The sequence below is a fragment of the Lissotriton vulgaris genome, chromosome 4_1 (genome assembly GCF_964263255.1).
Source record: "Lissotriton vulgaris chromosome 4_1, aLisVul1.2, whole genome shotgun sequence".
NCBI lineage: Eukaryota > Metazoa > Chordata > Amphibia > Caudata > Salamandridae > Lissotriton > Lissotriton vulgaris.
In genome coordinates this window covers 2,117,737,522-2,117,809,610 of record NC_141691.1, presented here as the reverse complement: position 1 = coordinate 2,117,809,610, position 72,089 = coordinate 2,117,737,522, and positions in this window count along the sequence as shown.

Here is a 72,089-nt window from a genome sequence, read left to right as displayed (position 1 = left end):
ATAAAGCGTAGCTGTTCCAGCGCTATATCTCGACCTGAAGCCACACATCATCCATGATATGAAGCATCACAGTTCCAGTGCTATATCCCCACCTGAAGCCACACATCATCCATGATATGAAGCATTGCAATTCCAGTGCTATGTCCCCACCTGAAGCCACACATCATCCATGATACGAAGCATCGCGATTCCAGTGCTATATCCCCACGTGGAGCAACACATCGTCCATGATATGCAGCATCACAGTTCCAGTGCTATATCCCCACATGCAGCCAAACATCATCCATGATATGAAGCATTACAGTACCAGTGCTATATCCTCAGCTGAAGCCACACTTAATCCATGATATGAAGCGCCGCAGTTTCAGTGCTACATCCCCACCTGAAGCCACACATCATCCATGATATGAAGCGTTGCTGTGCCAGTGCTATATCCATACCCGAAGCCACACATCATCATGATCTGAAGAGTCACAGTTCAAGTGCTATATCCCCACATGCAGCCACACATCATCCATGATATGAAGCATTACAGTACCAGTGCTATATCCCCACCTGAAGCCACACATCATCCATGATATGAAGCATTGCAATTTCAGTGCTACATCCCACTTGAAGCCACACAACATCATGATATGAAGAGTCACAGTTCCAGTGCTATATCCCCACCTGAAGCCACACATCATCCATGATATGAAGCGTCACAGTTCCAGTGTTATATCCCCACCGGAAGCCACTCATCGTTCATGATATGAAGCGTCGCAGTTTCAGTGATATATCTCCACGTGAAGCCACACATCATCCATGATATGAAGCGTAGCTGTTCCAGCGCTATATCCCCATCTGAAGCCACTCATCGTTCATGATATGAAGCGTCGCAGTTTCAGTGATATATCACCACCTGAAGCCACACATCATCCATGAAATGAAGCGTCACAGTTCCAGTGCTATATCCCCATCTGAAGCCACACTTCGTCCATGATATGAAGCATTTCTGTGCCAGTGCTATATCCATACCCGAAGCCACACATCATCCATGATATGAAGCATTACAGCTCCAGTGCTATATCCCCACCTGAAGCCACACATCATCCATGATATAAAGCGCAGCTGTTCCAGCGCTATATCTCCACCTGAAGCCACACATCATCCATGATATGAAGCATCATAGTTCCAGTGCTATATCTCCACCTGAAGCCACACATCATTCATGATATGAAGCGTTGCGGTGCCTGTGCAATATCTCCACCTGAAGCCACACATCGTCCATAATATGAAGCGTCACAGTTCCAGTGCTATATGCCCACCTGAAGCCACACATCGTTTATGATATGAAGCGTTTCTGTGCCAGTGCTATATCCATACCCGAAGCCACACATCATCATGATATGAAGCGTCACAGTTCCAGTGCTGTATCCCACCTGAAGCCACACATTGTCCATGATATGAAGCGTCACAGTTCCAGTGCTGTATCCCACCTGAAGCCACACATCGTCCATAATATGAAGCGTCACAGTTCCAGTGCTATATCCCCACCTGAAGCCACACATCGTTTATGATATAGCGTTTCTGTGCCAGTGCTATATCCATACCCGAAGCCACACATCATCATGATATGAAGCATCACAGTTCCAGTGCTGTATCCCACCTGAAGCCACACATTGTCCATGATATGAAGCATCACAGTTCCAGTGCTATATCCCCACCTGAAGCCACACATCGTTCATGATATGAAGCATTGCGGTGCCAGTGCAATATCTCCACCTGAAGCCACACATCGTCCATAATATGAAGCTTCACAGTTCCAGTGCTATATGCCCACCTGAAGCCACACATCGTTTATGATATGAAGCGTTTCTGTGCCAGTGCTATATCCATACCCGAAGCCACACATCATCATGATATGAAGCGTCACAGTTCCAGTGCTATATTCCCACCTGAAGCCACACATCGTCCATGATACGAAGCATCACAGTTTCAGTGCTATATCCCCACGTGAAGCCACACATCATCCATGATATAAAGCGTAGCTGTTCCAGCGCTATATCTCCACCTGAAGCCACACATCATCCATGATATGAAGCATCACAGTTCCAGTGCTATATCCCCACCTGAAGCCACACATTGTCCATGATATGAAGCATTACAGTACCAGTGCTATATCCCCACCTGAAGCCACACATCACCCATGATATGAAGCGTTGCTGCTTCAGTGCTATTTGCCTATCTGAAGCCAGAATGAAAGACATCTTGCAGGTTTTGTTCCAAAATGTGTTGGTTAAGTTAGGTTGAAATTTTGCCTAGGAGCGGAAAGTAGATTACTGGGTGGAAGTTGTTCAGGTATTTTTGGTGAAGCATCTCTGTTTCTCAGGATGGCAGTTTCATATTCCATTTTTGGACAATCCAGGACATCTTCTTGGGTCTTTGAGTCATTGATGAGCTGAGTATGGTACAATATCCCTGCTCAATTAAGTAATGCAGAGGGAATTGGATCTGGAATGTGTGCAGTTCATTTAGTTTTCGCAAGTGTCTAATTGATCTCACTTTTATTGACTAATCTTAACTTGTTCTATACTGTAATGGTTTTTGGGGTTAATGGGATGCTTGTAGGGGTGGCTGGAATGGTTGGTATTGATAGATCTATCTATTTTCTTTTCTCAGTGACGAAATCTAAAAGCTCCTTGCTTCTGTCTTTGGTAGGGATAATTGAATATTTCATCATGGTGTTGATTCGCTGCTTTACAGTAAAGAATAGTTTCTTCGGTTATTTTATTCTCAGTTCCCTTCTTCGAGTTTTCATTGCATTATTATGCAGAGATTTTTATCCTTTGTCTCTTCAGTTTTAGGAGGGATCTTTTATCTATAATATTAGGCATGGTAATGTTGTAAAGAATGGCAAACTGGCTGGAGGTAGGCGTCTTGGTGGAAGGAGTTGTTCGTTTATACAATAGTTAATTGAGATTGATTTGATTGTTGTCCCTCTTGACCTCTGTGTGTAGATATCTCGAGGGTGAGATAGGAGAGAATAAGGAAGTGGTTGGACCAATCCACAGGAGAAATTGTGTCATTTGTGAATATTCCTTCTTTGGCGAACAGTGTGCCATGCATATAAACCTTTATATGTGTTGGCTTTGCACAGAATTGCCTTGAGGAAACAACACCTGAGTGTCCACCGGTTCATCACAGCGGATGTTGTTGGAGGATGACTGGGAGTTCCATCAGGTCTATGAAGTGTTGGCTGTCACCTGGGAATGGTATAGAGTATGGTGTGTATAGTTGATGGAGTTTAAAGAGTGGACCGAAGAGTTTTTCTCAAGTATTCTAAAGTGAATTGTTTCTTTTCCTTGATACATTTGATTTGAAGTGATTTTCTGTGTTGATCGCTAAACCACCACTTGCTCTTCTCTCTCCATTCATTCGTATTATCTCATAGCAGGGAGGTACCAGTATCTTCATCACTGGGGGAGAGGAATTATTGAGCCAAGTTTCTATGACCAATAGATAATCCATGTCATTTGAGCGTATAATCTCAGTGTTTTACAGAAGACCTGGAATTTAGAAGAATGCATCTGAGGGTAATGTTTGTAGTCATTGAGGATTGTGTTGAGAACCCAGAATACTAATAAACTTGACCACATTTGGTTTACTCTCATGTTTTGGTAGCCATAATACCCTGTCATCTTTCATGGTGCTTTTATTCTGTGAATTTTATGGTGGTTCATTGATGGTGATTGAGTTGTAATCTTCTAGTACTGAGTCAAATTCCCTCCTCGACCTGCACACCTTCCAGTCCACCAGGGGTACAACTAGACCCAAACTTTGGGGGGGGGGGTGTGGAATTGTAGTTTGCGATCTGAACATCATCTGCGCCAGCTTGTCACCTATGCACTACGCGCACGGCAGCCATTTTAGGTCACCTATGCATTACGTGCACAGCAGCCATTTTAGATATCATGGTCTCCCTGTCCACGACCGATCGCCAGCGCGCCCCTCTGACCCAGCAAGCATCCTCCGCGCACCCTGGCTCCCCCCTCCCTCCTCCTTATGAGCATGACCCATCTGCATGACCCTGTCCTTGGGAGTCACGCCAGCGCCTGACCAACACCTCCTCTCTTCCCATGAATGCCCCTCTGTTGATAAGCCTCCCCTCTGCGCTGGATTGTCCACGCAGCATGAATACCCCTCCATTGATGGCCCCTCACCCCGTGTCCGACTGTCCACACAGGTCCGAGGCCATTGCCTAAACCGAGAGATATCATTTACTGCCCTTATTGTATGAGGTCGCTCTCCTTCAAAGGACCCTCTATTGATCCAGGCCTCCCCACCCCCCTGTGACACGATCAGGCGCACACATCCTAAGACTCGACGAAACACTCAGCTGCGTGATGACCCTCTCTCTTATCAGCAGGTTGAGGACCTCCATTGTGAAGGTATATGGGGGTGGGATTAACACGAGGATTACGGGGATGTCTTTTTTTTTGTGCCTTACAAAGTTGTGATTGTAATAAAGGAAGGTCACATGCCATAAACCAGTGTATAAGAGGCCAGGCCTCCGAGAGGCTGTTAGAGCACCTCGAGACGATACCTTGTTGTCTGATCTGATGTGTTCTGCTCCGTCGGAATAAACTTCTGTTTCCTGCCTTCTGGTCTCCGGCGCCTGCCTCATTGCTTGGTAAATTTGTATGGTACAAGGGCGGTTAGCGCCGGGCAAATCTTGAGAAAGGTCCTAGCCCTACCTTTTTCGACAATTGGCGTCCCAAAGCGTGGGGCCCATCAGCGACACGTGGATCCAGTGGGAGAGGTCCCGATGACAGAGTGAACGACTGAAACGATCGGGAAGAGCTCATGTCCGATAGACCCTCGTCTGACAGCCGATCATCCGACCTTCACTAGTTCTGAACAGACCTCTCTCGAGTGATCTACGGTCCTGACTGGGAACCATCAGGAGTGCCGCGAACATCACGAAGGAGAGAGGACGATCGGGCGCTGGATCCAGAGGACAGGAAACCGTCCATGCGGTCCGGGTAAGGTCGTGTAAACACGACGAATTGAGGAAAATTGTTTGTTGGATAATACTAGTATTACGCTTTGTTGAAACCTCTGGAGATTCGCTGTCTGCAAACGGGGAAAAACAAACAGGCTCTCTCTTTGCAAACAGTGAAGGATAGGTAACGCGGACTTTTGTCCCTATTGTAATCCGTCGTGCCTATCTTCCTCCCCCACTGTTTCCCGAACTGTCGTTCGTGGATTATTGTCTGGAGATTCTTTTTCTGCAAACAGGGAAGAACAAGGTCTCTCTTTGCAGGTAGAGAAAGAGTGGGTAACAATAACTTTTCGTGCCCACTTATTCTCCCCACTGAATTGTTTGATTGGCCGATTATTCGGTATTGGTTCGTTTGAGGTATTCACCGCCGGCAAACAACGGAGAATAGAAATATTCTGTCTAGTCTTTGCCCGCCGTGATAAGATAGGTAGTGCAGACTTTTGTCCCCGGTGTAAACCGTCATGCCTATCTTCTCCCCACTGGTTGGTAGCCTGTTTAGCCCGGACCGCTTATTAGAGATGAACCATCCAGCTCCACTGGAGGGCACCCCTAATAAGGACATGTTCACTAAGTATGGACTAGTCGCTATAGCTTACACTAGACTATGGCATAAATATACGAAAAAGAACCCTGAAAGTCAGTGGCCACTGATAGGTTCCTTTAGTGAAAATAAAATAAAAACATTAGAAATAGCGCTCCAGAAGAATAAGACCACGCCCACTATGCTCGACAGTATCGGCATGTGGCGCAAAGAAACGGAATAACGAAAGAAAAGAGAAGAAGCAAAAATAGGGAAAGAATTACGAAAGGCAGCCCATCTGGCCGCAAAGCAACTAGAAGAAGAAATAAAAGAAAGAAAAGAAGCTACACAAAACCAAGAATCAGGGTCAACAGGCCAATGTCCTGTTAGGACCCCCTCTGCGCTCTACCCTGAACTACCCTCCAAACAACGGGCAAACGATGAGCTATTGCTAGGTCCACCGATCATCTACATGCCCCCTCCATATGCTCCCAGCCAACAAAACTTGCAAGCCCCGAGTGTGAGTGAAAGTGGCCCTAGTGCTAGTGCACCGGCCCTCACGACCTCCGCACCAGCCACATTAACAACTTCGTTAGACGACCCCGAGGCTAGCAAACAAGTAGGTTAAGCAAAGACGAGCGGGATGGGATCAACGAAATAGCAAAAACATTGGTAGAACGAAGGGAGAGCGAAGAATACACCATGAGCTTATATAATTCACATGCCGACAGCCATAGACGGCATTTCATTTTGCGGTTCAGCTACCACACCCTGAACGCGTATGAAGATAGGTATCAGAGTAAGGGTCCCGCTAAACTCACAACACTGTATAGAAAGATTGATGTTGGAGATGGGACTGAACGTGAGGCGACGGAGCTCTTCATGCAAATGCTTGAGGTCTTCCGCCGCCTCGCGGAACAGAAACCAGAAACCAAGGTTACGGTCCCTGAAACAACCTCGGCAGAGGTAGCCAATACTATGATGCCTATCAGAGAAGCGGCTCCTTACTGGATCCCGCCACGGGGCCAGGGAACGAGCGATGATGTTAATAGTGAAAATGCAAAGGGGAGGGTTGTGTACAATTGGGTTTACCAACCATGGGACCGACAAGACATCCTAACCTTTAAGCAAACCTTGCCCGACTTAAGAAAGAACCCGACAGCATTTTATACCGAATTAGGCACAGCCTTGGGTTCGACAATAATGACTTTAGCAGATATTGACTTGTTCTTTGGGTTATGCCTGCCAGCTGATGTGTGGAAGCAAATCCGGAAGGTCGACCACACGGATCTGTTTGGACATACCTGGGACCAACTCGGTAAACTAGATAGACAGCGAGAGCCGGGGAGTAAACCAGTGAAGGACATACTGGAACTCCCAGACAAACTGGTCCAGAAGTTAAAAACCCTGATCCTGGAAAGAAAAGTCGACTGGTCGATAGTCACGGCCTGTCGACAGAAACCCCAGGAGGATGTGTCAGAATACTTCTCCCGATTCGAGACCGTGTTCTCCGACTACAGTGGCCAAGACATGACCACCGCAACCGGACAGCACCTGTTTGTGCAAAATTACGTAAAGGGACTAACACAGGAGGTCTCCCAAAAACTGCAGACGAGTGAGAGTAGTTGGGGGGCCTCCAAACCCGCAGCTATCCTTCAGATGGCTCAGTATTACGAGCACCAAAAGAATGAGAATGATAGGGCGTCCGAGAAAAAGAAGAAAGATTTGAAGGAAAGGGTAATGATAGCCCAGATACAGGGCATAGCGCTAGGACGGGAACACCAAAGGGGGAACCACCAATCAACCACCCCCAGAGATCTACCTCCTAAAGATCACACCCCAGCACCCCACACTGGACGCAGAGACGTTAGCAATGACCAATGCGCCTTCTGCAAAGGGCTCGGTCATTGGAAATTTCAGTGTCCAGTTCTGATAGAAATGAACAGAAATAGGGAGTCCAGGGATGTGGCGGGTGGTCCGAGGAATAGAATACAGGGACGAGGAAGCCCCAACGACACCAATAATGACAGATCAGGAAGACTGAACACATTTGACCGTCCCCGACAGAACCAATATCAGCTATCTGAAGGTGAACATACCCCCGACTTTGCATAGGACTGCCAGGGGCAAGGGAGGGATCCAGTCGAGCTCTGTGTTGACCAGCAAGGTCCTTATGTCACCGCTAAGGTCTTGGGTACAGAGTCTCCATTCTTGGTAGACACTGGGGCGACACGTAGTGTGTTATCAAAACGACTGATTCCAAGGGCACCCTTGTCTGGCTCACACATAACGTCGATAGGTTTCGATGGGACGCCCTCCACTAACCCCCTGTCCGTACCTATTACCTTTGACCTAGAAAACAACACTACTGACCCGACATTTCTCCTCTCCTCCAACTCCCCTGACGCCATTATGGGCATTGACTTACTGAAGCATTTTCGAGCTACCATTAGGTGTTCCCCAGATGGAATACGAGTCATCCTGTACGACAACCCAGACATGCCCAGATCCCGTCCCCCACGACACATGTGCTCTATAACTGACGCTGACCTATCCCTGCTTGACACCCTACCTTCGTACCTGTGGGCCAAAAATGACTCTGATGTGGGGCGAATGATGATTGATCCTATTCATATAACTGTACAACAGGACGCTATGCTCCCAAAACTCCCGCAGTATCGGATATCGCCAGAGGGTGAGAAGGCACTGGTAGCGATCATTCAGTCTCTGGTAGACGCAGGAGTGGTTGAAGAGGTGGTTAGCAACGTCTGCAACAGCCCAATCCTACCTATTGTTAAGAAGCAAGGTGAAGGAGATGAGAAAGCGTACCGCTTCATCATCGACTTGCGAGAGATTAACAAAGTGGTTGTACCCCAATATCCTGTGGTATCTGATATCACCACCATTCTGACCCTCATCCCGTCCACTGCCACCACCTTTACTGTTATCGACCTTAAGAACGCGTTTTTCTCTATCCCCATCCATCCAGACAGCCGTTACCTCTTCGGCTTCACTCTAAAATCCCGCTCGTACCGATTCTGTAGAGCTCCCCAGGGGTACACTGAAAGTCCCAGCATTTACAGCCAGGCCCTCAAAAGACAGCTGGATGCCTTCCAGCTACCAGAGGGAGTGGTGTTGATCCAATATGTCGATGATATCCTTTTGGCGGCTGACACCACCCCCCTTGCAACAACAGCCACCGTTCAACTCCTACACTTTCTTGCAGAAAATGGCCATAAAGTCTCCAAAAAGAAGTTACAGTTCTGTCAGCCGCAGGTGACTTACCTAGGCCATCTTCTGTCCAAAGAAGGGAGGAAACTTACACCCGACCGAATCCAAGCCATCCTAGATACCCCCATCCCGAAAACACAAAAGCAGGTCCGCTCTTTGGTTGGCCTAACATCTTTTTGCAGACAGTGGTTGCCTAATTACAGCCTCATTGTGAAACCATTACTTGCCCTACTGACCAAGGATGCCCCCTCCCCGTTTCCTTGGACCGCTGAGTGTCAAGCCTCCTTTAAGGAATTACGGGATGCACTCTGTTCAGCGCCTGTCCTAGGAACTCCGGATTACTCCAAACCCTTCTCCCTCTTCACCCATGAAAGGGAGGGATGCGCATTGTCTGTCCTAACGCAATCAATTGGTCCTAAGCAGCGCCCTTGTGCCTACTTCTCCGCCACTCTTGATCCTGTAGCCGGAGCTTTGCCTGCCTGCCTTCGAGCAGTAGCCGCCGCTGCTGTCTCTATCCGTCAGAGCGAGGGAATTGTACTTTCCAACACTCTCACAGTGCTAGTACCCCATGCAGTTGACACCCTCTTGAACCAGACCAAAACCCAGCACCTGACTAGCGCCCGGCTGACAGGGTATGAACTGACGCTACTTGCACCCCACATCACGCTAAAGAGATGCACGACTTTGAATCCTGCCACATTGTTACCCCTGCCTGAAAATGACCCTGACATTCCTCCCATCCACGACTGTGTGACCCTCACGGACGAACAAACTAGGAGTAGGGTTGACCTCCGAGACACTGCTTTCCCTGACCCCGATGGAGAGCTATGGGTAGACGGCTCTTGCATCAAACTCCCAGATGGCACCACTTCAGCTGCCTATGCAGTAACGACAGCCCGAACAGTAGTTGAGACAGCCTGCATCACACAACGATCTGCCCAAGCAGCAGAGCTGATAGCCCTCACTCGAGCATGCATCATAGCCGCAGGGACCACCACGAACGTATATACGGACAGCCAGTATGCCTTCGGAGTGGTCCACCATTTTGGGCTCCTGTGGAGAGAGAGGGGATTCCTGACGTCCCACGGCACCCCGATCCTCCACGGAGATCTAGTCTCCGCTCTGATTGAAGCAGTTCTCCTCCCCAAACGATTAGCGGTGATTAAATGTCAGGCACACAAAAGGGTGACAGACTTAGTTGGACAAGGGAATGCACTGGCCGACATCACTGCACGAACCACAGCCGAGAATAGGACAGCGACACACATGTACGTGACCAGGTCGCAAGCAGAAACATGGAGTGACACAAGGATAATGATCAGGGACATTCAATCGGCCAGCACCCCTCACGAGCTGACTAAGTGGGCAGGGGTGGGTTTGAAGGATGAGGAAGGCTGTTGGCGAACGAAGGATGCAAGCAAATGGATGCTGCCCGACTCATATCTGATTCCCATACTGACCATGGCTCACTCCCCCGCACACATAGGATCTGCACCCATGATTGAACTCATTTCCAAAGTCTGGCATAACGACAAAATCCCTGATTCAGCCAGACGCCTAGTTCGACAATGCCTTATCTGTCTGCAACACAACCCCGGGAAAGGAGCTGTAGTGCCCCGGGGAGGGTTTGGGACCCCCAATCACCCCTTTGAGGTCCTTCAGATGGATTACATCCAACTAGAGAGATGCCAAAACCTGAAGTATGTACTAGTCATCGTATGTGCCTTCAGCAAATGGGTAGAAGCCTATCCAACCCGTGACAACACTGCCATGACTACTGCCAAAGTACTACTGAAGGAATTCTTCCCTCGCTATGGCCTTTGCCGAATTCTATGGAGCGACAATGGCCCCCACTTCATAGCTGAGGTTATCCAACTAATCCTGAAGGGGTTGGGGGTGAGGCAACGATTCCACGCGGTCTTCCACCCCCAATCCGCTGGTCTAGTGGAACGCCACAATGCCACACTCAAGCTGAAACTGGCAAAAATAGTGGCCACCACTGGACTTAACTGGCCGGATGCCCTCCCACTGGCTTTGTTATCAATGCGCTCCACTCCCACCAAGCACCATTTGACCCCCTACGAGGTCGTGTTCGGGCGGCCAATGAATCTCTGGACTGCTCCCAAACCGACCTCCATTCATGACGTCCCAGACGTCCTACTATCTGATTATTTGTGCAAGTTAACTAAAACGTTGTCTGTCATTCATCAACAGGTGCAGCAGGCCATCCCCGATGCTTCCAGGGGCCCCGGTCACGACATCCAACCGGGAGATTTCGTATTGATACGAAATTTCCAGCGAACCAAGAGTCTGGAACCTCGGTGGACGGGCCCCTGGCAAGTGCTGATCACCACCCGAACGGCACTCCGAGTGGAGGGGAAGAAGCACTGGCTGCACGCGCATCATTGCCGGAAGGTCTCTGCAAACCTGGCCACGACAGAAAACGTCAGCGCCCAAGAAGAGCTCCTGAGCAAAGACCGACCGATATTGGACTGTTATCCAGATACTGAGGCACTCGAACTTGCAAAATTCTCTGATCCTACTGTGCCAACCAGAGAAGGGTATTTCCTGCGTCGAAAGGAGGGAGTCTCGGCTAAGTAGGCCACGGACTAAGTTAAAATCTCAGAACGGTGACCTACACACAATCAAGGGTTGCCGGGAGAGAAGTTAAACGAAGTCTGTGGTTCTGCCCACTACCGAGCCCCTTGAAGGTGATGGAAGCGCCAAATAAGAAGATGATGGAAGCGCCAGAAAAGAAGATGATGGAAGCAACGGGAAATACCCAGTATAGAAATCCAAAGACTGACAACCTGCACAAATCAAAGACAATTGCACTCTTCATTGCCTTCCTCTTCTGCCTCCTCCTCATGACCTCCTTCTGGATTCTGGAGGAGAGCACACCGGCTCATGAGACATTGCTACCTACTGCACAGCCAACACCCCTGAAAGAGCATCACCTAATCTCTCTGTCGCCTCAGCTCCGAGAAAGGCGCAGGGAATTCTGGAACAATTCCTTCGTGCAACTGTTGCACCAACATAACCTTGCTGCAAATGCTACGAACTGTTGGATCTGCGGGTTGCTCCCACATGCCACTGGACACTCCATCCCCTTCATCCCTTCACCCTTCTCAGTTCACGGCTCTTGCCTCGCCTGGTTGATCCTCATGCAAGAGAGCCACAGGGACAATGCCACCTCCAGCCGGACAGTGTCACACTTCTACTCTGGGTTCTGGCTGAACAAAACAGGAAAGACTCCAGCTGCCCTATGTCCTGCGCTCGCAGGCACCACCTTCATCAAAGACATTCCAGCCAAAGAACGAGTCGAAGTACAGGTGCTCCACAATCCAGCCAGAACCACCTTCTCTCATCTGCAGAAACAAACTACCGCTACCCTGACTGTGGCTCTGTCCGTGATCAATGTCACTGGCCTTGTGTGCCTAGAAGGCCAGGGAACGCAGCTGGTGGGTTACAGCGCCTGCCGAGTCACCAGAACATTGGACTCAGCTGAACCCCCTTCTTTTGTTGCTTCTCCGAATATGTACTTTGTGTGTGGCACCAAGGCTTACACCTGGCTCCCGAGAGGATGGAAGGGCACCTGTTATATTGCCTTCGTTCTTCCACCCACATATGTAGCCCCTGCCAACCACCACCGGCAGAGGCGGGCAGACGACCTTGGACAAGCCGACTCCACCGGAGCACAGTTCCTGGATGCAGCAAAGGGACTTGTTCCTCTGTGGGGTCCAATGGCAAACAGCCGTGCTATCCGACACCTGACCCAGGCCGTAGAAACAACGATCAACATCACGGCTGGCATCCTCGCTAACAACACTGCGGAACTTCAGGCGGTCCGCCTTGTGACCCTCCAAAATCGACTCGTCCTAGACGTAGTCCTAGCCGATCGAGGAGGAGCATGCCGCATCATCGGATCCAGCTGCTGCACCTACGTGCCTGACAACTCGCCTTCAGTCTACAAAGCCATTGAACACCTCCACAGACTGTCCTCAGAGGTTCACCAAGAGCAGGAAGGATGGTCGCTTGGGAGCTGGTTTTGGGACACTTTGAAAAATTGGGGTTGGAAGTTGTTTTCCTTCGTGCTGATACCTGTTGTAATATTATGTGGGTGTTGCTTAGGTATCCAATGTCTGCCACCATTGTTCGGCCTTCTTTCTAGCTATATGTGCCCAAAGACTTTGGACTTCCGAAATGAGCACATGAGCCCCCTCTATGAAGTAGAAATATGTGGCCTTATGGGGATAAATCCGAACTGACAAGTTGGCGAGACATGTTAAAAGGGAGGACTGTGGAATTGTAGTTTGCGATCTGAACATCATCTGCGCCAGCTTGTCACCTATGCACTACGCGCACGGCAGCCATTTTAGGTCACCTATGCATTACGTGCACAGCAGCCATTTTAGATATCATGGTCTCCCTGTCCACGACCGATCGCCAGCGCGCCCCTCTGACCCAGCAAGCATCCTCCGCGCACCCTGGCTCCCCCCTCCCTCCTCCTTATGAGCATGACCCATCTGCATGACCCTGTCCTTGGGAGTCACGCCAGCGCCTGACCAACACCTCCTCTCTTCCCATGAATGCCCCTCTGTTGATAAGCCTCCCCTCTGCGCTGGATTGTCCACGCAGCATGAATACCCCTCCATTGATGGCCCCTCACCCCGTGTCCGACTGTCCACACAGGTCCGAGGCCATTGCCTAAACCGAGAGATATCATTTACTGCCCTTATTGTATGAGGTCGCTCTCCTTCAAAGGACCCTCTATTGATCCAGGCCTCCCCACCCCCCTGTGACACGATCAGGCGCACACATCCTAAGACTCGACGAAACACTCAGCTGCGTGATGACCCTCTCTCTTATCAGCAGGTTGAGGACCTCCATTGTGAAGGTATATGGGGGTGGGATTAACACGAGGATTACGGGGATGTCTTTTTTTTTGTGCCTTACAAAGTTGTGATTGTAATAAAGGAAGGTCACATGCCATAAACCAGTGTATAAGAGGCCAGGCCTCCGAGAGGCGGTTAGAGCACCTCGAGACGATACCTTGTTGTCTGATCTGATGTGTTCTGCTCCGTCGGAATAAACTTCTGTTTCCTGCCTTCTGGTCTCCGGCGCCTGCCTCATTGCTTGGTAAATTTGTATGGTACAAGGGCGGTTAGCGCCGGGCAAATCTTGAGAAAGGTCCTAGCCCTACCTTTTTCGACAGGGGGGGGCTAACACATCAAGCCAGGGCTGGCCCTAGCACTGGACACGCACGGTGCAACAGTCTTTTTTGACTCCCCTCCCCATTTCCTCATTTTTCATGAATTCTCTCAGTACCACTAACCAACAATGCACCTCATCTCTCTATAGCACCTTTCCGACAAACATTCATTTTTTTTAGCGCTACTCATAGTACACTCACACATTTCTGTGATCAGCATGGTACATGTTCCTTGTAGCAGGCACATTAATTCTCTGCACTGAGTGAGTGGTGAATGATGCGACAGTGTGAGAGTAGGGTAAGAAGAGTTGGCCTAAGGGCTAGGGCTCGAATCTAGAGAACTGGTTTTGAGTCTCTGCAATGACGCTGAAGATCCTGTGATTCTGGGCAAATCACTTAATGTTCCTGTGCCTAACAAAAATGAATGTGTCCTCATGTAATGCAACTGGAGCTATGTAAAGAGTTCTGATCCCCGAGTCGGGTCAAGTTTGCGCTGTATAAAACTCTGTAAAACAATTTGCAAAAAGAGTGACTGCAGGGTGATTGCGGAGACCATATGGTGTGGATGTAAGTGCGCAGTGGGATGGATGAATGCATGGTTAGTGATGGACTTATTTGAGGGAGATTGCAAATTGAACAGTGAGGGGGACAGGTGGGTAAGTGCACATGAGTGTGGGTAAGTAGTGTGTTCATGTGACTACAAGGTGAGGTAAAGGGTGAACATCACACGTGCGTTGTGAGGGCAGAGTGATCGCTGTGAGTGCAGGGTGAGTGGGTGAATGATGTGAGTACATGGTGATCAGTGTGAGGGCATTGTGATTGCTGAGAGGGCAAGGTGAACGTGAAAATGAAGGGGGAGAATGAGGAGTGAGTTGTCTGAATGCAGGGTGCATTCCCAGATGCTTGAAGTAACTGAGCATGCTATTGACTGAGGCATAGAGTTTCAGAGATAAGTTAAACTATTATGCAAGGCTTTAAGTAGGATGAAAAAACTGGGGATTGTAGGAATCAGGATTTCTGTTGCAGTACCCCCCACACTTTTTGCTAGATTTCTAATAAACTTTGAATTGATGTATAACAAGACATGTTTCTGTACCCCTAGGGTGGGAGCCTTCACTAATCGGGCCCAGAAACAAAGCCTTTCCTGGGCGGAGTTGGTCACATCTCCCCCAGGCCAGGAAGAGCCATCTGTGGCAGGGAAGCTTCAAAGGCCTTTCTTTCTTTGTAATGTGACAACCAGCCTTTCCTGCTATCAAGAGCAGGCCCCCTTCCTGTCTCACCTCCTTTTCTGTGGGAAGAGAGGCTGGGAAAATTAGAACAGCCCAGAAGGTGTGCCCACCTCTGCCAATCCCACCTCTTAGTGCTCACCATCTTGCAGATGGCAGGCACTCTCCAATCAGGATTAGCGATTGTGCCCACATGTAGGCTGAACACACCTAAGGTGTAGACACCTTAAGGCTTAAGGTCAGACCCCTAAAACGTCCCCTGAATTCAGTATTTAGGGGGCAGCCCTATACCAATAAGAAAGATTCTTGCAATGTAGGAAGAAGGATGAAAGAAGACACCCAGGAGAGGAGAATGCAGAGAAGAAATGACTTGGCCCCAGCCCTACCGTGCAGTTTGCAGAGATCCTGCACCAAAGTCACCTTGACCTGCAGCCAGGGACCTCCAGAACCCTTGGGAGGACTGACTGTCTTCAACAAATACCGGAACTCCTGTGAACAGCAGTTCTGTTCAAAAGAAACTCCCAAGACAGACTGTGAGCTTGAGGACAAAGAACCCCGATGCCTGGAACCAAAACTGCATCCGACACCTATTGCCGAACATGGGAGGCCCACCGGCTTCAACGAGGTCCCCTACCACTCCAGAGTCTGAGTCCATTGTGGGTTGACCCTTCAAGGACTCCCCGATGTCACCTTCAGCCTCTACACGGAGACCCCCCCCAACTGGTAGTGGTCCGGTAAGTTGAAATCAACCCCCAAAAAACACTCCTGCATCCTGCTGCCCTGTGCTCTGGAGAAGAGAACCCTAGGTGCACCTACACCCCCAAGCATGCCAAATTACCTGCCCAGCTGTTTGTTCCTCCCAGAAGTCTTCCTGGACCGAGCTTGCAGCCAAAACCAAAACAGGCGATCCCCATTAAAAACAAGAGGGCACCCGATGCCAAAACAGCACCCTCACCCGCCCGCCCCTGTGCCGCTGTCGGTGCACCTTATGAGCTAGCTTGGAACCTCTTTTGCCCTGAGCCTAACACCAGGACCCACAACCTTGAGGCCTGCTGGTGATTATCCACTAACCAGAGGCCTCCTATTCCGTATTGGATAACATAGGGCCTCAGCACTCTGCACCCGGATGCCCTAGTGACACTGAGGGTGCTCTGAGAGTACATCCTCAAACCTGGGAGAACCCTGGTTCTAACCCCAGAACACCAACTCCCACAAACCAATACTTACCTGCAAACCGATAACTTAATTTCCTCCCATAGAATTGCATTGACTGCGTTTCCTTAAAATTCTTCTAAGTGTGGAGTTGGTTTGTATGAAACATTGAAATACTGCATATGTGTAAAAACCGAATTACTTACCTTTTTTCTAGGAAATGTCTTGGTGTGATATCTAGGCATATCACACTGTTAGAAATGGGATCTCTGATTGGGTAAGACTTGCGCCAAAGCCAGGCAGAGACCACCACTCTAGTCAGGGCAAGGGAGTTCCACAGTTCATCCAGATCCCTACTCAGCCAGATGCCCAAATAGCGCGTGGGGCCAGAAGCCCACACACATGGAAAGTCAGGTGGGAATGGCAAGGTGGCTTCTATCAAGGGGAATAAAACAGACTTGCTCCAGTTCACCTGGATGCCCAAAAACCCGCCAAAGCATATGATTTCCCGGACCAAGGGGCTGAGGTTCTCCTGAGGATGACCGACGTATAGGGTAACATCGTCCGCTTACATTGAGACAAGCAGGGAGTGGGCGAGAAGCCAATTCCCCTGTGGGTGTGGTGCTGCCGAAGCCTGGCAGCCAGGGGCTCCAATGTGATGGCAAAGAGCACGGGCGAAAATGGGCACCCCTGGTGAGTGCCACTAGTAATACTAATGGGGTTGGATACCTGGCCATTAATACAGAGACGTGCCAAGGGATTGGTGTAAAGGAGTTTAACCTTAAGCAGAAAGATTTCGCTGAAGCGCATACACAGCAATATGTAAAATAAAAGGGCCACTCCAGCCTTAGTGGCATCCAGCAGGGCAGCCACAGCCGGTAGAATAGGATTAATTTGATGCAAAACTGAGGAAATTGTACGAAGGTTGAGCGAGGATGCCCTACCGGGAATACAACCTGATTGATCGGGAAGAGCAATGAGTGGCATAAGTAAAAGAAGGCGGGAGGCGATCAATTTAGCAAAAAAAATGTATCAGTGTTTATAAGGGAAAGGGGGCGGTAGGAGTCGCAATGGTCGTCAGGTTTGTCAGGTTTGAGAAGCAAGGTTATCATTGCCTCACACAAGGATGGCGGGAAAAGACCCGTATCGAAAGATTCATTGTACATAGCCGCCAGATGTGGTTCCAGGAGATCGGCAAACTGTTTGTAAAACAAGGCTGGTAAGCCATCCAGGCCGGGGGCCTTGTCTCCGGGTAGACTACTGATGGCAGCCAGCATTTCCTCCCTGGAGAATGGTTTATAAAGGAATTTACGGTGTTAGTCTTCCAGCCAGACTAGCGCAATAGATTCAAAGTATTGATAAAAATCCTCCCGTGGCAGAGGATTACTGGCAGAATAGAGTTGTGAGAAAAAAATCGAGGAAGCAGGATTTAATGTCCTCCGCGGAGGTAGTCCTATCCGGGCTGCCATCATAGGGCCGTTATATAGAAGGCAGCTCGCAGTGGACAAAGAAGGTTGGCAAGAGTTGCCCCGGGCGGTCCCCCTCCCCAAAGCGACACGCCTGACCCTCTCTGCCCAAAAAAAGACAGTTCACTGCCTGCCATATCCGAGAATTCAGTGTGTTTTTGGCGTAGTAATTCCAGCATTTCAGGACTGGGGTGTGCCGCCTGGGCAGCGTCCAGATCCTTAATTTTCTCCTCGGGCTTAGCCAGAGTGGTACAAATAGAATGGAGGACACCGGCCTGTTTAGAAATATATTCACCCCGAATGACAGCCTTAAACCCTTCCCATAAGGTTGAGGCAGAGTCAACGGAACCCATGTTTAAATTGAAATAGTTGGTTATCGTGGTTTGGATGTCCGCACAAAAAGCAGAGTCCCAGAAGGCGTTAGGGGGACGACGCCATGTGAAGATCCGTCGTGGGGAATGAGGAGGGCAAAAACGGATCTGAACCGGCACATGATCGGAGAAGGTGCGAGCAATGTGCACTGCGTCGGTGAGCCAAGATAAAACGTCCAGCGAGGTCAGCCAAAAGTCAATTCGCCACCAACAGCACTCGCGCCAGTAACGAAGTTGCATCCCGAGCATCAGGGCGGAAGTGGCGCCAAGCGTCATAAAGAGCGTTATCGGATAAAATAGATGTGAGGGCTGCAGCTGCACATGGATGCGACGTATAGGAGCCCGACCGATCCAAGGTCGCTGAAAGAGTGACATTAAAATCACCACCCCAGACTACCGCTGCGGGCCGCAGGCAGAGATAAGGTGCCGGATATGATAAAAAAATTCCTGGTCAACGGAGTTGGGACCGTAGACCGCAGCAAATGTAACGTGCTGAGCCAGTAGTAGACCGAGGAGAATCACATACCTGCCCTCATGGTCGAGTAGTACCCGGGTGGTCTTACAAGGGAGGCCCCAGCGCATCAGTATTGAGACTCCCCTGGAATACGACGAGTAGGTGGAGGAGTGGGATTCCCCCCAATATTAGGAATGGAGTCTGGAGACATATCCGGACAACAGGTGAGTCTCATGTAAGAGACAAATATCTACTTTGTGTCACTGTAAGTGGGAGTGAATCAGTCGGGCCTTACGGTGGTCATTCAGACCCCAGACATTCCAAGTCCAGCAGATGATGTCCGCCATAAGGGGGCAGTCCAAAGTGCAGCACAATGCAGCGCAGACGGCAAGCTACGCAGACAAGCACAGTGCACATGAGAAACAGGAAGGTCAAAGGGTGGCAGAAAGCAGCACAGGTAGGAGGCAGCGCAATCAAATGGGAACAGCCCACTGGGGATTTCCACAAACAAGACAGCTTGGGAGAGGCGCGCAAGCAACTAACTGACGGATGTGGCTCAGCTAACAGAGCACACCGGTGAGCAGTGATAGCACCCCAGAAACCCAACCACAAGAGGCGCAGCTTGTCAGGGGAAGGAGGGACCAGCAGAGCAACATGTTTAACAACAATAGATGACCAAGGATCGTAAACAGAATGAATCAGGAAGCGCAATGCAATGTAGCAGTCAAGACTTACTATGGATAGCAATCGACTTGAGGCGAGGCGATGCAGGAAGCACAATGCAGTGTCAAAATCCATACATGTGGAAGCAGTATAGAACAAACAAACAATTGTGAAATTAAACCACAACCCCAATAGAGGAGCAAGAATCCCACAAAGAAACCCCCACCCACCCCAACCAAACTGTACCTTGCAAGGAAACCCCCCCAACCCCGCACCCACTCCAAACCCCAATCAGGCTGAGTCACCAACCTACCCCACCCTGGGAACCCACAACTGGGAAAGGGAAGGACAGCTGAAGAGAAGGGAATCATCCCATGGGAGCAAGGCAGGGCTAGGCGTACACCCCTGCAAGAAAGCAGGGTGGCCAAGCTAAAGTAGTTTAAGGCATCCCTGAAGGCAGAAGTTAAAGAAAAACAGAGTCTTCACAGTCAATCATTGTCACTGAGATGATCAGAGCCATCAAGCTGAGATTTAGGAGGGGAGGAGCGGGTGTCTTTGTCGAGGTTCTTAGCAAATGCAAAGGCCTCCCTCGGATCAGGGAAGACGAGTGTTTTAGCGCCCTGTCGGACTCTCGGTTTTGCTGGATAGGCCAAGGAGTACGAGACCTCATGCTTCTGAAGACTGCGCTTGGCAGGTAGAAAATCTCGCCAGGACACTTGGACAGTGATGGTGTAGTCCGGGTAGAAGGAGAGTGCATTACCCTGGTGATTGAGGGTGCCCTTGTCTCGTGCCGCACTAAGTATAGTGTCGCGATCAAGCTAATTCTATATTTTAGCGATGATTGGACCTCGAGGCAGCCCAGGACCGGGACGCGGGCCAATAGAATGATGAGCACGCTCCACAATGAACACCGAGGAGAGGACATCTGCAAAAAGCTCCCTGATCAGCAGTTCCACAAAGTCTTCCATCCTTGAAATGTTGGTGGATTCCGGGAGGCCCGTGATGCGGAGATTGCTCCGATGGGAGGGGGCCTCCAGATCCTCGTTCCTCTTCAGAATGACCACCAGGATTTTGTCCATTTGGAGTAGTTTCTGACGGTCCTGGGTGGCAGCATCCTCGACGTTCGACACCCTGGACTCAACATGAAGGAAATGGTTGTCGTGAGAGGCAACATAGGCCTTACTGAGTCCAGACGAGCTGAGAGTTGGTCCAGCTGGTTCGCGATTCCAGTCACTGTTGACTTGACGTCTAGCATGATTGCTTTGAGGTCGTCATCCCTAGTAGAGGGGGCATTCATGGTGACAGCAGAGTCGGCGCCCTCAGAGCAAGCACCGTCCTGTCGGGAAGACCTTCGGAGCTTGAAAGCTATCTTGGGCTGTCTTGGGTCCGTTTTCCCCATATCGAGAGACCCAGTCGTCAATAGTGAGGCTTACACAAGACATCAACGATTCAGAAAAGGGGGTGGTGATGAACAGAGTGTCTGAATTAAGCAGACCACTCTTACCCGGTCCAAAGATCAGGGCTTGATCCATCACCGTTATTTATCTCACTGCACCATCCCAGCTCAGAACCTGGCTATATGCAAATCAGTCTGTCCTTGGCCCAGTGCATCATGGGAACAGGGCAGACTAAACTACCAAGCCAATTCTTCACCAGAAAGGAGACAAGCTACCGGGGACCGGTTTCTGGCATTTCAGCCTTCTTCGGACCGGCTTGCTTGAATCCTGATGGTGCAGTGAGAAAGGGACTCATGTCTGAGTATACCCTGCCACACCTATAGTGGCCAAAAACGATTCAGAAAAGGGGGTGGTGATGAACAGAGTGTCTGAATTAAGCAGACCACTCTTACCCAGTCCAAAGATCAGGGCTTGATCCATCACCGTTATTTATCTCACTGCACCATCCCAGCTCAGAACCTGGCTATATGCAAATCAGTCTGTCCCTGGCCCTGAGGTAATTTGAATTTTATGGTCAATTGTGTCCCCTAACGTAGACCCCAACGGCTCCATGTACGTGCTTCAAGTACATGTAATTTCCCTCCATGACCAGCTATGAAGACGCAAATACATTTGCGTCCAACGTTAACATGTTCTCTTTCAGATGCACCATGAATGGATCGATAATTCAGTTCCTAAGTATGCCTTGCCACCGTCTTTACATGGTGCACTTTCACGTTTTCCTGGCTCTGGCGAGCTAGGCCCTGATTTCTGCCATTGAGCCTTTTCTGCCTTCTGCCTCTGAAAGCTACAGCCTGGATCTGTATCCCTGACCTTTGCCTTACTCCCTGCGCGGCGAGCGGTGCCCGGCTCGGCCTGCTTGCCTGCCAAGACTGTATTCAACCTTCAAGTTATCTGCTCCGCTCCTGGAAAATACATTCCTGTCTAGTGATTTAGGTAAACATCCCCCCAGCTGCAGAGCAAAGGGCCCGGCCTTTCTGTCTCCGTGCAAGTAATTCACTGCTCCTGTTACCATGGTAGGCCCATGGCCCCTCGCATTACACGCAGACACGTAGACGCATATGCACGCACTAGCAGTCAGTATAGAATAGCTTTTACCCGAGAGACCTTTCCTTCTAGATAATACAGTTCCTCAAACACAAGATATCAGATATGATTGGGTTTAGATTGTCCTGACACGCCAGACTTCTGTCTCCTCTTTCGGAGCTAAATGTCAAGTCCCCTTCACCCTCCAGTTCCACGTCAATCACACGTCATGTTGCCTGCGCGCGCATCCAGCCCAATATTTCTGCTGACACTGCAGGATTCCTCTATGAATCCACCCACATGTGACACTTTCATGTGACGTCTCTAGCACACACCTCCGTGTACGCCCTCGTGTACGCCTTCTGTTACGTACATGTGTTCTTATCTCGTTTCTCTCAGCTGTTACGCCTTTTGTATCCATCACCATTGTATGCATTGACTATATATATTGTACTCTGTCAATAAAGCATTGTCTATCCCTTCCTGAACCTTCGTGGTGATGGAACATGATACCTGGTTCAAACCATTCCATTACATGGAATAAAACCCCTTATAAACTCAGATTCCACGGACTCTGCCTCTCATTTTTGATTGAGCTATTTTATTGAACTTTACCGCATAGAAATTCCGCATAGGTAAATCTTTATTTACCACATAATTTGGCGCCCGAATAGGGACCCCTCCCCCACCTTACACGCCGGCGGTGCGTTGCAGGCCTAGCCCCCTGCCACAGCCATGACGGACAATTACGCGTACCCGCAGGATTTCCTGTATCTCCTTCAGGCCAACGGAGGTGACTGAGACTGCGATCGACACCCAGACGAGGCGGTGAGGAGTGCGGAGGATCCCGACCAGAGCCCAGCCGAGAGAGCAAGGTCCGAGGTGTCTAGAGGCCCACCAGTTCCGAAGTACCTACGTCACGAGTCTAGTCAAGTCCAGTCCGGTCCAGTCCAGTGTCGAGTTTCCGAGGCCTTCCGTTCCGTGCTTCCCGGTGAGTACCGTTGCTGGGGATGCATCAAGACGGGTGCATTAATTTGTGTCCGGTCAAGACGGGTTTGGGTACACAGACCCGGTCTGCACTGTTTTAGCAGTGTATCTGTACTGTTTAGCAGTATATCCAGTATCCAGTTATCTAGTTATTCTAGTTATTGTTGTTCGTTTTCGAAATGTTTACATGTGTTTTAATGTCGTGGTATGAGTGATTGTTTTTATCTTCATTGCTGTATTTATTGTATTGGTTGTGTTCAAGTCCGAGTAAGTATCAAGTATCAAGGTTCAGAATGCCTCTATTCTCTAAACTGAGACAGATAGGAACTAGGAGAGGGATACTCGAGGAAGCTGTTCCCATCCCACCCAGGGACACTCCCGGATATTTTATGTACCACAAGCACGGCTTAGACGCCGTATTATACCTCGACTTGTGGGTGGATTACACCAAGGACTTAGCAGAGAATCAGAGATGGCCCGCTACAGGGACATGGGATGCCGAGTGCATCATGAGAGTAGAGGAAGCATTATGGAAAAAGAAAGCCAGACAGTCACAGAAAGATGCCATTGAATTATGGCGAAAAGAATCACATAGACGGACAGAGAAGGCACTCAGAAAAGCAGAGAAAAGTAGAGAGGATTCAGAAAAAGCTAAAGAAAAGGAATTACTAGAAGAAGGAGAACGAGTCAGAATGGAACAACACGATAGACGGAGTAATGCCATTATGACAGGATTGTATCCAGTCCTGGCCGAGGGCCTGCCCAAGGCGACCCCGGAAACACCGAAAAATCTGCCCCCTCCATTGGTTCCGACTAAATTACGTCACAAGACCGCAGCAGATATTTTCCTTTCTTCCTATTTAGACGATGTAGCTCCTGCTTACACTAATGTACCTACCCATGTCCCACCTGCTGACGTTAACTGACCCCGTGATCATCTGCCCCCAGGTCCGCAACAGCAGACCCCTCCCGCACCGCTTCCTGCACCCGCACCCGTTGTCCCTCCTGGTATTCAACAACTGCATCCACTTAATCCTTTTGGGGCTGACGCTGCTCAGGCCCCAACCCAGTTACAGCAGGTACCGACCCTACAGCCAGGTTATGATCAAGCCTCTGCTACAGGAGGTGCTACAGGAGGTTATCAAACACCCCCACCGTTACACCGAGTGACAATGAGAGATTTAGCAAAGGCTCGGACACCTAAAGGTGCACCGGCCGAACAGCTTAGAAGAGGACTTACAGATTGCAGATATGACCCAGTGCCCGGTACAACAGGACCCATGTTGTTAGCGTCCCTACGTTTGAGACGTGTTACAGATTATTTGATATTACTACCAGGAATGCCAGAACATCTAGACAAATTGTATTATTTTATTAGAACAGGAGAAGGACCGGAGTGTGTTGCTGAGCCATGTCACGTCAGAAAGTTGAGAACAAAGGTTTAATAATGCGATTTATGGTTAATTGTTTAATAAGAGAACAAGATCAGGCAGGTTTTCCCCAAAGTGAGATGGATAGACTGAATAGATGGAGCCAAAATATTGCGGATGGTAAACACGATAAGGAGAACAGTGTACATACTATGGTTAGAAAGATCCGTAAAGAAATAATAGAAATACATGCCCAGCGAGCACCTGAAGAACAACTTGAATCAGACGGTCCGACTTCCTCGCCGGAGGAGGATGATACAGAGGATCTAGCAGAAACTTCGCATCAGTCAGACAAAAAGATGATAGGATATGTAGGCAGAGAGAAAGTCCCTAGACCGCATCCTTTTGATAGGCCCTTCGACAGACCCATTCGTAAACAAGAAACAAGAAACGTTTGAAAACAAGAAACGTTACCTCAGTCCAATACCAGAAACATTTCACTCTGCCATGTCAAACCCGAGGACTCCTGAACATCTATTTCAGGCTACCGATAAAGTACTTCAAGAACGAATGGGGTACCATGTACTCAATTCTATGGATGAACAAGAATTAGCCAGGTCAGCAGTACAATGGGCTGACAATTCCGATAAATATAATGATGACGCAGTAGCGCAAACCTTTTTGAATCTTTCCCCAGACGAACAGCGACTAGCTGGTATGTACATGATACAGCACCTCCTTATATATACTCCAACATTCTGATCCAGGTCCCCTACCTGATGTACTAGTAGAGTTACTCATGAATAAATGGTGAGGCCTAGGTACCGATTTAATTAAAGTTATTTTAGAACATCGACACAGATATAGTGCTTTTCTGAATCCACAGTTTGTTTCAGCTCCACCCCCAGAAAGGAAAATGTTTTATATAGACAGACAGAATCCCTTGCGAGAAGTGCATCCAGTCAGGAATGATGATAATACCCTTACACGTGTGTTTGTGTACACGCCCATAACTAAAATGGAATTATAGGAAATGAAGAAAATAGTGCCTAGTCATGATAAAGACCCAGCAGGTTTCCACCGTGAAATTAAAGACATGTTACTCATGGGAGATTACACCTATCCTGACATTATGAAAATATTGAAAGTATTACTGCCTGCCGGTATTTACGAGAAACTCAAAGAAAAAGAATGGGAGGTGGGAGACCAAAAGATAGATTGGGCTGCATTAGAAACTGAAGAGACAGGTCGAACTCCAGGTTTAGGTCTTGGGGATAAAAGCAAAGCATTACCAGGATTGTTAGTACAGGTTTTGCCACGTTTGTTAGCAACTAAAAAGGAGGACTGGGATGCAATCTCAGCCTGCAAACAGAAACCCGATGAAGACACTAGTGATTTTTATTCCCGATTTGAGAAATGTTTTATTATTAATAGTGGCCTGAAACCAAGTAGCGAGTCATACCCGCATCTTTTTGTATCCAAATTAGTCGAGAATTCCTTGCCCCAGGTTAAGTACCATGTACTGAAAGTCGAGAGCACATGGCAAGCTAATTCGCCTTCACAAATGTTACAAATGTTACAGTATCACCAGAACAGAATTAGGGAAGAACATGATCACGAACAGAGACGTATGAAAGACACGAAAATGAAAATGCTAGTTGCTCAGTCAGTTCCATCTGACGGTAATAAAAAGGGTATGACACAGTCCAGTAATTCGGCAGCTCCTGTTAAAGGACATGCAACTATTGCAAACAGCCAGGTCACTACGTAAACGATTGTGCAGTTTTAAAACACAATATATCCACAGGTAAAACTAAAGAGAGACCACGTCAACTTAGACAAGACCAGGTCCAACAACAAGTACCACAGAATGTACAGCCTATGCATGCTCCACAACAGACAGTACAGACCGTAGCGGTACCACAGCCACAACCGATTGCCGCAACACAACATGCAACACAGCAGATGTACCAATATGCACAAACTGACTATCCTGATTACCAGCGATACGCATGAAACAGCCTAGAGAGGGAGGTTGGCTTGCCTCTTATTGAGGTTCCTGTAGATCAAGAGGGTCCTTATGTACATAGTCAGGTATTAGGGAAAGATAGAAAGTTTTTGATTGATACAGGGGCAAGCAGGACGACAATCAGTCACGACGAGGTTCCAGGGGCACCCCTCTCAGGCTCACAGAATGTTTCCCTTGGATTTTCAGGAAAACCTATTGTTAATGAAGTATCAAAACCAGTTCCCCTTGCAGTTGGTCCATTGTCACGTACTACAGATTTATTACTCACGAAATCATGTCCAGAAAACTTGTTAGGTATCAAGACACTGAAAGCTCTAGGAACTATAATTTGTTGTTCTCAGGAAGGAGTAAGATTGTTTCTGCGTGACTTTAAGGGTCACTATGTGTTGAGAGATATTGATTCCAGATTACAGAATGTTCCAGCACATTTATGGGCACAAGGCCCCACTGATGTAGGTTGTATGCACATTACTCCATATCGTGTCACACTCAAGCCAGGAGTAGTACTACCACGCATTCGACAATACAAGTTACCACCAGATGCTGTAGTGGCTTTACTGAAAATAATTGACGAGCTCATTGCACAAGGAGTGGTTGTAGAAACCGACTCAAATCTCTGTAATTCCCCTATCATTCCAATTCTTAAACGTACTGACCCGAATGCACCCCCAGTTTATTGATTAGTTATCGATTTACGAGAATTGAATAAATGCATTGTACCACAATATCCTGTGGTCCCCGACATTTCGTCTCTATTGACTGCTATTGATTCAGAAGCAACGTTCTTTACTGTAATTGATCTGAAGAACGCCTTCTTTAGTGTCCCCAATGATCCGGAAAGCCAATATCTCTTCGGATTCTGTTTAAATGGCCGAAGCTTCAAATTTGCACGCGCACCTCAAGGATTCACAGAAAGCCCCAGCATCTATAGCCAAGCATTGAAAAGACAACTTGACAGTATTCATATGCCTGACAACACTGCCCTACTTCAGTACGTCGATGATCTACTGATCACCGCCCAAAGCGAACCTGAATGTGAACAAGCATCACTGACGGTTTTGCATTTCTTGGCTGACAAGGGACACAAAGTGTCTCCTTCGAAGCTGCAATTCTGTGTTCAGCAAGTGGTGTACCTTGGGCACTTGCTGTCCAAGGGGGGGGAGACAGCTAACACCTGACCGTATCCAGTTAATTGTAAACATGTCACAACCCAAGACACAAAAGGAGGTACGGGCCTTTATAGGCCTCACTTCTTACTGTAGACAATGGATCCCTCAGTACGCATTTCTAGCCAAGCCACTCATACAGTTGACAACCCAGGAGGCAGCGACATCGACTTTCCTCCCTTGGACTCAGGAACATACACAAGCTTTTGACGACTTAAAGAAAGCCTTATGTCAAGCACCTGTTTTAGCGACACCATGTTACAGCAAGTCCTTTACACTTTTTGTCACAGAACGCGAAGGTACTGCATTGTCAGTACTCACCCAGGATCAAGCAGGTTCACACAAACCGTGTGCTTATTTTTCTAGTACATTAGATCCAGTAGCCCAGGCTCTGCCTGCGTGCTTGAAATCTGTAGCAGCAACAGCTCTAGCCATTAGACAAAGTGATTCCATAGTGTTAGGACACCAATTGACAGTACAAGTTCCACATTCCGTGGAAGTTCTTTTGAACCGAACACAGACTCAGCATTTGACTATAGCACGATTGACAGGTTATGAATTGACATTGTTTCAGCCGCACATAGAAATCAGACGTTGCAATACATTGAATCCTGCTACACTTTTGCCATTAAGCGAGACAGACCCTTTGGCACATGATTGTGTTGAAGTCATTACCATTACGACGAAACCCAGACAAGACTTGACAGACACCGCATTGCCAGATCCAGACCTGACACTTTATGTGGATGGTTCATGTATGAGAACAAGTACAGGAGAGTTAGTGGCCGCATATGCAGTCACGACAGAAACTGAAGTCATAGAAACACACCGCATTGACACCCTGTCAGCTCAAGCAGCAGAGCTCATCGCTCTGACCCAAGCCTGCATTCAAGCCAAGAATAAGAAAGTTAACATATACACAGATTCCCGTTATGCATTCGGAGTTGTACACGACTTCGGAGTTCTCTGGCAAGAGAGAGGTTTCTTAACTTCTCACGGTGCCAAAATCCAACACGGACCCCTCATTCAAGCTCTGTTAGAAGCAATACATTTGCCTACAGCCATAGCCATCATGAAGTGTAAAGCACATACGAAAGTTACAGATACCATTTCCCAGGGTAATGACCTGGCAGATCGAACAGCCAAGCATACAGCTCAGACTCATACTCACACAACTGACCTGACAAAGACAGTAGTCCCGACACCGACGCATTGCATGACAGTTAGGGATCCCGCCCTAGATGTAATTGACATATAGACACATGCTACACCAGACGAAATCAAGAAATGGACTGAACTAGGAGGGATCCAGACAGAACAGGGATGGATGACGAAGGGAAAAGCCACATGGTTTCTCCCCGACTCTATGGTTCAAGTTATCATTAATACAACACATAGTCCTGCACATTTAGGAGAAAAAGCCATGTTAGACAGTATTCAAAACATTTGGTTCAATAAGCATTTACGAGCAGCAGCAAAACAGAAAGTGCGTACTTGCATGATCTGTTGTCAGTTCAACCCAGGTAAAGGCATTCCCGTAGAGCAAGGTGGATTTTATCCTCCCGATTACCCTTTTGAAGTCCTCCAGATGGATTATATCCAGATGGAACGTTGTCGAGGATTCAAGTATGTCCTCGTAGTTGTATGTGCACTTTCCCGATGGACAGAAGCATATCCAGTCCCAGATTACACTGCCCCGACCACTGCCAAGCAGCTGGTACGTGAATTCTTCCCACGGTATGGTTTGCCCCGTGTCGTGTACTCAGATAATGGTCAGCCATTCTCGTCCGAGCTTATGAAGCAGGTATCACTCCTGCTAGGATATCAGTGGAAGTTCCATTGTGTCCGACATCCCGAAGCAGCAGGTCTCGTAGAGAGACATAACCAGACCCTGAAAACACGCCTTGCTAAGATTTGTGCCGAGAAAGGCATAGACTGGATAGTTGCATTGCCAGTTGCACTCTTTTACATGAGAATGGTAGCTCATTCAAGAACAGGGCTATCCCCGTACGAGGTGGTCTTTGGCAGACCACCGAATATGTGGGGGACGCCTCTGCCTCGTAAGATCACAGATGTTGACTGTAATATGCTGACAGATTACCTTGCCTCCTTGATGTCTGCACTACAATCTTGTCGTTCACAGGTAGCTGCAGCCTTTCCCGACAACACCGAGGTGAAGCCACACAAGATCATTCCGGGGGATCTTGTCTTTATCAGGAACTTTGACAGGAAGAGTCCGCTGGAGCCCCGTTGGCAGGAGCCGAAGCTTGTTCTGTTGACCACGAGGACAGCAGTGAAGGTGGAGGGCCGCAAAGGGTGGCTCCACTCCAGCCACATAAAGAAATTCCATGGACTGCGGCCAAACATAGACTCCCAGCCCTTCCCCTTTCCAGTGACTGATACTAAACTTCCCCTGGCAGAGAAAACTCCTCAGGAGGAGTATAAATTAAAGTTGAGATCTAGCAAGTCAGACAGTTTAATTGTTTAAGTCCTCCCCTAGGTGAAGCGGTTAGACAGGTTCCTGACATGTATAAGTTAGATCCCAATAGAGAGAGAGATAGACAGAAACAGATCAAGAAAAAGAAATATTGTAAATCTCTCCGCAGCTATTGCATTGTTGCATTATTGATTATGTCTTTTCTGAGTCTTATGATTATTGCTGCAGGTTTATTGTTACACATGTACTATCCTATTTTCACACGTGCACATTCTTCTTCAAATGACACTGTCGAGCACACTTTCAGTGAATTACCCCCTCACGAGTTATCATACCGACTTGCGCTGCGCAACAATACCTTCATTAGTATGTTACATCATTCTCATCATACCAGCAACGCTACAGATTGTTGGATATGTGGCCGACTCCCCCCCTATCAGAAATACAAGGGAGTTCTGCCCCTCTTTCCGTATCCGTTTACACACAATGGTTCCTGTGGTGCATGGTTTAGTTTAATAAATTCTTTAGATTCTGATTCCATAATTTATCAGGGCAACTGGGTCTGGGGAAATCTGAACTTAGTTATGCATAAAGCCTGTTACCCTAACAAGGAGGGTCTTCCACAAAGGACAGGGACCGATCTAGAAAATGAAGTATATGGATTAGGTAATTATACACTTAACCTCATGATTCTGAATGTCCAAGCCGATACCAGACCAGATTTACCCTCTATGTCAGTGTTACCAGTTAAAGGTGAATTATGTGTCAGAAAGAATGGTTCAGTACACCTAGGTCATAGTGAATGTAATACTGTGATCGAATTCAGTGATAAAGGCAAGTCTACATTCAAAGCTACCCGCCATTCCTATTTCATTTGTGGTCTGACAGCCTATATACGTTTGCCACTAGATTGGGATGGGACATGTTACATTGCATTCCTTCTGACACCTGTTTTTCTAGCTCCACCTGATTATCATAAGAATTCCCGTCTAGTACCTAATAGACCCAAGAGAGAACTCCCGATTGTCGACTATACTGAAACGGCATGGGAACGATACACAGATTTCAATAAAGGTTTCTTTCCCTATTTAGGAGCTGTCTTCAATAGCAAATCAATACGTCACTTGACCAGAACCCTCGAAGCAGTAGTGAATGAAACTACTTCCGCCCTAGGCAACTTAACAGAGGAACAGTCTGCTATGAGACTTGTTGTCCTTCAAAATAGTCTTGTTCTTGACGTCATCCTGGCCGATAGGGGCGGAGCTTGTAGAGTCATCGGATCGAGTTGCTGTGTTTTCATTCCAGAAAACGCACCGTCAGTATATAGAGCCATAACCCGTCTCCATAAGATTGCAAGTCAGATACACCAGAATCCAGGCACCTGGACTTGGTCCGGTTGGTTCTGGAGCGTGTTATCAGCCTGGGGATGGAAAGTCCTATCCTTCCTCGGAATAGCCCTTCTCATAGTATTCAGTTGTTTCTTATGTTTACAGTGTGGGCCAGCGATTTGCGGCTTGTGCGCCACATCATGTATTCCTCATCCAAGTCCACGTTCTAAATCCCGCCTGAAAAAGGAAGAGCAAATGGTGTTACATGAACAAATAGATAGACTAATGAAGATCGATATTTCATGAAGGGTCCGTAGGGGACAAGGAGGGAATGAGGTAATTTGAATTTTATGGTCAATTGTGTCCCCTAACGTAGACCCCAACGGCTCCATGTACGTGCTTCAAGTACATGTAATTTCCCTCTATGACCAGCTATGAAGACGCAAATACATTTGCGTCCAACGTTAACATGTCCTCTTTCAGATGCACCATGAATGGATCGATAATTCAGTTCCTAAGTATGCCTTGCCACCGTCTTTACATGGTGCACTTTCACGTTTTCCTGGCTCTGGCGAGCTAGGCCCTGATTTCTGCCATCGAGCCTTTTCTGCCTTCTGCCTCTGAAAGCTACAGCCTGGATCTGTATCCCTGACCTTTGCCTTACTCCCTGCGCGGCGAGCGGTGCCCAGCTCGGCCTGCTTGCCTGCCAAGACTGTATTCAGCCTTCAAGTTATCTGCTCCGCTCCTCGAAAATACATTCCTGTCTAGTGATTTAGGTAAACATCCCCCCAGCTGCAGAGCAAAGGGTCCGGCCTTTCTGTCTCCGTGCAAGTAATTCACTGCTCCTGTTACCATGGTAGGCCCATGGCCCCTCGCATTACACGCAGACATGTAGACGCATATGCACGCACTAGCAGTCAGTATAGAATAGCTTTTACCCGAGAGACCTTTCCTTCTAGATAATACAGTTCCTCAAACACAAGATATCAGATATGATTGGGTTTAGATTGTCCTGACACGCCAGACTTCTGTCTCCTCTTTCGGAGCTAAATGTCAAGTCCCCTTCACCCTCCAGTTCCACGTCAATCACATGTCATGTTGCCTGCGCGCGCATCCAGCCCAATATTTCTGCTGACACTGCAGGATTCCTCTATGAATCCACCCACTTGTGACACTTTCATGTGACGTCTCTAGCACACACCTCCGTGTACGCCCTCGTGTACGCCTTCTGTCACGTACATGTGTTCTTATCTCGTTTCTCTCAGCTGTTACGCCTTTTGTATCCATCACCATTGTATGCATTGACTATATATATTGTACTCTGTCAATAAAGCATTGTCTATCCCTTCCTGAACCTTCGTGGTGATGGAACATGATACCTGGTTCGAACCATTCCATTACATGGAATAAAACCCCTTATAAACTCAGATTCCACGGACTCTGCCTCTCATTTTTGATTGAGCTATTTTATTGAACTTTACCGCATAGAAATTCCGCATAGGTAAATCTTTATTTACCACAGCCCAGTGCATCATGGGAACAGGGCGGACTAAACTACCAAGCCAATTCTTCACCAGAAAGGAGACAAGCTACCGGGGACCGGTTTCTGGCATTTCAGCCTTCTTCGGCCCGGCTTGCTTGAATACTGATGGTGCAGTGAGAAAGGGACTCATGTCTGAGTTTACCCTGCCACACCTATAGTGGCCAAAAACGATTCAGAAAAGATGAACAGAGTGTCTGAATAAGGCAGACCACTCTTACCCAGTCCAAAGATCAGGGCTTGATCCATCACCGTTTTTAGCTCACTGCACCATCCCGGCTCAGAACTTGGCTATATGCAAATTAGTCTGACCCTGGCCCAGTGCATCATGGGAACAGGGCAGACCAAACTACCAAGCCAATTCTTATACTGGGAAGGAAACAAGCTTCCGGGGACCGGTTTCTGGCATTTCAGCCGTCTTCGGCCCGGCTTGCTTGAATCCTGATGGTGCAATGAGCAAGGGACTCACATCTGAGTATACCCTTCCACGCTTATGGTGGACAAAAATGATTCAGAAAAGGGGGTGGTGATGAACAGAGTGTCTGAATTAAGCAGACCACTCTTACCCAGTCCAAAGATCAGGGCTTGATCCATCACCGTTTTTTAGCTCACTGCACCATCCCAGCTCAGAACTTGGCTAAATGCAAATTAGTCTGACCCTGGCCCAGTGCATCATGGGAACAGGGCAGACCAAACTACCAAGCCAATTCTTATACTGGGAAGGAAACAAGCTTCCGGGGACCGGTTTCTGGCATTTCAGCCGTCTTCGGCCCGGCTTGCTTGAATCCTGATGGTGCAATGAGCAAGGGACTCACATCTGAGTATACCCTTCCACGCTTATGGTGGACAAAAATGATTCAGAAAAGGGGGTGGTGATGAACAGAGTGTCTGAATTAAGCAGACCACTCTTACCCAGTCCAAAGATCAGGGCTTGATCCATCACTGTTTTTTAGCTCACTGCACCATCCCAGCTCAGAACTTGGCTATATGCAAATTAGTCTGACCCTGGCCCAGTGCATCATGGGAACAGGGCAGACCAAACTACCAAGCCAATTCTTATACTGGGAAGGAAACAAGCTTCCGGGGACCGTTTTCTGGCATTTCAGCCGTCTTCGGCCTGGCTTGCTTGAATCCTGATGGTGCAATGAGCAAGGGACTCACATCTGAGTATACCCTTCCACGCTTATGGTGGACAAAAATGATTCAGAAAAGGGGGTGGTGATGAACAGAGTGTCTGAATTAAGCAGACCACTCTTACCCAGTCCAAAGATCAGGGCTTGATCCATCACCGTTTTTTAGCTCACAGCACCATCCCAGCTCAGAACTTGGCTATATGCAAATTAGTCTGACCCTGGCCCAGTGCATCATGGGAACAGGGCAGACCAAACTACCAAGCCAATTCTTATACTGGGAAGGAAACAAGCTTCCGGGGACCGGTTTCTAGCATTTCAGCCGTCTTCGGCCCGGCTTGCTTGAATCCTGATGGTGCTATGAGCAAGGGACTCACATCTGACTATACCCTTCCACGCTTATGGTGGACAAAAATGATTCAGAAAAGGGGGTGGTGATGAACAGAGTGTCTGAATTAAGCAGACCACTCTTACCCAGTCCAAAGATCAGGGCTTGATCCGTCACCGTTTTTTAGCTCACTGCACCATCCCAGCTCAGAACTTGGCTATATGCAAATTAGTCTGACCCTGGCCCAGTGCATCATGGGAACAGGGCAGACCAAACTACCAAGCCAATTCTTATACTGGGAAGGAAACAAGCTTCCGGGGACTGGTTTCTGGCATTTCAGCCATCTTCGGCCCGGCTTGCTTGAATCCTGATGATGCAATGAGCAAGGGACTCACATCTGAGTATATCCTTCCACGCTTATGGTGGACAAAAATGATTCAGAAAAGGGGGTGGTGATGAACAGAGTGTCTGAATTAAGCAGACCACTCTTACCCAGTCCAAAGATCAGGGCTTGATCCATCACCATTTTTTAGCTCACTGCACCATCCCAGCTCAGAACTTGGCTATATGCAAATTAGTCTGACCCTGGCCCAGTGCATCATGGGAACAGGGCAGACCAAACTACCAAGCCAATTCTTATACTGGGAAGGAAACAAGCTTCCGGGGACCGGTTTCTGGCATTTCAGCCGTCTTCGGCCCGGCTTGCTTGAATCCTGATGGTGCAATGAGCAAGGGACTCACATCTGAGTATACCCTTCCACGCTTATTGTGGACAAAAATGATTCAGAAAAGGGGGTGGTGATGAACAGGGTCTGAATTAAGCAGACCACTCTTACCCAGTCCAAAGATCATCATCCACCTGACCACCGTGACCGGGGCCCAAAGCAACAGCGCCACCTCCAGGGTCGGAGCGAACGACGAGGAAAGGACCCTGCCGCCACAGAACACCGCTGCCCCGGATGACCCGTGACCTGCTCGGCTGAGAGCCGCAATGAACAGCGACCCCGGGAAGGCAACGCGATGTGGGACAGCTCCCCTGGAAGCCGCCAGCTCCACAAGAACTTTTGTTGAACCGGCCAGAAGGCCCTAAGAGAACGCTTATTGCTAGAAAGAACTGTGGCAACTTGAACTAAGTAACTTGGAACCGCTATTTGAAAGTTCATTAACTGTATTCACAAGCCTGCTTAAAATCTATATAAAGATATATATTTTTACAGAATACAGTTTGGTCTCATTGTGTGGTGGGTTGGTTGTGAAGGTGTAATATTGCAAGTGTTTAACCCTATGTGCCCCAAAGATTAGCCTACGACTGCTTAAGCCACACTACCTAGAGGGTAAGCAGAGGTTGTCTGGAAGGTAACCCTCAGCCCTGACGAGGAAGAGAGAGTCCCTGCTTGTCGCTAGTGTTGCACTGCGCCAACTAGAGCCTCCCCCTTCCTACAGTCATCAAGGGGCAAGCAGGGCCCAGGGAAGCTAGCCCTCATGTCCGGCCCTCCTGGGCCCCAGCAGCAGCACGCCCCGGCAGGATTCTGGAATAGAACTGAACATTTTCATGGGGTCACAGCCCCAATTTTTATATCACATTCCCTTTGTGTCACAGCACAGGGTTTGGGGCTACCACTCAGAACTAATTTAGGGAGGATTTGAAGCAATTTGTTTTACCAAGCTCCTCTTCCATTTTGTCAGGTGGGGGCTCAGTGATCAGACACACCACAGAGGCAGAGCCCGAATTGTGCAGGCTGGGCACAGTCTTATTCAAAGTCAGGGGGTTTCTTCTCCCTCTACTCTCAGCTCAGGTTTCCCATTCAGCCTAGCGTTGACTCATCGTGCCCCCCCTAGAGCCACCCACACCCCACAGCTCCTGTCACTTACAAGCCAGACATGCAATTCACATCAGGCAGGCAGACACATAGCACACAGAAATGCCAATTTCTAAAAGTGGCATTTCTAAAATAACCACAATAAATCTGTGCACACCATTGTGAAGCTTTTATTTATACAATTTCAGACATACCAGACTTGACCATACTGCTCCTCTCATAACAGGAATTACCACTGACACACACTAATCAGGGAATCCCCAATGTATTCCAATGGGAGGGCAGGCCAACCTTATAAATGTAACACAGAAATCGCACGCACTTTACACTGGACCACAGTGCTAAAGCAGCCAGAGGCCTAAAACCACTAATACCAGGTTAGAGAAGAGGCAAAAAGTTGAGGGGTGTACCTGCCAAAAAGGGCCAAGTCCAACACACACTGATTAGCAAAAGTAACTTAAAAAGTGATCTAAAGGGGGGCGTGGCCAAGATGGCGGAGTGAACGGACGTGTTCTGCCCGAGCTCCCGCGCCCGCCTAGGCCCTGAGCCCTAAACATAGCTTCTCTCCCCCCTAGCCGATCCCGGCGACCGGGTGTGGGCGAGAAGGTCTCCAGGCACAGCTGAGTGGAACTCCGGTCCTCCGGTGGGCCACGGCACGGACAGCGGAGACCTCGGCCGCTGGAGCACCGAGCGGAGGTGACGGTGCGGGCCACATCGAGGACCCGGCTGAGGTGGCGCCGACCCGGAGAGCAGAGAGACGGGCTTGGAGGAGAACGGCCGCACGCCAGTGGCTTTGCTGCACTGGCCGCCGGGGCTCGAGGTGACCTGGCCTGACGCCCGGCGGTACAGCGGGTCCCGGCCCGCCCCCGAAGCTACGCGAGGCCGTGGCTGCGGCTGGAAGAGAGCAGAGGCCCGGGACACCGCCGGAGCGGAGTAGCGGAGGGCCGGATCCTGGCGGGACACCCTGAGAAGGGCGGTGACATGCAGGAGGTCCAGTAATTCGGTGGGCCCATACCCGGAGCACATAGGCCCGCACTCCGGTGATGAAGAGTGCTCTGGTCCCGAACCCGCCCCACGATCTATCTGATGCCACGGCTGCGGCCTAGCTAGCGGTGGCCCGAGGCCGCGAGCGTCCAGCAACGGCGCACAGTCCAAGGCGGATTTCCGGAGGGCAGGGGCCCCGGCGCACAGTGGACAGCGCTTCCAGGCTGGGTCGGCGAATTCCGAGGTGTGGCAGCTGGACGGAGACGGAGCGGGGCCCTGGCCTCCAACCCCCCAGATCTGGCCGGAGGAGGTGAGGAGTGGACCGGGAGAGCGAGTGGTGGTGTGGGTCGCCCGGTGGAGCGAGGACCTGCGGAGCACCGCACCGGGGTGATCCTACAGTTTCAGCGGCACCTGCCTTCTAGAACGCGTCTGAGGAGACGAAAGGGCCCCAGGACGCAACAGCCGGGCAGTGTTGGGACACCATTATTGGGACAGGCACGAGGAGAGTACAGAGCGCTCTGGGGCATCGCGGATTTACCGCAAGAAGAACCAGAGTTTGCGGGGCACGACGCCGGCACGGGGCTGGCACCGCAGCGACACCGGGTCCACGGGACGGAGACTGAAGGGGGACGCGGCTCCAGGGAACGGTGGCAAGGCTGAGGCAGGCCCCTCTCGCGTGGATAGCTGCCGGTAGTGGAGGATCCTCGGCGCCCTGCGGATCGCGCCTGAGGGCCGCAGTGTTGCAGCCCAGAGCATCGGAATCGGGTGGCCAAGAGCAGGGCCCCGGTCAGAGCCTTCCCCTCCCCCCACGGACTCGGAGGCAGAGGTGAGGAGTGGGCTGGGTGTGTGCATTGAGACGCGGAGCCCCCAGTGGAGCTCCGGATTGCCCTGAGTGGAACGGAAGTCTGAGATATTTCACACCGGGGTGGCCGGGGGACCACGACAAAGCCTGATACCCATTAAAAGGGCGGTGGAGTAACCTGGGAACAGCAACCGAGTGGCGCTGGGCTCTCCCTGAGTAACCGGAAGCCGGGGGCTCGAAATTGTGTCGCAGGACTCATCAGGGACCGGCCTACAAAGCGGAGGCTCTCGAAGGTGCATGCCAGAGATTCGAGCCTGATCAGGGAACAGATTGGCTGGGGGCTGCTAGAGCTCACACACGAGCAGCGGAACGGTGAGGAAGATGGCCGGGCAAAAGGGCGGCAAAGGAGGCAGTCGCACGCTCACGGAAATGCTCAATAAACCACCCAGCAAAGGAGACAAGGCCTCAACACAGTCAGGAGGCGCATGCGGATCTCAAGGGGGGAGCAGCGGGGAGCCTCCGGTCACCAGATCCTTTTTAGAATCCCTGTTCGGGACTTTGAGGGACGACTTTCAGGAGTTGAAAAAGGAGGTGGCCGGTGAATTACGGGCACTGCGCAGAGAGGTGGATGGACTCGGGGAGAGGGTGGAAGCAGTTGAGAGCTCCACGCAAAGGCAGGACGATGAGATTATGCACTTGCAGCAGGAGGTACTCCGCCTCAGGGACCAACACATAGACCTTCAACTACACAATGAAGATCTGGAAAACAGAGCAAGACGGAACAACATTAGAGTCCGGGGAGTGCCGTCCACAGAGGAGACCTCCGGCATAGTGGCCTATCTGCAAGAACTGTTCCGCACTGTCCTTGGCGAACCTGCGGATTTCCCTATCAGGATTGATAGAGCTCACAGAGTAGGCCCGCAGCGACGGGCGAATGGACCTCCACCGGATGTACTGGCTTTCCTTCCTGACTTCCCGCTAAAAGAGCGGATTATGTACGAAGCGAGGAAGAAACAATCAATAGCATTTAGAGGTCACCAAGTGGCGCTATATCAGGATCTAGCTGCGACCACGCTCCAGAAGCGCAGGGCATTCAAGATTGCAACAGACTTCCTAAGACAACACGACACGCCCTACTCTTGGGGGCACCCTTTTCGCCTCATTTTCCGATGGAATGGAGAGTCGCACCAGTTGCGGTCTCTTCAAGATGTTTGCGAAGTCCTAGGGATCACAGCAGAGGAAGAGCAATCGTCCACACCACAAAGGAGGAGGAATTCATCTGATGGTGGCTGGCGGAGAGTCTCGAGACGCAGGACACAAAGGGCCTCGCAGAGACCGGATTCGCCAACAGTCAGATCTGGAATGGCGGACGCAATTCGAACAGCAACCGAGACCTCGGTGGTCGAGGGAGAAGTGGCGCTGACCGCATAACAGGACTCCGGGGGGAGATTGACAATGCATTACTGATGGAGCTGGCTTGGGGAGGGGGTGGGCGCGGGAATACGAGGGCGGGGTGCTGGTGGCAAGTCGCCCACGAAGGTAAATCACCACAGACCTGTCCGTAAGGGGCAGGCCTGGGACTATTTGGACTATAGACGGTTAAGGAGGATGGGTTGGAAGGTTCAAGTTGGGGAAAGGGGGAAGGGAAGACGGGGGTCGGGGAGTTGGGGTTCGGGGGCCTTGGGATCCGGGAGGGGGGAGTTCGGGCAAGCTCAGTCCTGTGTCTCTGTTATGTTCGCTCAGATTAGCCAGACCTCATGGGCAGATCCACAGAAGGGGTTGGCACTTGCCGCTTTTGCTTGTCTAGTACTGGAAGGTTACATTAATCTGGTATGGCAGGCTTGAAAGTAGTGACTTTGAATGTGAAAGGCCTAAACAACCCCACGAAACGAAGGGCGGTTCTCTCCTTGTTAGAGGCCTCGCAGGCAGACATTTGTCTGCTACAAGAAATGCACTTGCTGGTGGGTGACTGTCATAGACTGCGGTCCCGTTCCTTCCCCACACAGTTCTTTTCTTCCCACACCACTAAAACGGCAGGAGTTGCTATATTGGTATCTAAATCCTTTAGGGGTGAGGTGCTACACAAATTAGCTGAACAAAAAGGGAGACTACTGGCGTACAGGTTTAAGTTGGGGCTTCTGCAATTCACGGTGGGGTCGGTTTACTGCCCAAACGAGCGTCAGGAACACTTCCTCCGCACCACGTTGATAGATGTCACAGCATCCCCTGACCGGCATCTCATCCTGGGGGGGGACCTGAACATGGTGTTTGATTCCTCACTAGACAGATCAGCACAGCGCTTTCCACAGACTGGGGAACTATCGAACACTATGAAAACACATTTAGCTGAACTTGACTTGCACGATCTTTGGAGAGGGTTTCACCCCACAGATAGGGACTACTCTTATTTCTCACACGCACACAAAACATAAGCACGGCTGGACTACTTGCTGGTTTCTGGCCCGGTTCGGGACATGGCCACTGCCTCTGAGGTCGGGGTCATCTCCCTATCAGACCACGCACCGGTCTCGGGTACCTTCCTGCCCCCATCGACCCCGGTTCAGCGCGGAGTCTGGCCTCTACGGGACGCCCTCTTACACAAAAAACCTGTGGTGCAGCGTATCACTGAGGCTGTGACTGAATTTCAACTGCACAACGCTAACTCCGACACCACATTGGCGACTCAATGGGGAGCGCTTAAGTCGGTTTTACGGGGAGAATTTATATCAATATCGGCAGCCGAAAATAAGGAAAGGAAAGTTAAACGGGAAGAACTCACGCACAAGGTCAGGGAATTGGAGCAGGTGCATCGATGTACGGGGGCTCCTAGAATTTGGAAACAACTAAAGGCGGCGAGGACGCTCCTGTCGTCTCTGGACCTGGACAGGGCGGAATACGCGGCTCTCCGTCTGAAACACGCTTATTACACGGGGGGGATCGCTGTGGCCGGTTATTAGCAGCTAAGCTCAGAATTGCACACCAATGCCGTCGAGTCAAAGAACTTGCGGTGCCAGGCGGGCGCACAGTCGCAGAAGACGCAGACATAGCTGAGGCTTTTCGTCAGTTCTACTCTGAGCTCTATGCGGAGGACGGCACAACGACTGGGGACCCTGATGAATATCTGGACTCAGTGACTCTCCCGTCCCTAGCTCAAATACAGACTGACTACCTGGACCGAGAGATTAGGATAGAAGAGGTTATCACAGGGATCGCTAGGCTGAAACTCGGGAAGGCTCCGGGACCGGATGGATACACCACCCTCTTCTATAGGACGTTTTGCACTACCTTAGCTCCGATACTGACCAAACTGTTTAACTCTTTTGGCTGCCCTGGTGCTATCCCACCGGATCTCCTGCATGCCACGGTATCGGTCATACCAAAACCGGGGAAGGACAGGGCTCAGTGTGGCTCGTACAGACCGATCTCCCTCCTAAACGTTGACCTAAAAATCTACACAGGGATCCTGGCTGCGAGGTTGGCGCAATATCTCCCCGGACTGATTGAATCGGACCAGTCCGGCTTTGTACCCGGCAGGCAAACTGTAGATAATACCAAGCGGTTGGTGCACGTACTGGAGAAGGCTTCACGGATCCCTGGGGAAAGGATGCTCCTCTCGGTCGACGCCGAAAAAGCGTTTGACCGGGTGCATTGGCCGTATCTTGAGCGGGTGATGGCTCGAATGGGCATGGGGGAGAAATTTAGGTGCATGGTCTTTAATTGTTATAATTTCCCGTCAGCGGCAGTGCGTGTCAATGGCTGTGAATCGAAGCGCTTTAATATTGAACGCGGCACAAGACAGGGGTGCCCACTATCTCCTCTACTCTTTGCTCTCTACATGGAGCCCTTTGCCCAGAGAGTGAGACGTAATGCAGATGCTACGGGAGTGCGGATGGGGGGTTATACCCACACGGTCAGTTTGTATGCAGATGATGTCATTTTTGCGCTAGAGGATCCGCAGAGGGCTTTGCCCGCGTGTATGGAAGAGCTCGGGCTTTCGCGAGAACGGCCGGGTTCAAGATGAATATGGGGAAATCCACGGCATTGGATATCTCCCTGACACCTGGGAGGAGACGAGATTTGCAGAGGCGTTACCCACTAAGGTGGTCGCGGGACCATGTGCCTTATCTAGGTATCCTGCTGGCTCCCACGCTGCCGGCGATGGTAGCGGTTAATTATGAGACGTTAGGTAAGAAAGTGAAAGAGGAACTGGGGAGATGGAACAAGGGGACGATATCGTGGCTAGGCAGGATAGCGGCGCTGAAGATGACTGTGCTACCACAGATCCTATATCTCTTCCGGGCACTTCCGCTGCAGCCCCCTAAAGGCTGGATGCGGATGATGCAGACGGCTCTATCCCAATTTGTCTGGCAAGGCCGTAAGCCCCGGATGAAGAGAACATTGACGACCCTAGCGCCGGAGGCGGGTGGACTGGGAATCCCTGACCTTCACAAATATTTCCAAGCGTCACAGCTGAGGTACCTGGTGGAGTGGAGCAGATGGGAGTCGGACAAGCACTGGCTCTTCCAAGATCAGGCGGTGGAGGGCCGACCATTGCAGGAAATACCACTCCTGCGTAAACAACACAGACCCCCGAACCTTTACGCCTCATATGTCACTAGGGTCCCGCTGAGGGTATGGGACGCCAGTTGCGAACGGTTCGAGCTTACCTAGTTCCCTCTCCGTTCACTCCCATTGTGGACAACCCAGCTTTCATGCCAGGGACGGAACCGGGTGCCTTTGCGCACTGGCGAGAGAAAGGCTGCAGAGCGCTTTTTCATGTGTACGGGAGGATGGGATCCTCCCCTTTGAGGGCCTTAAAGAGAGTTACCAGCTGGTCGAGGCGGATAGGATGCGATATTGGCAAGTCAGACATTGGGCGCTACAAACTCAGGTGCGGGACGCGGCGGACAGGAACCTGCTCCCCTATGAGCGATGGTTGGCGACGCGCACTTCGGATGCGAAACTCATATCGGATCTATATAAAATGCTACAGCCTCCGACCACACACATCTATAACCCTGGTAGGGAGAGATGGAACATGGAACTGGGGAGAACGCTAAGCCACAAGGAATGGGAGCAGATTTCATACCGAGCGCAACATTCTGCATATCATGTGGGGCTGACAGAAACATTCACCAAGGTTTCGACATACTGGTACCGCACTCCCGAACGCTTGCACGAAATGAACAGGCTCATAGACACTACATGCTGGCGCGCTTGTGGGCACACTGGGACTCTGACGCATATCTTATGGGAATGCCCACTGCTACAGGACTATTATAAGGAGGTGATCGATGAAATTGATAAATGTTTTGACATAGAGTTACCTCCTTTCCCAGCCTACACCCTACTGGGCCTACCTAATGCCTTAATGTTTCCGTTGAAATCCCGGAGAGGGAGACACATAGCCATCGCCTTGGGCTCCGCTGTGCAGAACATTCTAATACACTGGCGCACTTCCACTGTTCCCTCGATCACGGGTTGGTTACACAGGCTGTGGCATGTACTGGGCATGGAGAAAATTTCGCTTACACTGGCTGGGGAGGTCGACCAATTCACAGAGCTGTGGCAACCATTCCATACTTTATTAGCTACTGAATTCAGGGAGCTTACGTGCCCCAGATACCTGAGACTCCTTAGGCTTACACCACCGATCACCTGAATGGCCAGTAGGGAGTGGGAGAGTTGGGCACGCATGTTGGGTACACAACGGGAGAGGGCTTGTGAGTTTGAGAACTTCTTTGCGCAGCACCGGACTGAGAGTTGGGGGAGGGGGAAGGGGATGGGCATGGGGGGTTGTTGGGGTAGTTTGTTACATTAACTGTGAAGTACAGAGGGATCGTTATTTGCTTTCTGGTCGACGTATGACTGCAATGCTCGAGGATGCCACCCATAACGGCTCTCGCCTAGCTCAGACTGTAGAACCTCGAAGGTGGCAGTGAGCTCTAGAGACTGTCTATTATTGCCTGGTCTTTTTCTTGTTTTACATTGCTATACCACTGTACTTCCTTAATAAAATATTTAAACCTAAAAAGTGATCTAAAACCTAACGTGAACAGTAATCTAAAAAAGTAATTGCAAACTGTTGAATTGCCTGTAAATCAACCTACTGCATTTGAACCTACATTCAATTGTAAATCACTGCATACGATTTTGCAGAGTATTATTTCACTTACCTGCACCAGTGCTGGCTTGATTTTAGAAACGAAATACCTTAATAATATTTTTATAAAAAACAAATTGGTCATAGTTCAGTTTTTGAGTGTGTGACATCATTTCTTGCTTGAGTCTGTACAATAAAAGCTTAACAACTATCCTCTGATAAAGATTTACTGCTCGCCCACACTAGCACAAATAGAGTGTAAGGTGCTATTTACTTTTACCTCTGCCTACTTTTGGGGTTCAAAGCAAACACAAGGAGATGATGGACGGAGCGCTGAAAGTTTTCAGAAACTCACCCCCAGTCACAGATCTGAGTTGAATCCATCATCGTTCTTTAGCTCACTTTGCCTCCCCAGTTCAGACACAGCTATATGCAAATCAGTTGTGACCCTGTGCCTCACGGGAACAGTCCAGCCGGAACTGCTAGGACAAGTCTGCCCTGGACTGAAAACAAGCATCCTGGGACTGGGTTTTGGGCTAATAGCCGGCATCAGTCAGGCCAGCTTCAATCCAGTGGTAAAGTGAGCAAGGGACCCATGTTTGGATATACCATGCCAACTTAGGGTGAATAAAGAAAACACAAGGAGATGATGGACGGAGCGCTGAAAGTTTTTAGACACTCACCCCCAGTCACAGATCTGGGTTGAATCCATCATCGTTCTTTAGCTCACTTCGCCACCCCAGTTCAAACACCGCTATGTTCAAATCAGTCTTGACCCTGTGCCTCATGGGAACAGTCCAGCCCAAACTGCTAGGTCATGTCTACCCTGGACCGGAAACAAGCATCCTGGGACCAGCTTCGGGCTAACAGCACCTCATCAGCCATGAGCCACGCTAGCTTGAATCCAGTGGCAAAGTGAGCAAGGGACCCAAGTCTGGGCATATCCTGCCAGCTTAGGGCGAACAAAGCAAACACAAGGAGATGATGGACGGAGCGCTGAAAGTTTTCAGACACTCACCCCCGTCACAGATCTGGGTTGAATTCATCATTGTTCTTTAGCTCACTTTGCCACGCCAGTTCAAACACAGCTATATGCATATCAATTTTGACCCAGTGCCTCGTGGGAACAGTCCAGCCGGAACTGCTAACCCAAGTCTACCCTAGACCGAAAACAAGCATCCTGGGACTGGTTTTGGGCTAACAGCCGGCATCAGCCAGGCCAGCTTGAATCCAGTAGCAAAGTGAGCAAGGGACCCATGTCTGGGCATACCCTGCCAACTTAGGGCGAACAAGTCAAACACAAGGAGATGATGGACGGACCTCTGAAAGTTTTTAAAGACACTCACCCCCAGTCACAGACCTGGGTTGAATCCATCATCGTTCTTTAGCTCACTTCGCCACCCCTGTTAGGATACCGCTATGTGCAAATCAGTCTTGACCCTTTGCTCATGGGAACAGTCCAGCCCAAACTGCTAAGCCATGTCTTCCCTGAACCGGGAACAAGCATCCTGGGACTGGTTTTGGGCTAACAGCACCTCATAAGCCAGGCTAGCTGGAATCTAGTGGCAAAGTGAGCAAGGGACCCAAGTCTGGGCATATCCTGTCAGCGTAGGGTGAACAAAGCAAACACAAGGAGATGATGGACGGAGCGCTGAAAGTTTTCAGAAACTCACCCCTAGTCACAGATCTGGGTTGAATCCTTCATCCTTCTTTAGCTCACTTTGCCACCCCAGTTCAGACACAGCTATATGCAAATCAGTCTTGACCCTGTGCCTCATGGGAACAGTCCAGCCCGAACTGCTAAGCCAGGTCTTTTCTGGACCGGAAACAAGCCTCCTGGGACCGGTTTCGGGCTAACAGCCCTCATCAGCCAGGCTAGCTTGAATCCAGTAACAAAGTGAGCAAGGGTGCAACGTCTGGGCATACCCTGCCAACCTTTGTGGTTCCACTGGACTCTGTGTACACTATAACTCATTTTGGTATAGTATATGCAGAGACAGCTTCCTACAGGGTGTCTCTAAAAGGAGTGATATAATTAAAGGAGTGGCTCAAAATATTTGTGCTAAAAATTTGACGCCTGACTGGTATTTTGCTGTTTCTGTTATTTCCTCCACGTAAGTAACATTACACCTACAACAACCATTGGCTTTGTCAAGGGTTGTTAGTTGCATAAGATAAATATACTACATCCATTCATACAACTATGGCTTTGTTGTATATAATTTTGAAAATACTTTAGTTCTTGTGTAAGAGGTTGTAGCGTAATGGCAATAGCTAGCAAATTTTGAGCGGAGGAAGGCGGTTTGATCTCAGGACCAGCTCAACATCCTATGTTTCTCTGCAAATCACTTAATCATCCGTGCCTTCCAAAAAATAAATGAAGATGTCCTTGTTGGTGCCCATGTAAAGCACTTTCAGTTTAGCAATACAGAACTGCAAAAATATAAAAGTTACGTTAAAACAGTGAACTACTGCAGAGTTAAGATGTTTCTTTTAGTCTGAGTGTGAGGGTGAAAATGGAGAGCCCGATAGGGACCCTTCTCAGTGTTTGCTTTTACAAACTCCTGGTGCTGAGCACCAGCAGGACCCTGCCCACTTAAAGCCCTGCTATTGTGGCATTAATCAGGAATTGAGGGTGATGAAATAAATAATGCTGATCCTGCATTAAACTTCCAGTCTTATGATTAGGGTTGTCAGCTTATAAACTTTATGTCCCAGACGGTACAAAAATAGGCAGTCACCTAAAGCCGTATTTTCAGCACTTATCTGTGCATACTTCAAACAGCAAATATACATAGAAAACACTTTAAATTGTGTTATAGGGCTGCCTGAATAATCCATTACTAATAATTAGCAGGAACAAAGACAGCAAAGTCAGATTACAAATGAATACATACTTTTTTTATTTTTAACCCTATTTAGTGTCAAGGCATTGTTTTTGCAGGCTCTTTGAACAATATATGGCTGCCATTTTCCTTTTGGCAACCCTACTTTATATTAAGCATGGGCGGAAAATCCGTTTCGCTCGCGGATTTTGCGGATTTTTGGGAAATTCGCAATCCGCGAGATTTGCGAATTTCCCGCAAAATCCGCAAATTCGCACGCAGCGGATTTTTTTGCGGCGCGCCGCGTTGGTGATACAATTTTTGTGGCGCGCGGCGTTTATCATCGTTTGCCGAGTTGTTTTTCTCGATAGTTTGCGAGTGCTGCGCCATTTTGGATCTTGCTGTGTGATCCCGCGGGAATTGGCGAGCGCGATTACGTCATTGCGGCTTGCCAGCGATAGTTTGTCAACGCGAGTACGGCGAGATCACGTCTCGCGGTACTTCGCAATTGTGAGATTTGAGATGCGGCGAGCAGCAAGAATCTCGCACAAGCGAAAATATAAAATTTGCAATTATGCACAAGAAATCCACCAGCAAGCAGCATAAACCTTCTTGAAATGATGATTTTTATCTGAATAACTCCTTAGGTTGACATTTGCCTGCACTTTTTTAGCGAGGAGTCCATTTTGGGGAGGGGGGGAGGGAGGTGGGAGGAAGGAAGTGCCCCACAGTCTTCAACTTCCTGTTCCTGTTCAGCAGGCTCCTCCCAGTGCTTTGTCCATCTCCTGGTCACTTTTCATTTGGATCTGGAGCTGGAAGGATTACTTTTTGTGGATGCTGCTGGATATTTGGATTTGAGGCCTTTTTGAATTTCTTTGGATCACTGTTGGATTAGAAATTTTACAAGTAAGTTTGTTTGGGGCATTACAGTTGCTGCAACAAAAATTTTGGAATTTTCGATTTTTGGGCTGTTTTGGGGCCTTTTGCCCAGGGGTACTCAGTGGTGGGTGGACTGAGTCTTTCTGTGGGTTGTCTTGAACTTAAACATCATGGAGGCAATGGATGGATTGGGATTGTGCTGATTTTTCAGTGATTTTCGTTTTTTGGGGCTGTACTTGTGGCCTTTTGACCAGGGGTATTTGAGTCTAGCATGGGCCTAGTCTTTCTGTAGGTTGTCTTGAATTTAAACATCATGGAGGGCATGGATGGATTGGGATTGTGCTGATTTGTCAGTGATTTTCGTTTTTTGGGGCTGTACTTGTGGCCTTTTCACCAGGGGTATTTGAGTCTAGCATGGGCCTAGTCTTTCTGTGGGCTGTCTTGAACTTAAACATCATGGAGGGCCTGGATGGAATGGGATTGTGCTGATTTTGCAGTGTTTTTCGATTTTTGGGGGTGTTCATGGGGAGGGACAGGCCATGTGGCTGGTGGCCATTTTGAGTGCAGCTACAGGCACTGGCCATGTGCTGGCAGGCAAGTGGCCATTTTGAATGCAGGCTTTGTTGTTAGGCCTGCAACCATTTTGCCTACTTTTCAACCTTTATTTATGCCCAGGGGTAGTGAGTCTTGCATGGGCCTAGTCTTTCTGTGGGTTGTCTTGAATTTAAACATCATGGAGGGCATGTATGGATTGGGATTGTGCAGATTTTTCAGTGATTTTCGTTTTTTGGGCCTGTACTTGTGGCCTTTTCACCAGGGGTATTTGAGTCTAGCATGGGCCTAGTCTTTCTGTCGGCTGTCTTGAACTTAAACATCATGGAGGGCATGGATGGAATGGGATTGTGCTGATTTTGCAGTGTTTTTCGATTTTTGGGGGTGTTCATGGGGAGGGACAGGCCATGTGGCTGGTGGCCATTTTGAGTGCAGCTACAGGCACTGGCCATGTGCTGGCAGGCAAGTGGCCATTTTGAATGCAGGCTTTGTTGTTAGGCCTGCAACCATTTTGCCTACTTTTCAACCTTTATTTATGCCCAGGGGTAGTGAGTCTTGCATGGGCCTAGTCTTTCTGTGGGTTGTCTTGAATTTAAACATCATGGAGGGCATGGATGGATTGGGATTGTGCAGATTTTTCAGTGATTTTCGTTTTTTGGGCCTGTACTTGTGGCCTTTTCACCAGGGGTATTTGAGTCTAGCATGGGCCTAGTCTTTCTGTGGGCTGTCTTGAACTTAAACATCATGGAGGGCATGGATGGATTGGGATTGTGCTGATTTTTCAGTGATTTTCGTTTTTTGGGGCTGTACTTGTGGCCTTTTCACCAGGGCAGGGTATTTGAGTCTAGCATGGGCCTAGTCTTTCTGTGGGCTGTCTTGAACTTAAACATCATGGAGGGCATGGATGGAATGGGATTGTGCTGATTTTGCAGTGTTTTTCGATTTTTTTGTGCTTTATAACTGAACTGATGTTCCTCTGTCTTCCATTGTTGTTAGGTGCACAAGACTCAAGAGAACCACCAGTGCCAGGAAGAAGTCCTGCAGCGGTGTGTGTGTGCAGCACAACGTCACGCGACGTCACTTCTGGCCTCAGACAACTCTACAATTCGTGCAACTGCGGCCTGCTGTCTGACCTGCTCTGAAGAAGATGACCCCAAAAAAAGTTCTCCGTAGCTCCTCTAGCAAGAAAGTTGCTAGTAAGGAGCAGAAGAAGCAAGTTACCAAGGAGGCTGGTGTGCCACCCGCCACGTTTTTTGGGAGCAAAAAAAGTACGCCTGCAGCAGCAGGATCTGCTGGGGACCAAGCTGGGAGCAGCACCCCTGCTCCATTGGGTTCAGTGCCTCCACCACCACGCCAACTTAAGTCAAAGCTCTTGAGTGCTTCAGAGGCAGTCAGTGTACTTCTCCAATCACCATCGACCAGTGATGTAGGCTCATCGCAAGAAAGTAGCAGCAATGTCCCTGAATCAACACAGGCTCATCTGAAAAGTGTTGAACAACCACAGCCGCAACAACAACACCATGTGCAAGTACACGTTCAAGTACATGTGGAAGGAGAGGCAGCAAAAGGAGATACGCAAGCAAAGGCGCATGGAGGTTCACAAGTGCCCACAATAGTTGTTCCTCCCGAAGTAGGGGCACATCAGGAAATCGACAATGAAGCCAAGGTATTGGAAGCCACTCCTCCTGATGATCATTCATTGTCTTCCACATCCCTAGCAAGGAAAAGATCAAGGGGGTGTCTATATCTTCTTCAAGCCCACCTCCTTCTGATGCAAGTGATCCGTCTTGGGAACCACAACTGCGGTCTGACAGTGAGGCACACCATGATCTGACAAAGGTACCTAAGCGTAAAAGGAAGGTTGTCGAAAAACTCATAGCTATGGATTGTGATGAGGCTCAACAAGAAGTGACAGATACTGCTGGTGATGAAGCCTCTCACGATGACGACGAGCCAGTCATCACAAAGGTCACTGCAGCCCCACCGGGCATGCAGCAAAGAGACATTTTGACCCTATCCTGAGAAGCTGCTGAGCGTGATGATGATGTCGACGAGGAGGCAATGGAAATGGAATCATTAGATTTGGAGTTAAGTAGTACACCAAAACCTACCGCTTCCATATTTCTTCCTCGCAAGAAGGTACCCACCTCGACCTCAATTTGTGGTGGTGAAAGTGCAAAACGTACTGAAGTTCGGCAATCCACATCCTCCACTTCATCTGGCATTAGCAGCAGGACCACCACCACCAGTATCGCCGCCTCCTCCGGCCCCCAAAGACATTTCAAGTCTCCAGTTTGGGACTTCTTTAGTGTTTGCCCAAAAATGGAAAACGTAGCCATTTGTAGCATTTGTAAGCTTCGAGTTGGTCGTGGTAAGCTTGGTTCTAACTATGGTACCGGAGGCCAGAGAGGTCATCTTAAGAGAGCGCACCCTGTCCAATGGTTTCCGCACCTAGAGGCGTTTAAGCAAGCCGGAATTGCACGTAATGAAAACGTTGATTTTTCATCTGATGATGACGAGGAGGAAGAAGACGATTCAAACACTTCACTTACACCCAGTACCCCTGTCAGCAGCACACCCCATGTGAGACACACTAAGAGTGTGGGAGAGAGTGAGACATCAATGCGGAAAAGTTCACCAGCGAGCGTAACTGGGTCGAAGATATCATCATCATCCTGTAAATCCTTGGTCCAGGGCAACATTAAAAAGATGTTGTTTACAGAAGCGAAATATGAACGCAACCACCCACTGACGCGTCTGTATAACACTAAGCTGGCTAAAGTGCTAGCTCTGGACCTTCTCCCTTTTTCTTTTGTAGAAGGGGTTGGTTTTCTAGAATTAGTGGCAGCGCTCTGCCCTAAATGGAAGGTTCCTAGCCGGTTCTATTTTGCCCGAGTTGCGGTTCCAGCACTACATGAAGATGTTCTGAAGGTGATTGGGGCAGCTTTGCAGAAGAGTGCTGTTCACACTATACATCTGACAACAGACATGTGGACCAGTGGCGCAGGCGCTGATTACATGTGCATCACTGCACACTGGATCTCTTTTTCAGGGGCTAAAGCAAAGCTAAACGCAGGTGTTGACGCGGACATTGTTTTTATAGCTGCTCGGAAACATGCAACACTAGCCATGTTTGGTTTGGAGAAACGTCACACAGCAGATAACATTTTGGATGTCTTTAACACAAAGGTCCTTAACTGGCTGTCCCCACTAAAACGCAAGGTTGGTTATGTTTCCACGGACAATGGCTCCAATATAGTTAACGGCCATGAGGGAAGGTGACTATTTCAGAGTGCCGTGTTTGGCGCACTGTATAAACCTGGTTGTCCAAAAATTCTTGGGTAATAAAGGCAGTGCAGCGTACAGTGTATTGGACACCTGCCGAAAAATGTGCAAGCATTTCAGCCATTCTTTTAAGGCCCGGAAGCAGCTGAGGAGCCTGCTATATCAACGTCAAATGCCAGTGAAAGCACTCATCCAGGAGATGGTAAGACGTTGGAACTCAACCTTCTACATGCTTGAGCGTCTGTATGAGCAGTATAAGGAACTCGATCAATATTTCCTTACAGAGGGTACAGAGGAGCTGAGGATGGGTGCGGCGCAATGGAACATAGTTCAAAGCCTGACACGCATGCTTCGTCCTTTTGAGTTCTTCACGCGTGCAGTCAGCAAGGAGGACTCTAATTTGGGAAAAGCTATCCCATTGTTGTACATGCTGGAGGACCAACTGAAGGAGGTGTGTTCTGTGTTTGAAGAAGATGAAAAAAACCAAGACTCTTTGCTTCTGGCTGAGAAATTATTAGAGCTCCTACAAGGTGATGAACGTCTTAAAAAGATCCACTCAGAAGAGCATTACATTTGTGCTACTATTCTGGATCCATGCTACAAAAAGGCGCTGGCAGGCCAAGCATTCTTTCCTTTTGATGATGAACATGTTCCAAAGTACAAACGTTGGCTAGCCTTGTTAGCCAAGAGGTTTGAAAGAGAACGGCTGGAAATTGAAGGAAATGGCAGTACATCAGCAGGCCATCCCCAGTCAAAACAATCCACTTCTGCACCTGTGGCTGTGGCACAAGTGACCTCTCAGCCGTTAAAGACACCGGCAACCGGATCATCTGCACGAGACACAACAGAAACATTGGAGGCTGAAGAGTATTGGCTAGCTCTGCGTGGGATTGCTTCTCAAAAGGTCAGAGGCACAGCAAGAGCTAAGCAAAGTGGAGGAACCTTGGATGAGGACCTTGAGTCGATGGTGAAGGACTATCTGAAAGACTCAACAGAGGTCTATGTTAATTCTGACCCATTGGCGTATTGGCATGGGAAAAAAGAATTGTGGCCACAGCTCACCAACCTGGCTTTAAACTACTTGTCTTGCCCACTCGCAAACGTGTCTTCTGAACGGGTTTTCAGTGCTGCTGGTGGCATTGTAACTCCCAAACGGAGCCGTCTCTCGCCCAAAAATGTGGAGAGGTTAACAATGATCAAGATGAATCAGCACCTCATACCACCAGATTTCAGAGTACGAGAAAGCGTGCCGGATGAAGAGGAGGTGGCCAGCAACATAGATGAGGGAATTTCTACTCTGTCAGGTGACACTGAGCTCACCCTGCCTGAATTCGCAGAGTATGATGACAAAGCCTTATTCTTATTCCTGGACCGTGATACCGAGCCCTGAAAATGAGACAACGAATCAATAACTTTCTTTTTCGTCCTTATTCACTTTTATTCCTGTGTGTCTGTCTTTCTTTGTTGTGCACAGTTAATATATTTCAAACTTTAATCAGATAATCACAAAATCAAGCCCATCAGCAGAACTGTCTTCACTGGTTTGCTAATTGATTTGAAGTTGCCGCAGTCTGCATTCCTCAGGTTCACAAGTTCAGAAGAACATGCTCCTCTATCCTCCTCCTCCAGACTAAGCATGGGCGAATTTTGCGAATCTCGCGTTCGCGAATTTTGCGGATTTGCGAATTGGCAATCCGCAAAATCCGCGAATTCTCGCGAATTTGCGGATTTTTATTTTTTTTTGTGTTCGCAAGTGTTTCTACCAGTTCGCGAGGATTTGGTACTAGCTCGCAATTGCGAACTTACTTGTCGGCTCGCAACGGTCGCGACTATGTTGTTTCTACGTCTGGTTCATCATCACAGCCTCCCAGCACCCTCTGTTTCACCACTGGCACCCTCTCTTTGACCCATGCCACCCTCTGTTACATCAATGCCACCCTCTGGTTCATCATCACTGTAGAAGATGGGGGGGGAAAAGCAAGCCCACCTGCCCTGCTTGAACTGACATGAATTAATTTGGGGTTAGTTTATTAACAACACCTGCCCTGCCCCAACTGACAATAATGAATTAGGGGCTAATTAATGTGTCACTGAAAGAATTTCAAGTTCCAGCCTGGCACCTGCTTGTCTGCTCCTTTAGCTGTAAATCAGGACCTTTGTGGCATACAGTTAAGGTCAGAGCAGGGTCACACAATAGTTGCAAGCAGGCAACCGAATTCTGGAGGGCCCCCTCAGGAAGCACTACAGAGAATTGTTACAAATCATGAGGTTGACCTTTTGCACCTGCTCATTGCTTTTGCTTTTGCTGAAATCGTTTTTCGTTTTTTTCCCGCTATTCGCGGGGCGCGGCGTCGTGCGAAACCGACCGCGGAAGCCGCCAATTCGTGCGAATGAGCATTTTATTTTTTTGCGGCTTGTTGTTTCGCGAGTTTTTTTGCAGTATTCGCGAGCCGCTTGCAGCGCAACACGCAAATTTACCCCAAGGTCGAGTACGGGCGCGGCCATTTTGTTTGCGTGACGTATTTCCGTTTCCGCCCGCTATGTATAATCTCGCGCAGTAAGCGCATTGCGAGTAGAGGTTCGCACGAGATCGCGAGGAAAATCTCGCGCGAACTTACTTTCGCTCTCGTGAACGGGCGCCGGCCATCTTGTTTTTCATTCATTTCCTGTGTCTGGGCATGGTGTTTAATCCTCTTGGTATCTTTGCCATCCTTTGCTTGTTTTCAGTTTTTCTTTTACGATTTTGCTTCTTATCTATCCCTCTCTTTTCCTAGCTGTATATTTTTGTCTTTTCTGCTATTTTTCTTTACTTTTAAACTACTTTTTTAAACTCTTTTCTTTTCTTCTTCCCTATCCTATTCTTTCTTAATTTTCTACTTCTTCCTACCTTACCTGCCCAGACCATGGTCAAGCCAGGCGCCGTGAAGCTGCCCAGGCACTTGAGGGCCGCAGCGGCGGCGGGGAGTAGTGCTGGACCCAGTGCCAGGACAGCATGCGGGAGATTGAGGGGGGAGCAGGTGACGCGACGGGAGATATTCAGCCCGGAGGAAGTGGGCGCGCTGGTCTACTTCGTCCAGCGCCGCCTGCCCAGGACCATCGCGGGAGGCGGCAGGATCGCGGCCAGCGGCTACAACATGCGGGAGCGCCGGAAGCGGTGGGAGAAGGTGTGCTGGGCCATATCCCACTTCTACGGGGTCCAGCGCACCTACAGCCAGGTCACCCATCGCTGGACGGACCTCCTGGACCGCGAGCGCGACCTGCTGGACCAGCTCGGCTTGGAGATCCCCGGGCTTGGTGAGTAGTAGTAGCCATTTAATCACTCACTACTATGATGTTTTCTCCTGCTCTGTGTTGTTGTGTTGCAAATATTTGTTTTTTACATGGAGCAAGCCAATAATGCCGGTGATGACTATTACATTGTAGTTAAATTATATTTCAAAATCTTCTGTGCATTTCGGGTGCACTGCTCTCCTTCTCAGTGGCGTTGCTACTATGCTTATTTGTTTTCTATTTCGTGGTCTCATTGGCCTGAGTAACTATTATGTATGAGTGTACTTTACAGAACTGCGTAATGCTAGACACTAGGGGGCAGATTACATTTACAAGCCCCTTGCGCCACGTTTACGTTGCCTTGCGTGACGCAACAGCGGCGTAAACGTGCCGCATCCCTGCGAGTCATTTACGACATGACGCATCTAGGGAGATGCGTCACGTTATAAAGCCATGGGCCTGCACCACAATGGGTGCGTTCCTAGTACGCAGGGTGGGCGGTCCGGCGGCTGTGCGCCTCGCAAAATTGCCTGCGTGAAATCTACAAGATTTAACACAGGCACTTCTGCGACGCTGCTACGTCAATTCAATTCCTTATGTCTGCTCGAAGCAGGCGAAAGGACTGACACAGCATGTTAAGTATTGGGTGGCCCTGAGCATTACTGGAGTTGCATTGCGTTGGCGACGTGACTCCAGCGATGCGCTGCTCTTACGTGACGAGATGCGTCACGCAAGTGCCTACCCTTGCGCCAGGGTGCGCCGCATTGTAAATGATTTACAAAAAGGGGTGGTGAGGAACAGAGTCTCTGAATTAAGCAGAAAGCTCTCACCCAGTCAAAAGATCAGGGCTAGATCCAACACCGTTTTTTAGCTCACTGCACCATCCCAGTTTCAGAACCTGGCTGTATGCAAATTAGTCTGTTCCTGTCCCAGTGGATGATGGGAACAGGACAAACCAAACTACAGAAGCCAATTCTTACACTGGGAAGGAAACAAGCTCCCGGGGACCGGTTTCTGGCATTACAGCCGTCTTCGGCCCGGTTTGCTTGAATCCTGATGGTGCAATGAGCAAGGGTCTCACATCTGAGAATACCCTTCCACGCTTAGGGTGGACAAAAATATTTACAAAAAGGGGTGGTGAGGAACAGAGTCTCTGAATTAAGCAGAAAGCTCTCACCCAGTCAAAAGATCAGGGCTAGATCCAACACCGTTTTTTAGCTCACTGCACCATCCCAGTTTCAGAACCTGGCTGTATGCAAATTAGTCTGTTCCTGTCCCAGTGGATGATGGGAACAGGACAAACCAAACTACAGAAGCCAATTCTTACACTGGGAAGGAAACAAGCTCCCGGGGACCGGTTTCTGGCATTACAGCCGTCTTCGGCCCGGTTTGCTTGAATCCTGATGGTGCAATGAGCAAGGGTCTCACATCTGAGAATACCCTTCCACGCTTAGGGTGGACAAAAATATTTACAAAAAGGGGTGGTGAGGAACAGAGTCTCTGAATTAAGCAGAAAGCTCTCACCCAGTCAAAAGATCAGGGCTAGATCCAACACCGTTTTTTAGCTCACTGCACCATCCCAGTTTCAGAACCTGGCTGTATGCAAATTAGTCTGTTCCTGTCCCAGTGGATGATGGGAACAGGACAAACCAAACTACAGAAGCCAATTCTTACACTGGGAAGGAAACAAGCTCCCGGGGACCGGTTTCTGGCATTACAGCCGTCTTCGGCCCGGTTTGCTTGAATCCTGATGGTGCAATGAGCAAGGGTCTCACATCTGAGAATACCCTTCCACGCTTAGGGTGGACAAAAATATTTACAAAAAGGGGTGGTGAGGAACAGAGTCTCTGAATTAAGCAGAAAGCTCTCACCCAGTCAAAAGATCAGGGCTAGATCCAACACCGTTTTTTAGCTCACTGCACCATCCCAGTTTCAGAACCTGGCTGTATGCAAATTAGTCTGTTCCTGTCCCAGTGGATGATGGGAACAGGACAAACCAAACTACAGAAGCCAATTCTTACACTGGGAAGGAAACAAGCTCCCGGGGACCGGTTTCTGGCATTACAGCCGTCTTCGGCCCGGTTTGCTTGAATCCTGATGGTGCAATGAGCAAGGGTCTCACATCTGAGAATACCCTTCCACGCTTAGGGTGGACAAAAATATTTACAAAAAGGGGTGTAAATGAGGCGCATCTGCCGTGTCGCAAGGGTAGTTTTGCGTGACGCATTTGATCTGGCGCATCTCTGGAGATGCGCCAGAACGCGTAAGTAAGTATGCCCCTAAGGGGCAGAATTGCAATTACCGTCGCATCCCTGCAAAGTAGCAGGGATGCGCCATTAATTGTGCGGCCCGCTACCACCACCAAACATGGTGCGCCGTATTTGCAATGCGGCGCACCATGGGCCCAAAACGTCACCGAAGCTTTACTGCTGGAGTTGCGTCGCAACGATGGCGCAGCTCCAGCAATGCTCTGGGGTACCCTATCTCCCCAATGCTGGGTCAAGCCGTACGTCTGCTTCAAGCAGGTGCAGGGTTTGTGTGACGCATCATTGTCCTAAAGGTGACTGATTGAAATTTTGTAGATTTCCCTCAGCCACTATTAGGATGTGTTCCAGCGCAGGAATGCCCTCCCTTGCGCCGGAACGCCCCCTGATGGCGCAGGGCTTTATAACGGGATGCATCTCCCAAATGCGTCAAGTTGTTATAATATTATATGCCGCACCATGGCGCCCTTTTTTGTTTAGCTGCTGCGTCACAAAAGTCACGCAAGAACGGCGCAAAAGAGCCGCAAGGGGCTTAAATCTGCCCCTTCCTTTGTACCCCTGACAATAAGAAAAATAGTGGCGGTGGATTGATAGTTTGACTATTTAAATGACTGGTAATGTAGCAGGCAACTGTTCGTGTTGTCACTGATCTGACTGAAATCACAATGGAGTTTGTCTGTCACTTTGCGTCTTGCCTGCGGACTGCTGTCTGCCAGTCCTAGGTGAACGTTTCAGTACTTTGTTTAGTGAGTTACGTGACTTTCGAAGTCACAGGTCCGCAAATAAATGAAAACTAACCCTAATCAATATAATTTCGCGGAAATATTTTGTTATTGTTCTTTTGAAATGTTTGATTTGGTTGACATTGACAAGCAACAATCATCCATGTTTTCTGTTCTTTCTTTCATGTTGTACGTCAGCTCCCCCCAGGGGCGAGAGGAGGACACAGGAGCAGCAGGCGGCGGATGCTGTTCAACAGGGCCAGGATCGGGCAGGAGAGGGCTCCTCTGCTGGCCCCAGTAAGTTTTCATTTTAGACTAGTACCTATTTTTCCTAGCGTTCCTCATTTGACTTTTTTCAAAATTGTCTTTGCTCTTCTTGTAGACTGTATCTAAATTCTTATCCTGCCTCTACTATGACTCCCTGTGGTATTACTAGATTATTCTTATTAGTCTGTCTGTGTAGCTAACTAAGATTGCACGGTTGGCGAAACTCCCATGATTCTAGTCAGCAATAGCTCTATCAACTTAGTGCAGTCCTCTGGGATTGTCCATAATGTCTTTTGAAGTGTTCTATCTGGACTCATGCTTGCAAAAATTGCAAAACCTTTCGCTCAGTCACTCTAGTCTGGACCAAAATACACAGATTGTATTTAAGTTTAAAAGCTTTATTAAAAGTAAACACATTTATTAAAATGAAGTCATAATAAAACTAAACGTTTAACTGATAATGGAAAAGTGGTTAGTGCTGACGATTAATTGAAGACATTTCTTGTGGTCGAGCCGAGCTCTCACCTGGTTTCAACTTGATCTTGTTGTTAGAAGTCCATCTTCTGTCTGTGTGGAGAAAAATGGTGCGTGTTAAAAAAACAGCCTTCATCAGTTGTGCCAAAAAGTGCAGCAAGGAGGGGAGGAGCCAAGATGGCCGCGGAGACGGACGTGTAGTCTCCCAGCTCCCCGAGCCTTTGTTTCCCCGCAGCATTATCCTGTCCCTTCTCCTGCATACCGCTACCGCGGGAGGTAGACGGTAGCGCGCTGTTGCCGAGGGTGTTTCTCCTGGGTCCCTGCCTGCCTGCAAACCGGCGCTATTGACGGGCGGAGCTTTCGGCTTTGTCCTGCCCTGGAACCGGACCCGAGTCGTGGTGCGCCGCCGGGGACGGCCGGAGCTCTGTGGGCTGCTGATCTGAAACGAAGCGGACGTCTGGTGCCCGACAGCTCGCTGGAGATAAATTCTACATGGCTCTTGGTGGTCTGAGATGACGACTGTTTGGAGGCTACTCCTGCGATCTCTCCCCCGTGTGACGCTACGGTGAGCCGCTCCGCTTCCCCTACTTGCGCTCGGAGGCGATTTGGCTACCGTGCCTCTCCATCGCGATTGCCCCCTGTTGGATGTCGCACGGGGAGGGTAATTTATATGATGTTGCCCAGTGTCGGAGGGCCCTGACTGCTGCGGGGGTTGGTCCCCAGGTTTCCACAGTGTACTTTGCCTGCTCATACGTGTGTGCCACTTGGTGAACCTAACATGGCGTCCGGCTCCTGCGGAGCGATTGTGGATCGTGCCCTTAAGCCTGACTGTGTTGCCCTTCCTGGACCCGAGAACATGGTTGTTCATCGTGAGGCGTCTCGGCTGGTAGAAGTGAGCGATTTACAGCCTGTATACTCCTATGCCTCTATCCTTGCCGCACTCGCTGACTTGAGTGCAGAATGGCGTGTGAGAGCTGCGGCGCTGGGTGACCGGCTGGACGAAGCCGCACTCGACTTGAGGTGTATGGTGTCTGCTGATCCTTCGCACTGCTCCTCTCGGCCCACGCAGTGCCAGGGCCGAGATACATTGTTACTACACGGGCGAACGACGGAACAATTATCGGCCGGTGACGATGTTGGCGGCTCGTTACCCATCTCCGCCAATGAGGCTACAGTGTTGCCATCCCTGCCTTATCCTTCGCCTTCGCTTGCAGCTTCGGCGTCCCTGCCCGTGGTGCCACCGGCACAGCGATTGACACTACAGACTGCCTATGAACTGCAAGCTGCGCTCCTGCTTATTAGTGCCATACAACATCTGAGACTCGTGAGGGCACCGCTCTTTTGGACATTTGGTACTTTATGTAATTGGCATTCTTTATCTTGCATTGGGGCTTCTTCTCAGTACCGAGGGCGGCCATCTTATCCCTTTGTTCTGTCCAGGGCGGGTCCTCCTTGGTGGCTGTCTTCGGGGAGACGCATACGCTCTGGTCAGGGCTAGGAGACCTTCTTCTGTCTGTTGTGATTGAGTGGCGGCTGATGACTGTATATATGATGCTCTCTCAACGCGTGCCATGACCTGTGGGATATCTCGCCCTATCATCTTGAACTTGCTGCAATTTGTTTCTGTTATTGAATAGGGGGTAGACAGCCATTTATGGCCGGGGTGTCCGGGGGACCTGATGTGAGGTGGGCTCCTCCCCACTTTTGCGCTCTTCTTTTTGGGAGTGGTAGATCAGCTTGTTCTTTGCTTCCTCCCTATATTCAAGTGTTGAAATTCTTCGTTTATTATCATTTTCTTCTTCTTTTTCTACACTTTTCTTGCTTTCTCTCGCCTCTTTTTTCTTCTTCTCTTCTCTTGCTGTATTTCGGGTTTATGGGGCGACAGACACTCTGCTAGGGGGGGGGTATCCCATAGCCTCTGCATGTGTGTAGGGTGGGGGGTTATATTTCATTTTTGTTAGTTTCTATGGGACCTGTTTTTGCCTCTTTTATATTTTTTCCTTTTTCTTGGCCCGTGTTCAGGCATACTAGGCGAGGGGTGGCGGCGTAGATACAAGTGGGAGGTTGAGATTGCTACCCTGTAGCGTGGATATTGTGTGGCCATCCTGCCTGGTCGGGACTGCTTGTCGAGATGTGGATTGATCGTAAACTGTAGCTACTGTCGTGTCCCACCTGCATGGACCTTGTTCTTATTTTATTATTTTGTGAGTACGGAACAACACGACCTGAACTTAATAGTTGCAAGAAAAACTTAAAAACTCAACCTTAACTACTCCTGTGTCATGGTCTTGCGGCATCCTCCAGTCTGATTTCTGCTTAATAACCGATGTGCAGCTGTATTACTATGTCACCGTATCGCATGCTCTAGTGCTACATGAGAGTTCGTGGCCGGCCGGATGGTTGTGGGCCCGTATTTGTTCTTTATTTCATGCACAATAAAGGTTTTCAAAAAATGTAAAAAAAAAAAAAAGTGCAGCAAGACAACCTTCCTTGGAAAAAAGGGACATTTTTTTTAACTTTAACGTAGACAGTCACAAATTACATTGTTTTCACATGTCTTCATTCCTAGACCAAAGACTAGTGCGTGCTTTATTCTAACATTCTTAAATGTACTTTGTAGGTGGAACATCTGGTGGCGGGGCCAGTGTGGAGGTGGTGGTGCTCGACACGGAGGCGGAGGGCGATTCTTCAGGGGAGGAGGCGGCGGCTGTGAGAGTTGAGACGTTGGTGGTGGCGGCCAGAAGTAAGCTCTTATATATTCCTTACTTATTGAGATTGAAGACTAGCTGGGAAGGCAAGAATATGAGATGCATGGCTGGGTGAATGATGATGCAATGATGGGTGGAAGGACAACAGCCTGGGTGGGTGACACAGAAACTGTATGTGTCCATATACCTGGATCATGCTACTATCTGACTCTTAGATAGCATATGTGTATCTAGAGCAAGGGTACTCATAGTACGGCCCGCGGGCCGGTGGTGGCCCGGCAAGCCTTCCTTGGCGGTGCGCAGACCTTGCAGACAATCACTGCTCCCCCGGCCCCCACAGAGCAGAGGCTTTTTTGTATTTCACCTGTTAGTGCCCCTGCATCTCCACTCTGACAATCACTGCTCCATCGGCCCTCACAGAGCAGAGTGGAGATGCAAGGCCACAAAGAGGTGAAATAGAACAAAGCCTCTGCTCTGTGGGGCCGGGCAAGCAGTGATTGTCAGGGTGGAGAAGCAGGGGCGCTACAACAAACAAAGCCTCAATAATATGTTAATGGTCTTTTAAAGATCTGTTAAGTACTTTGGTGTTGTTGTCTGTGTGTGCGCGTTGAGGAAGCGGTCTCAACCCGGGCTGAAGGCTGACACAGATAGACACACACACAGTGAGATGACAGAGGGGGTGGTAGAGGGAGGGCAGGAGGGAGAGAGAGATGGAGAGGGAGGGCTGGAGGGAGAGCAGGAGGGAGAGAGATGTATGTAAATGCTGGGTCTGGTGGCTCAGTGGGTGAGGGCATCTGCTGCAGGGACCTGTGTGCAACCTCATGGTCACAAGTTATCGTTTTGCTTTAGCCCCGCCCCCTCTGACTCCGCCCCCACCAGTGCGGCCCTCGGCCCCAAACTACACTGTAAATGTAGCCCCTGAGAGAAAGTTTGTGAGTACCCATGATCTAGAGAGAGTAGACGGTCAGTGGATGAACTAAGTGTAACTTTGAAGAGCATGTAACACTGCACCCGCACGTCCGTTCCAGTGTAGGAAAGGCAAGGAAAAGAACTTTTAATTTTGTCCAAATACTACCATCAATAGTAGCAGTAGTTTGTATTGCAAGCACTGCATAGATCCGGTTATTACGGTGGCCACTCCCTACCTCTCTTAATAAGTTTAGTAGTCATTCATGTGTGGATGTATCACTGGTCACTCAATAAAAAGCAAAGCACCTAAAGTCATCCCATATATAAGCAAAAACATCCCATGTGAAGTGATAGATAATCAGATTATTTATCTTCTTCAATTTTCCATTTCTAGTACTCATTTCCACTGCAGGGTGAAAGTTAAATTAATTAAGCAGTAGCCCTTGAGTTGTAACAGAGTATTCTCAGTGCCACCCGTAATAGAAAAGTAAGAGCTTCACCACCTGCATGTACTGGACGGGTACAGTAACGCAACGCAAGTCTAGGTCACTCCTCATGGCGTGCGTCTCTTTTTCTCGGGTGCAAGTTTACTGCGCTGGCATTATGCCGGCTTGCAGAAGATAACGTACCAATTTTCCAAAACAAGAGACAAGAAGAAGAATAAGACTGGTGTACTTTCATAGTCGACTCCAATGGAAGTCCATAGTGCTCGTAGAATTTGTTCCTTAAACTCCCACTAATGTTAGAGCAAGGATGAAGAAGTGTGAGGTTAGATAGATACTGGCCTCAATAGTTATGTAATGCGTTTGCAAGTTGTAGTGCAACACAAATTTCTGCTGAATGATTGAGTTAATCTTAAGGAGCATTGGTTACAGACTATGTCTTTCTTTCTTCATATAGGTTCTTCTTCCAAACGAACAAGGAGGAAGGAGCTGGCTAGAGCGGCCCGGCAACAGAGGATCGATGCCACTGTGGCCGAATATCGGCGGCTGGTGGCCCTGGAGGACGAAGAAAGTGTGCAGTCGACCACAACAACTACGTCGTCTGCATCGGCCTCCGTTCCCCTACGGGCTGCCAGTGCCACCCAGCACAGTGGTCCACCCAGACTGAGCCGGGCTGCCAAAGCCAAACGCCACCGCCGAGTAGCAAGGACAACAGCTACAGCTTCCTCTCACAGCCGTTGCACCTACAAGGCATTGAAGGCACGCCTGCGCCGCAGTACCCTGATGGTGTCCCGCCTCCAGCAGGAGCTCCACCACTTTTCCAACCAGTTGGAGGGGCTCCGCGTAGAGCACGCCTTGCTCCGCCAGGAGCATGATGCCCTGGCCCAAAAAGTTGACAGCATCCACCCATAGTGTCCCTTGCCCCTTTTTAGAGACTTTTGGGGGGTGGGAATTGGGAGTTGGGTTTTTGGGGACTTTTGAAGGACAATCGTTGGGGTTAGGGAGGGTCTTGCGGGAGATTATTTTGTTAGGGATATAAATATATTTTTTCAAACTTTATCTGAGCATACCCGTTTCTTACTGCTTGCCTGGTGGGTGGGGGTTTAACGTTGACTTTGTTTTCCTGAAAGTTTAGTTCCATTTTCTTCCTTTAAGTATAAATGCCCAAATGTTTTCAACACTAAGTGCCTCTCACAGACTAAGTGAAGTGAATCCAAGAGTCCTAGGACTTTAGTAGTACTACCTTCAGTCTCTTGTCTCTCGTACTAATACTCCATTATACCCCCAAACCACCAAACGCTTATCTTACCTGTAATTTGTGTTTGAAAGTAGGGCTAGACCCAGGGCTGGCTCCACGGGAAACAGCGAATATGGTTGGCAATCTTGGTCGGATAAAATTTCCTCATAGCGGTGGTACTAGTGGTGTGACACAGTGGCAGTTGCTTGCCTATGAAAAAAAAGAAAATGAAATCTGGTTTGTCCTCCTGAGCAATTCAACGGTACAACTGAGAATATAGCAGGTGACAGAAGTACAGTAGAACAGTGCCACATTGTAGCCTAACAAATGGTAAAGTATAACTACTAATTCGGTTGAGGTTCTTTCACATTAGCAATGGTTCTTTGTCAAGCAGAGTAAGAATATATCCTTGGATTTCTTCACCAGCCTGTTGCTATCACCTTATCCTCCCCAGCAAGTGTGTGGATTTATTGCTGTCATTTAGTCACACATCAATCAAAACCACACAGCCCGGGGGAAGAGGGTTAGGGTTTGAAAAATGGATGGGTATGGGGGTTTTTGGGAAAGGTTTTGGGAGACAAGAAAAAATAGCACAGCATAGACAAACAATTGTGAACATAAACAAATCTTTGGGTACAAACCTATCCATCAATCTTTGAAAGTGCATGCACTACTGCATACATGTCAGTGAAAAGTAAGTAGTACATTCGACAACTGTGGAAGAAAGAATGCGAAAGTACAGGGCCTGTGTGGAATTATTGATAACGATATTCAACATAAGGTCTCTGTAGCCAGATACCCGAGAGCCTTGCTGGTCACTATAAATCCATTCACAACAACACTCAATGGGGTTGGTCTGGAAGGTATAGTAGATAGAAAAGGAGAAATTGCTTTTTTTCTAGGTGTCCCCTCACTCACCAGGGTTGCCCCTTGGGGACATGCTTCATCATTGGGGCCATCCCAGTCCTCTACGGCCTGGGGCGTGCTGCGACTTGTGAATTACGTAGGAGCACTTACAAATGACTATGTGTGGTGCAGATGTGATAGTGGAGTGGACTAAGTGATGTGTTAAGGGATCAATTTAGAAGCAGAGAGAGATCCAAGAAATGCAGTCACAGTCAGAGAAAAAGGCAAGGGATACTGTATCTATGTGGTTGTAGTGGTCCTGTTGGAAGTGGTAAGTAAGTTGCCTGCAGAAAAAAAATCCTCCTATTAGCGGCACTCCTCCATTGCAGCCGACGCTTCGTCCATCGATGTTGGTCACCAGAAGACACCCTGTCCACTGCCTGCCTGATGCTGAATTGTGGCTCGCTACTGTGAAGCCTGACTCCATCCTTTTTTCCCCATTGCAGAGACTGAAACCCGGCCTGTAATTATTCAACGAAAAACAGGAAGTGATATAATATTACAACACCACTGATAAATAAATATAAGGTATGTAGGCTGTGGAGTGCAAAAAGTCACAATTTGATTTTCCTAGTAGACAGTACAATATTTTTGAAAGTGCGTACTCTGAGTCACCTTTTGAAGGATAAATAAGTATGGGCAAATTAATGTAGCGGATCTTGCCCCTCAAGCTAGGTGTACTGTAAACTGTGTTTTAGAACAAAATTAGATCTTCCTAGCAGTGCTCCCACCCAGACCCTTACTAAAGCCAGTCGCAAAAATGTAGAAGACCCCCAATCAAATCTCAAAAAACGAGGCCTAGCAGAAAACTGGTGACAAAACTTACTTTGAAATTAAAAGTAGGCCGAAGTACCCCCTTCCTAATTACCCCTTACCCACTGTGGATTGCATTCAAACCACTTGCAAGCAACCAAGCAAAAGTAGCCATAGCCAGCATCGCTCCAAGACTCGAAATCCCCCCACTCAAACACATGCAATAGAAATACTGCTAACCCTAACGAACCCTAAGTTAAGAATAGTGGCAAAGGCTTTCTTTAACTATGCCAAATCCCCCCTTTCCCACCATGGATTTTCTTCAAATGACTTGCAACCAAAATTACACATTCTCACGAGTGCTCTAAGACCCCAGAACTCAGTTGCAAAAATCTAGAACACCCCGAAACACATGCAATCCTGCTGCTAGGGCTAACCCTAACGAACCCTAAGTTACAAAAAGTGCCAAAAGGCTTTTCCGCGAGGATTTTGTCCCAACCACTTCTACCCGGTATTAGACCTTCCCAGGAATGCCCCAAGACACGCCAACCCACCCGCCAAGAAGCATAACACCCCCAAACAGGCCAAAAGCATAATCTCATACTTGCAATATTTCTCGGCCTTCGGTCCAAACGCGCTGCGTAGCTAGGCCATAAGTCGGGGTTGCCACCACGGATTTCCTGAAAAGCAAATGCAATCAAGATTAGAGTGTCCTAGCAGTGCTCCCAGACCACGAAACTCACCCACAAACACCAGGAAGCCCCCCAAACAGGCCCCCGAAAACGCTACATTGAGCAAAATGTCAGAAATAGCCAAAAGAAAATCGGGCTGGATTTTGTCCCAACCACTTCTACCCGGTATTAGACCTTCCCAGGAATGCCCCAAGACACGCCAACCCACCCGCCAAGAAGCATAACACTCCCAAACAGGCCAAAAGCATAATCTCATACTTGCAATATTTCTCGGCCTTCGGTCCAAACGCACTGCGTAGCTAGGCCATAAGTCGGGGTTGCCACGACGGATTTCCTGAAAAGCAAATGCAATCAAGATTAGAGTGTCCCAGCAGTGCTCCCAGACCACGAAACTCACCCACAAACAGACGGAACCCCCCCTAAGAGCACCTCAAAGGCAAGCAAGTCATCAAAAACACAAAAAAAATTCCGCCTGGGATTTGGTCCAAAACACTTTTATCCGGTATTAGAGCTTCCCAGCAATGGCCCCAGAGCCGTCAACCCAGGAGAAAACGAGTAGAAGACCCCCAAACAGCCAAAGAGCAAAAGTACAGAAATGGGGACTTAGTCAATTTTTCACAAATTTCCCAAATCACTCCGCGCGCGCTCTGCAGCTAGGCCCTAACTCCCCTCTGCCACCATGGATTTGCTTCAAACCTCTTGCAAAGTAAAGTATATATAGCCAGCAGTGCGCCCAGACCCCGAAACCCACCCACAAACACCAGGAAGCCCCCCAAACAGGCCCCCGAAAACGCTACATTGAGCAAAATGTCAGAAATAGCCAAAAAAAAAAACGTCCTGGATTTTGTCCCATCCACTTCTACCCGGTATTAGACCTTCCCAGGAATGCCCCAAGACCCGCCAACCCACCCGCCAAGAAGCATAACACCCCCAAACAGGCCAAAAGCAAAATCTCATACTTGCAATATTTCTCGGCCTTCGGTCCAAACGCGCTGCGTAGCTAGGCCATAAGTCGGGGTTGCCACGACGGATTTCCTGAAAAGCAAATGCAATCAAGATTAGAGTGTCCCAGCAGTGCTCCCAGACCACGAAACTCACCCACAAACAGACGGAACCCCCCCTAAGAGCACCTCAAAGGCAAGCAAGTCATCAAAAACACAAAAAAATTTCCGCCTGGGATTTGGTCCAAAACACTTTTATCCGGTATTAGAGCTTCCCAGCAATGGCCCCAGAGCCGTCAACCCAGGAGAAAACGAGTAGAAGACCCCCAAACAGCCAAAGAGCAAAAGTACAAAAATGGGGACTTAGTCAATTTTTCACAAATTTCCCAAATCACTCCGCGCGCGCTCTGCAGCTAGGCCCTAACTCCCCTCTGCCACCATGGATTTGCTTCAAACCTCTTGCAAAGTAAAGTATATATAGCCAGCAGTGCGCCCAGACCCCGAAACCCACCCACAAACACCAGGAAGCCCCCAAACAGGCCCCCGAAAACGCTACATTGAGCAAAATGTCAGAAATAGCCAAAAAAAAAATCGGCCTGGATTTTGTCCCAACCACTTCTACCCGGTATTAGACCTTCCCAGGAATGCCCCAAGACCCGCCAACCCACCCGCCAAGAAGCATAACACCCCCAAACAGGCCTAAAGCAAAATCTCATACTTGCAATATTTCTCGGCCTTCGGTCCAAACGCGCTGCGTAGCTAGGCCATAAGTCGGGGTTGCCACGACGGATTTCCTGAAAAGCAAATGCAATCAAGATTAGAGTGTCCCAGCAGTGCTCCCAGACCCCGAAACTCACCCACAAACACCAGGAAGCCCCCCAAACAGGCCCCCGAAAACGCTTCATTGAGCAAAATGTCAGAAATAGCCAAAAAAAAATCGGCCTGGATTTTGTCCCAACCACTTCTACCCGGTATTAGACCTTCCCAGGAATGCCCCAAGACCCGCCAACCCACCCGTCAAGAAGCATAACACCCCCAAACAGGCCAAAAGCAAAATCTCATACTTGCAATATTTCTCGGCCTTCGGTCCAAACGCGCTGCGTAGCTAGGCCATAAGTCGGGGTTGCCACGACGGATTTCCTGAAAAGCAAATGCAATCAAGATTAGAGTGTCCCAGCAGTGCTCCCAGACCACGAAACTCACCCGCAAACACCAGGAAGCCCTCCTAAGAGCACCTCAAAGGCAAGCAAGTCATCAAAAACACAAATAATTTTCCGCCTAGGATTTGGTCCAAAACACTTTTATCCGGTATTAGAGCTTCCCAGCAATGGCCCCAGAGCCGTCAACTCACCTGCAAAGAGGTACAACAACACCCCCACAAGTGCTGAGTCTTTCTTCATTGGGCGTAAACCAGCCCTCTGGTTTGATGGAAATAGGAGTCTGGAGGAGGAGGATAGAGGAGCATGTTCTTCTGAAATTGTGAACCTGAGGAATGCAGACTGCGGCAACTTCAAATCAATTAGCAAACCAGTGAAGACAGTTCTGCTGATGGGCTTGATTTTGTGATTATCTGATTAAAGTTTGAAATATATTAACTGTGCACAACAAAGAAAGACAGACAGACAGGAATAAAAGTGAATAGGGACGAAAAAGAAAGTTATTGATTCGTTGTCTCATTTTCAGGGCTCGGTATCACGGTCCAGGAATAAGAATAAGGCTTCGTCATCATACTCTGCGAATTCAGGCAGGGTGAGCTCAGTGTCACCTGACAGAGTAGAAATTCCCTCATCTATGTTGCTGGCCACCTCCTCTTCATCCGGCACGCTTTCTCGTACTCTGAAATCTGGTGGTATGAGGTGCTGATTCATCTTGATCATTGTTAACCTCTCCACATTTTTGGGCGAGAGGCGGCTCCGTTTGGGAGTTACAATGCCACCAGCAGCACTGAAAACCCGTTCAGAAGACACGCTTGCGAGTGGGCAAGACAAGTAGTTTAAAGCCAGGTTGGTGAGCTGTGGCCACAATTCTTTTTTCCCATGCCAATACGCCAATGGGTCAGAATTAACATAGACCTCTGTTGAGTCATTCAGATAGTCCTTCACCATCGACTCAAGGTCCTCTTCCAAGGTTCCTCCACTTTGCTTAGCTCTTGCTGTGCCTCTGACCTTTTGAGAACCAAACCCACGCAGAGCTAGCCAATCCTCTTCAGCCTCCAATGTTTCTGTTGTGTCTCGTGCAGATGATCCGGTTGCCGGTGTCTTTAACGGCTGAGAGGTCACTTGTGCCACAGCCACAGGTGCAGAAGTGGATTGTTTTGACTGGGGATGGCCTGCTGATGTACTGCCATTTCCTTCAATTTCCAGCCGTTCTCTTTCAAACCTCTTGGCTGGCAAGGCTAGCCAACGTTTGTACTTTGGAACATGTTGATCATCAAAAGGAAAGAATGCTTGGCCTGCCAGCGCCTTTTTGTAGCGTGGATCCAGAATAGTAGCACAAATGTAATGCTCTTCTGAGTGGATCTTTTTAAGACGTTCATCACCTTGTAGGAGCTCTAATAATTGCTCAGCCAGAAGCAAAGAGTCTTGGTTTTTGTCATCTTTTTCAAACACAGAACACACCTCCTTCAGTTGGTCCTCCAGCATGTACAACAATGGGATAGCTTTTCCCAAATTAGAGTCCTCCTTGCTGACTGCACGCGTGAAGAACTCAAAAGGACGAAGCATGCGTGTCAGGCTTTGAACTATGTTCCATTGCGGCCCACCCATCCTCAGCTCCTCTGTACCCTCTGTAAGGAAATATTGATCGAGTTCCATATACTGCTCATACAGACGCTCAAGCATGTAGAAGGTTGAGTTCCAACGTGTTACCACCTCCTGGATGAGTGCTTTCACTGGCATTTTACGTTGATATAGCAGGCTCCTCAGCTGCTTCCGGGCCTTAAAAGAATGGCTGAAATGCTTGCACATTTTTCGGCAGGTGTCCAATACACTGTACGCTGCACTGGCTTTATTAGCCAAGAATTTTTGGACAACCAGGTTTATACAGTGCGCCAAACACGGCACTCTGAAATAGTAACCGTCCCTCATGGCCTTAACTATATTGGCGCCATTGTCCGTGGAAACATAACCAACCCGGCGTTTTAGTGGGGACAGCCAGTTAAGGACCTTTGTGTTAAAGACATCCAAAATGTTATCTGCTGTGTGACGTTTCTCCAAACCAAACATGGCTAGTGTTGCATGTTTCCGAGCAGCTTTAAAAACAATGTCCGCGTCAACACCTGCGTTTAGCTTTGCTTTAGCCCCTGAAAAAGAGATCCAGTGTGCAGTGATGCACATGTAATCAGCGCCTGCGCCACTGGTCCACATGTCTGTTGTCAGATGTATAGTGTGAACAGCACTCTTCTGCAAAGCTGCCCCAATCACCTTCAGAACATCTTCATGTAGTGCTGGAACCGCAACTCGGGCAAAATAGAACCGGCTAGGAACCTTCCATTTAGGGCAGAGCGCTGCCACTAATTCTAGAAAACCAACCCCTTCTACAAAAGAAAAAGGGAGAAGGTCCAGAGCTAGCATTTTAGCCAGCTTAGTGTTATACAGATGCGTCAGTGGGTGGTTGCGTTCATATTGCGTTTCTGTAAACAACATCTTTTTAATGTTGCCCTGGACCAAGGATTTACGGGATGATGATGATATCTTCGACCCAGTTACGCTCGCTGATGAACTTTTCCGCATTGATGTCTCACTCTCTCCCACACTCTTAGTGTGCCTCACATGGGGTGTGCTGCTGACAGGGGTACTGGGTGTAAGTGAAGTGTTTGAATCGTCTTCTTCCTCCTCGTCATCATCAGATGAAAAATCAACGCTTTCATTACGTGCAATTCTGGCTTGCATAAACGCCTTTAGGTGCGGAAACCATTGGACAGGGTGCGCTCTCTTAAGATGACCTCTCTGGCCTCCGGTACCATAGTTAGAACCAAGCTTCCCACGACCAACTCGAACCTTACAAAGCCTACAAATGGCTACGTTTTCCATTTTTGGGCAAACACTAAAGAAGTCCCAAACTGGAGACTTGAAATGTCTTTGGGGGCCGGAGGAGGCGGCGATACTGGTGGTGGTGGTCCTGCTGCTAATGCCAGATGAAGTGGAGGATGTAGATTGCCGAACTTCAGTACGTTTTGCACTTTCACCACCACGAATTGAGGTCGAGGTGGGTACCTTCTTGCGAGGAAGAAATATGGAAGCGGTAGGTTTTGGTGTACTACTTAACTCCAAATCTAATGATTCCATTTCCATTGCCTCCTCGTCGACATCATCATCACACTCAGCAGCTTCTCGGAATAGGGTCAAAATGTCTCTTTGCTGCATGCCCGGTGGGGCTGCAGTGACTATTGTGATGACTGGCTCGTCGTCATCGTGAGAGGCTTCATCACCAGCGGTATCTGTCACTTCTTGTTGAGCCTCATCACACTCCATAGGTATGAGTTTTTCGACGACCTTCCGTTTACGCTTAGGTACCGGTGTCAGATCATGGTGTGCCTCACTGTCAGACCGCAGTTGTGGTTCCCAAGCTGGATCTGTATCATCAGAAGGAGGTGGGCTTGAAGAAGATGTAGACACCCCCCTTGATCTTTTCCTTGCTAGGGATGTGGAAGACAATGAATGATCATCAGGAGGAGTGGCTTCCAATGATACCTCGGCTTCATTGTCGATTTCCTGATGTGCCCCTACTTCGTGAGGAACAACTATTGTGGGCACTTGTGAACCTCCATGCACTTTTGCTTGCGCATCTCCTTTTGCTGCCTCTCCTTCCACATGTACTTGGGCGTGTACTTGCACATGGTGTTGTTGTTGCGGCTGTGGTTGTTCAACACTTGTCAGATGAGTTACAACAACCTGTGTTGATTTAAGGACATTGCTGCTACTTTCTTGCGATGAGCCAACATCACTGGTCGATGGTGATTGGAGAAGTACACTGACTGCCTCTGAAGCACTCAAGGGCTTTGACTTAAGTTGGCGTGGTGGTGGAGGCACTGAACCCAATGGAGCAGGGGTGCTGCTCCCAGCTTGGTCCCCAGCAGATCCTGCTGCTGCAGGCGTACTTTTTTTTTTCTCCCAAA